General features: G+C 57.2%; 2 protein-coding genes and 2 long non-coding RNA genes across 7 annotated transcripts in view; 3 read left to right on the forward strand and 1 right to left on the reverse strand.

Moving 5' to 3' along the window:
* The window catches only part of TBC1D21 (TBC1 domain family member 21), a 13,043-nt gene extending 6,816 nt beyond the window's left edge, over positions 1-6,227 (forward strand). The window contains exons 2-11 of one of the 3 annotated variants that reach the window (XM_038580930.1): positions 324-431; positions 563-696; positions 1,682-1,776; positions 2,079-2,189; positions 2,310-2,410; positions 3,287-3,383; positions 3,933-4,033; positions 4,983-5,099; positions 5,675-5,758; positions 6,086-6,227. In XM_038580930.1, coding sequence (XP_038436858.1) covers positions 324-431; positions 563-696; positions 1,682-1,776; positions 2,079-2,189; positions 2,310-2,410; positions 3,287-3,383; positions 3,933-4,033; positions 4,983-5,099; positions 5,675-5,758; positions 6,086-6,118 — 981 coding nt within the window. In that variant the 3' untranslated portion in view covers positions 6,119-6,227. The remainder of the gene's footprint in view (positions 1-323; positions 432-562; positions 697-1,681; positions 1,777-2,078; positions 2,190-2,309; positions 2,411-3,286; positions 3,384-3,932; positions 4,034-4,982; positions 5,100-5,674; positions 5,759-6,085) is intronic. The other 2 variants (XM_038580932.1, XM_038580931.1) reach the window with 2 other exon arrangements.
* Positions 6,228-30,195: 23,968 nt separating this feature from the next.
* On the reverse strand, positions 30,196-34,311 carry LOC119866939. Its single transcript, XR_005381866.1, has 2 exons — positions 32,378-34,311; positions 30,196-31,018 (listed from the first exon to the last, which is right to left on the reverse strand). It is a non-coding gene; the product is annotated as an uncharacterized LOC119866939 (long non-coding RNA).
* Positions 34,312-35,173: 862 nt separating this feature from the next.
* LOC111093351 lies at positions 35,174-38,274 on the forward strand. 2 transcript variants are annotated; one of them, XR_005381864.1, is made up of 3 exons: positions 35,174-35,316; positions 36,829-37,033; positions 38,024-38,274. It is a non-coding gene; the product is annotated as an uncharacterized LOC111093351 (long non-coding RNA). The 2 variants fall into 2 exon arrangements; XR_005381865.1 differs by having other exon boundaries at positions 35,175-35,316; positions 36,768-37,033.
* A 1,745-nt stretch (positions 38,275-40,019) lies between these two features.
* LOXL1 (lysyl oxidase like 1) lies at positions 40,020-60,064 on the forward strand. Its single transcript, XM_038579893.1, has 7 exons — positions 40,020-40,284; positions 40,385-41,671; positions 54,222-54,330; positions 57,054-57,191; positions 57,642-57,798; positions 58,342-58,437; positions 59,945-60,064. The coding sequence occupies exons 1-7, from the start codon at positions 40,020-40,022 to the stop codon at positions 60,062-60,064; spliced, it is 2,172 nt and encodes a 723-aa protein (XP_038435821.1).
* The last annotated feature ends 884 nt before the right edge of the window (positions 60,065-60,948 follow it).

Below are 60,948 nucleotides of genomic sequence, written 5' to 3' on the forward strand. Positions count from 1 at the left end.
TTTCCTGTAAGCATCACTTTTTATGCCTCACAATATTCCATTGAGCATATAAATTATAGTTTACTTAACTCTTCCCTTATTGCATAATGCTTCGAGCCCAGGCAGTTCTCATTTTGGTAAGTAATGCGCAATGAAAATTACTGTGCATTCAGGGTTTTTCTATAACTTTGCAGTGATTTCTTCAGGATAGATCTCTAGAAGTGAGTCACAGGTGGGGAACTTGATTTATATTGCAAAATCCAGAGTATAGCATGGAACAAAATCACCCTCAAAAGAAGAGTCAAAGGTTCTTAACAGAGGGCTCAAGTGATTGTCCTTGCCAGGTGAAGAGAAAACCACCCATTGACAAGACAGAATGGGATGGCTTCTTTGATGAGAACGGTCTGTTGGCCAAGTCACGAGACTTCATTTGCGTGAACATCCTGGAGAGGGTACGGTCCCCAAGGCCTTGCCCTGGCACTGGAGGGCATGGGTGGGCAAGGGGCAGTCACAGCGTTTGGAGATGTCCTCTTGGCAGGCATTTGGAGGGCCCATGACCTCTCACCTCTCACCCCCACCCCAGGGTCTGCACCCCTTCGTGAGGACAGAAGCCTGGAAGTTCCTCACGGGCTACTACTCATGGCAGAGCTCCCAGGATGAGAGGCTCACCGTGGACAGCACAAGGAGGTGGAACATTCCAGATCCTGTCGCGGGAGGGTGGGTGGCAGTGCAGGCGGGAGGGAGTACTCACCCTAGTCTGACAAGTTCAGTCTTCTTCCCCAAAATGGATTTCTTATCTTATAGACAAAGCCTCATGTGCTCCTGACCCATGGCCCAAACAGGAGGTGTTCCAGCACCTTCCCGCCCAGCTCCATTTAGCAGCCCACAGACTGCCCGTCATGGGCTTCATTCCAGCAACTCCTCTTCCCCATCCCATCCTTCTCTAGGGTCTACACAGCCCATTTGAGGTGAAGATTCATGCACAAAGGGCCAGTGGAGAATAATAATCCAGGGCAGTAGGGGAATTGAGGGCCCCCTAGACAGCTCAAGAGTCCATGTTAGCTCCCCAAGGCTGCTGTAACGGGAACCCCAAACCAGGGTTTTGCAACGACAGAAATTTACTCTCCCGGTTCTGGCTGCCAGCGTCCCCAAAGCAAGGTGCCAGCAGCGCCACACTCCCTGAAGGCTCTAGGGAAGAGTCCCCCCATGCCTCTGAGGTCCTGGTGGCTCCGGGTCCTCTGATCTCTGCTACCGTGGTCACATGGCCCGCTCCTCTTCCCTCTGTCTCTCCTCTGTGTGTCCCTGTGTGTCCTTAGAAGGACACTTGTCATTGGATTCAGGGTCCACCCAGATAATCTAGATGGATCTCATCTCGAGATCCTTAATTACATCCGCAAAGGCCCTTTTTCAAATAAGTTCACGTTCACAGGATTCAGTGGTTAAGGCATAAGTGTATCTTTTGAAGGGTCACCATGCAGCCTCCTACTGCACCCAAGCACCTTCTAATGACGGACACTAGACCTGCCTCACCCAGTCCTCCCTCTGGGGGCACATCGGGATGGAGCATGGTTAGGGCTGGTGCAGGCGGAGTTGAGGGGAGCAGCCCGGGGAGGGGGCACAGCCCAGCAGAGAGCACCGCTCAGACCGCCCGTGACTGGCCCGGAGAAGGCTGCGTCCTCCAGCCTCAGCTCTGTCCCCACAGGAAGAACTATGAGGCCTTATGCGAGATGTATGAAAAGATTCAGCCCCTTCTGGAAAACCTGCACCGGAACTTTATGGAGACACGGACTACCATCGGTGAGCAGAGGTCGGTGGGCAGGGCTGGCAGGGGCCAGTGCCTGCCCGCCCCTCAGTCACACCCGGGGCGGATGGCTTCCCCGTTTCCTAGAGAATGGCCTAGTCAAAGATTTGGAGGTGGGGACAAAGCCAGGCAGCCCAGGGTGTGGGGACTTGATGGGCAGAGCCTCGTGGGCCCCTGTGGTGTCACAGCCGCCTCCGCAGGGGGCCCTGAGTCCTGCCTCTTGGTGAATAAACCCATTCATGCCCCCTCTGCTGGAGGCCATCTGGTGCCACCTACCTGTCTATTGTCCTCAACCTAGCATATGACATTCAGAAACTCTACGACAAAGACCCACTAGGCAACGTCCTGATCGACAAGAAGCGACTGGAGAAAATCCTGCTCCTGAGTTACGTCTGCAATACCCAGGCAGGTGGGCCACAGGGCTGAGCCTCTCCTCAGCCGCCGCCTCCCATCCCTTCCTGGAATCCCTTCCCAGCCCAAGCCCCGGCTCACCCGGCTCACCCCTCCTCGCTGCCCCCCTCCACCCCAGAGTACCAGCAGGGCTTCCACGAGATGGTGATGCTTTTCCAGCTGATGGTGGAATATGACCACGAGACCTTCTGGCTTTTCCAGTTCTTCCTGCAGAAAATGGTGAGGGCAGGGCCCGAGCTCAGGAGCCACCTCCCTGCACTCCCCAGGCCCCTGGAGGTTAGATAGGCAATGGCAGGGCCGGCTCTTTCCTCCAGCCCTGAAACGACCCTCTGGGTCCCAGAGGAGCCCGGGGAAGGTTTTGGGATCAGGGTGGGGGCGCTGTGTGTGTTGCAGGCACTGGAGTTGAGGAGGGGGCTGGAAGGGTGCTCTGGGTCCAGCTCTCACCAAACATTGGAAGAGTGTATGTAACCAGCCAGTCCCAGTGATGGCTCCCTCTCCGGGCATTCCCCTCCCCAAGCATGGCTCTGCTCCCACAGATCCTCCAAGGCTCCCCGTCGCCTCCAGAATAAAATCCAATAACCCTGGCCAGGCATTCAAGGTCGATCTTTGGCCTTGTCTCTCACTGCTGCCTTCCCGTGACCTGCACTCCAGGCAACCCGGGGGGACTCGGGATCCCCCAGACGCACCCCCAGGGATCCGGTCGAGGGCTTTTGGGGTTGCTCCTCCCTGGAACCCCCGTGCTCTGTGGGAGGCTGTCCAGAATCTGCCCTCACCCCTTCCTCCATCCCTGCAACAAGGTGTTCACTGCTTTTTCCTTGTCCCGCTTGGTTCTGACCCACTGAGCATGTGCGGAGGCGGAACTGGGCCCGGTGCATCACGAGGCGCACCTGAGACCCCTCTGGGTCCCCACCACACACACACAGGTCATACACGTATATACAAAGGAACACACCCACATACACAGATGACACGCACGCGGACACCCAGGCTCACGCGGAGACATGAGCCCAGCCTGGAGCCGAGCAGCTGGTGAGGCAGGCCGGCCCTCAAGCAGGGTAAGACTCGGTGGCCCTCCCTCCCATCCATCTTCCTCAGGAGCACAGCTGTGTCATCAACATCGGAGTAGGCAAGAACCTAGACAAGCTCAACACCCTGATCAACTTCCTGGACCCCATGTTTGCTGAGCATCTACGTGAGTGGGCCACCCCCACCAGCCTCCTGCAAGTGTACATCTCCCCCGACAGGCAGGCCTGAGAAGGGCCAGGGACCCAGCCCCAGGCAGCAGTGCCCGGTCATGGGACCAGGGTGCTTTGGTCTTCTCTCCAGGCCCTGGGAGGAGGGTTCATCTAGATGGGCTTGGCCTCTGGACAGTTGAAAATTCACCCCAGGGGCACCTGGGTGGCTCAGTGGTTGAGTGTCCCCTCAACCTTCAGCTCAGGGCGTGATCCCAGGGTTCTGGGATTGAGTCCTGCATCGGGCTCCCCGCGGGAAGCCTGCTTCTCCTTCTGCCTGTGTCTCTGCCTCTGTGTGTGTGTCTCTCATAAATAAATAAATAAAAATTAAAGAAAAAAATCGCCCAAACATTCTCTGAAGATGGAAAGTGAGAGCCAGGCATCTTGGACTTCCCCGTGTCTGCGTGCCCTGCCGTTGGGCCTGTCTGTGTGCTCTTGCTCTATCGTGTGCCATTCCCGTTTCCCCTGACCTCAGCTTCCAGGCTGACACCCCACTGTTCTCTCCACAGGAGGGAAGGGTGCGGGGACTGTGCAGTCCCTCTTCCCCTGGTTCTGTCTCTGCTTCCAGCACGCCTTCAAGTCCTTCGACGATGTCTGGAGGCTCTGGGAGGTGAGTCCTCTTTGGACAGGAGGGCTAGGCCCCACCCCTCCTTCAGCAGGTTGAGGTTTATCAGGCCAGCACCCCTGCCCCTGCCTTATTGAAGGCGGCTAGAGCATCAGCGCATCCATTTGTTCATCCAGTCCCACCAGGACCTTCTGCGGGGCAGTGAGGGCAGAAGGAGGGGCCTCCAGGCCAATGTGGGTGGAAGCCTGGCCCACCTTCCTGCCACCCTGCCCAGCCAGGCCTCCCTCTGTTCACTTGGCCCAGAGACCCCTTCCCCTGGCCTCCCCTCCATTGGAGTGCTGGCTCCCTGCTAAGCCCTCCGTCCTGGAGAAGGAGAGGCCCTCCAGGGCAGGTCAGAGGTGCAGTTCTTTGATCCAGGGCCCTTGGCCATCAGCAGATGAACCTCCCTGGGAAGAGCCCCACTGCTCACTCCTGCTCCGCCCAGCCCGACACTCAGCCTGGCATTCAGTGCCCCACAAGTCAACCCCTACCCGCCTTACCCCTCCCTCAGGGCCTGCTGGTTTCCATGCCCAAGTCCCTGGCCACCCCTCAGACCCTTGGTGACACCCCTGAATCGTTGACTTACCAACCGTTGCTTTGCCAAAGCTCCACCCAAATAGTCACCAGGCCACCCTCTCTCCCTCTCTTCTCCCCTCCCCTCCCTCCCTCTCTCCCTTTCTCTTTCCCTCCTTCCCTCCTTCATTCTCTCCTCCTCTTCCTTCCCTGTCTAGCTAAGGAATTCCCTGAAGCCTATTTCTCTGAGTCCCCCAGTAGCTGGCACAATGGCCTGGGACCCCAAGGTAGCACTTGCCTGAATAAATGAGCGAGCCAGCAGGGAGGCCCAGGGGCGGTGCCCGCAGGCGGGCATGTGGTCAGCGGGTAGCTGGCTCACCAGTCTAAGGGGGCGGCAGGCTCAGGCCGGAGGCCCCGACGGAGACTCACGGGCCGCGGGCAGGTTCTGCTGACAGGGAAGCCGTGCAGGAACTTCCAGGTGCTGGTGGCCTACAGCATGCTGCAGATGGTGCGGGAGCAGGTGCTGCAGGAGAGCATGACCAGCAATGACATCCTCCTGGTGAGAGCAGCTCGGGCCGGGCCAGCCCCCCTCCTCAGCACCCCGGGCCGTCCCAGCCCTCCCCCGGGCGGGACTTGTGATGCCCTGAGCACTGTGATGGTGCTTATACAGACCAGCTCACGTGAGCCCACAGCCAGCCGGATGCATCAGCCGCACTCCTATGTGGCAGAGGGAGAAACTGAGGCCTTGCTCTAGGGCCTCACAGTGAATCCCTTGGCCCTAGGTTCCCCTGTGGGAAAACACTGAGAGGTTTCTGACATTTCTAAAAAGCAGCTGAAGTCTAGGTTAAAAAAAAAGTCTAGGGGGGCAGCCCAATTATAAAACGAGTCCCCCTTAGAAGCTCCTGACGCCGTCAGTGGAACCCGGGTCCTCCCTAGAGCCAGGCAGGACAACAGCACTCGCCGTCTGCCCCCAAACACCACGTTCCAGTGGTGAGATCTCGGGGCGGCCCGGCTGGTTGGGGAGGGATCGGGTGGCCCAGGCGACTGTCGCAGGCAGCGGCCACGTGCCCTGGAAGCAGCAGGCAGCCACCTGTGCAGGAGGCCTGCTTCCTCCCGGCTCCTCTTCCCGCGCAGGCCTGCAACAGCCTCATCGACCTTGACGCTGACGTGCTGATCTCGGCTGCCTGCTTGGTTTACGCTGAGCTCATCCAGAAGGATGTACGTTGCCCTGAACACTTGTCTTCCTCCCCCTCCCCCTCCTCATCCTTCCCTGACCTTCCCGGGGCGGCCGGCACAGGGCAGGCACACCGGGCCTCCGAGGCACGGCGAGGGCCCGCTCTCTGCCACCAGCCCGCGGGGTCACCTCCTGCCTGCCCAAGGGGACTGCGCTGCCCAACACCGCGGCCCGGGGTCCCTGTGTCCATCCCAGCAGACGGGGCGCAGGGCTGGGCGCCCAGGGGCTCAGGACAATGTCACTGGCTGGACAGTGCGGGCAACAGACGGCCGGTGGGCCACCTCACCCTGCCGGAGCCTTCCTCTTCCCAGGTTCCTCAGCCGCTCAAGGACTTCCTTCTCTGAGGACTCGCACGACAGGGGCCTCGGGCCGCCTGCCGGAGGGGGCTTCAGCCCCGAGGTCCAAGGGGGCGTTGGGGTGAGGGCACAGGGAATACAACGACCCGAGACGCGGCCTCTGCAGTCCCAGTGCGGCCCGGTGTCTCCGGGGGTGTCTCCGGGGACGTGTGAGCGCGGGAGGGGCGTCCGGCCAAGGCAGGCCCGCGGGGGGCAGAGGGCGGGCACCCGGGAGGACCCCCTCGGCGGCTTGCCCAGGCTGCGGCGGCCCCACGCGGGCCCCTGCGGCGGACGGGAACCACCGGAGAGCCTCCCTGCTCCCTCGGATCCAAAGCCGATGTGTCCGACAGGCTCGGCCCCAGCAGGTCCCGAGCAGGAGGCCCCACGCGGCTCTGGCCCGGCCCGGCCCGGCCCCCAACGCCGTGATCGCCCGGCCGGGGGGCTGCGGGGCCTGGCCGGGGGTCCGCGCAGGTGGCAGCCCGGGTGCCAGGCTCGCGACCACCCCCTCCTGGCTCTGAGCCCCACCGTCACGCTCCCAGGTCCGAGGAAGGGCGCCTCGGACGAAGCCTCCACTTCAGCCTTACTCGGCCTCCCCGGAGAACGTCGCCTGTCCCCCGCCACTGCCCCCCGCCACCTGTCCCCCCGCCCGGGTCCAGGCAGTTCAGCATCCCCGGGCCGAGGCGCGCCCTCTCCATCCCAGCCACAGCCCCGAGCCCCCTCCAGCCTGCTCATGCCCCGAGGGGTGCCCTGAGGACGGGCACGAGGGTTGGCCAGAGGGGCCGAGCCCTCGGAGGGGCTGGGGCTGGCCAGATGCCCCCTAGCTGCTCTGCAAGTGTGCACACCCACACGCGTACCTGCCCTGTGGCTACAGCTTCTCCGAGGCGGGGACAGACGGGCACGAGGGGTTCACTCGTTTGGCTGTGGCCCTGGCCCTTAGGAGGAGGCATAACCATGCTTCTCACTCTTCCCTCGCTGTCCCCGTCTGCTCCCACCCTGTCATTCGCGGTGACCATCGCTCAAAAGGCACTACGTCCTCAATGAGTGTGTGACCTACTTCCCCTCAAGTGACAGTCCCCATCCACGGCGGGCTCTGAGTCTGTCGGCTGCTGTGGGTGTGCTGGAAGGGGGCTGCTCTTGAAGAGTGCAGCTCTGTTCCCCGCACCAGGGTCTTTGCAGGGCTAAAGGGCCAGCACTTTCCAGGCAGGAAGGCACATGGGTAAGTTCATGCACTGCGCTTCTTGGGTTTGTGTTCCCAAGCAGGTTAGCTAAATAAGCGCTCCTACAGGGGTGCCTGGGTGGCTCAGTCAGTTAAGGGTCTGTCCTCGGCTCAGCTCATAATCTTGGGGTCCTGGGATGGAGCCCCGCATCGGGCTTCCTGCTTAGTGGAGAGTCTGCTTCTCCCTCCATCTCTCCCCATGCTTGTGCTTTCTTTCTCTCAAGTAAATTAAAAAAAAAATAATAAAACTATAAGTAAATAAATAAATAAATAAATGTTCCTGGATGAAATAAGTTCTCTAAGAACAAAACGATGTTTTCATTTTACCAAAGATCCAGAGTCAAACACATATCTTGGTGCACCAGCTGTGGCCTTGGGAAGAGTCCATAGAAACATCAGATGGACCTTCCTTTTTTTTTTTTTTTTTAAGATTTTATTTACTTATTCATGAGGGACACACAGAGAGAGAGACAGAGGGAGAAGCTGGCTCCATGCAGGAACTCGATGTGGGACTCGATTCCAGAACTCCGGGATCACGCCCTGAGCCAAAGGCAGATGCTCAACCGTTGAGCCCCCCAGGCGTCCCAGGTGGGCTCTTCCTAATGCATCCTTTGACCTGGTAGCATCAGTTGGCCTATGATTGTTGGTTGAGACATATACACAACGCCAGATATCTATTCCAAAACTAAATAATTCAAGTACTCACTTTTTAGAACAGTGATTTTTGAGCCTTTTTTTAAAACCATGTGCTTTTGAGGCACCTGGGTGGTTCAGTCGGTTAAACATCTGCCTTCAGTTCAGGTCGTGATCTCAGAGTCCTGGGATCAAGCCCTGCATCAGGCTCTCTGCCCAGTGAGGAGTCTGCTTCTTCCTCTCTCATGCTCTCTGTCACTCTCAAAATAAATAAATAATATCTTTTTTAAAAGATATCATTTATTAATTCATGAAAGACAGAGTGAGAGGCAGAGACAAAGGCATAGGGAGAAGGGGGCTCCATGCAGGGAGCCTGATGCAAGACTGGACCCCAGGACCCAAGATCACAACCTGAGCCGAAGGCAGACACACCACCGTTGAGCCACCCAGATGTCCCAAAAAATAAAATCTTTAAAAAATAAATAAATAAAATCATATGCTTTTAAAACCGCTGTTACACAGGGGCACCTGGGCATAAGCACCTCTGCTTATGTCTCTGCCTCTCTCTCTGTGTCTCTCATGAATAAATCTTTTAAAAATAACAAAATAAATAAATAAATAAATAAATAAATAAATAAATAAATAAATAAATAAATAAAACAATAATAATAAAAACAAATAAACCACTGTTACATAATCTTTCTCAGGTGCCCAGTGTCCGAAGTTCGGGTGGGGAGTCCAGGGCCCTCCTCCCTGTGGTCCCCCCAGACCCCTCCTCAAACCTCACAACATTCCCTATGCCACCTCCAGAGAACCTCTTGCCTACCTACTGGGGGCATGTTTAACACCTGTATTGGTCTTGAACATGAACTGGATTAAATCCTGACTCTGAATTGATCCAGATTCGGATAAATGTCAGGTGATATGTCAGGCGACATAGTGATGGGAATAAAGATCTTAGAAGAGCAGACTTCTCGCAGCTCGTGAGCAGCACCCTTGGCCAGTGGAGGGTGGATTAGGATCTTCCCACGGAGCTGCTGTGTGTATCAAAGCCGGCTGAGGCTTCTCCTCATTTCGTTTATCACTTTATCACCCAGTGTTATATTTTTCTAGTAAGGTCCAGTCCAGAGATAGAACTATGGGAAGCTTTGAAATGCTAGAGCCTAGGTTCCCTTTAGTGTAGAGACTGAGCTGGTCTAAATAATCTGTTAACCCAACACATCGTTTATTGAATCTTTCCTGCGACCTGCCTGTCCAGGCACTGAGACAAGAGTGGGGTAAAGAGAGACACAATCCCTGTTTCCAAGTCGCACAGAGTTGAGTGGGGACCGGATAATCACCTTAAAGAATGTATAATTGCAAATTTCCTTTTTGTGCCCTGAAGGAAAGGAACATGGTCCTATGGGAGAAGATAGGATTAGTGGTGGTGGTGGTGGTGGTGGTGGTGGTGGTGGTGGTGGTGGTGGTGATGTCAGTACTGATGGTGGGGATGTCATGATGGTAGTGTTGTTGTCAGGGGTCAAGGTGGTGATGTCAGATGATGGTGGTACTAATGGGGATATTAGTAATGGTGCAGTGTTGGTGGCAAAGGTGGCAGTGTAAGCTCTGGTTGATGATGGAGACATCGGTGGGATTGGTGGTTGTCAGTGATGTTCTTGGTGCCGTGGTGTGGTACGGATGGTGGCAGAGATGTGTTGTCATTGGTGATGGTAGAGGTGGTGGTCGTGGTGATGTCAGTGGTGGCACTGATGGCAGAGATGTAACATCGATTCTGGCGGTGGTGGAGACGTAGCTGTCGATGGCGGTGGTGGTGGTGAGGACTTTCATTCAGTTAGCAAAAACTTACTGTGTACAATGGCCATCTCTGTTGGGGGTGTTGGTGGTGATGGCAATGAATCACGGTGGAGATGAAAACAGGGATAAATTTATTCTAGAAAAACTGGTACTTAACACACTTCCACTGAGCAAGACCTAAATATAATATTTTTAAATAAATCATCGTGACCATGAGCGTAGGGATAAAGAAATGTGAAGCCCCCAGGCCCTGTCCAAGCTCTCCAACACCTGGTCCTAAGCTTGAAATGGAAGCCTGAGCGGCTGTGTTTCTTCCACGACCTCACCACCCCCTCGCCTCCTTTCATCCTTGTTCTAAGCCTCTCCCCCAGAAGTGTTCCCTATCCCCTCTCTGGCTACCTGCAGTGACCCCAAGCCCACTCTTTGTTCCTGGAGCCAGGATAATGGCTCTCGACCCACTAAGAGCTTTGCAAAGCCAGCACATGCAAAGATCCGAGTCCTCTGGGCCCCAGAACCTGTGCATCAAGCTCAGAAACCCAAGCTGGCCAGCAGGGCCTCGGCCCAGGCTGCAGCTCCAGACCTCGGTCCAGTGAGGAGGAAGGTGGCTCCTTCCTGCAGGAGGAAGGACCTGGCTAATGGAAGGGGCCTCCAGCGTGCAGGACCCAACCCCACTGACCAGACTGGAGGCTGGAGCACTGGCCTCTAAGAGGACAAGACAGGAAGGAAGCCATCGAGAAAGAAATAAAAAGAAGGGAAAAGACAAGTTTTAGCAGACTGGGGGAGGCAGTGAAAGAGGAGGGGATGTGAGGTTTCTCCTCGGCTGACTAAAGGTTGTCACTCACGTCGAGGACCATCAGAGCCAGCGGTGTGGGTCGAACATGACAGCGACTGATCCTCAAGGCTGCTGCTGCTCCCGGTGTTTCCCAGACCACAGCCCCCCCAGACACACATACACAGTCATACACTCACATTGCGGCTTCTGGTGATTTTGCCTTTTAACCGGATTGGGATGTGCGTGTTTGACTTAGAAACGTCTTCTTTTTGTCTGCCTTTCAGAAAAAGGATGTTCGGACCCATTTAGACCAAAGGAGCTATCTCCTGGTCCGGCCTGACTGCCCCAGCCACCCCCGACACACACTTCAATACCACCAAGTCCTGCCAGCTCTCCTCCTCCACCCCCCACCCTCCCATCCCCACTCCCACCCCCCCATGGACCAGCTGCTGGGTTCTGGACCTGCTGGGGGGTAGGTGTCTTGACCCGTCCTCTGACCCTCTTCCCTCTGGGAGGAAGCAGGCCGGAGGCTGCAAATCCAGAGGTCCTCGGTGCTGGGGCCTGAGCCGCTGCCTCAGCTGCCGTAGCCAGAACCCCACCAAGAAGCCTCGAGGAAGCCTGGCCCCAGGATCTGGAGTTGCAGCCCCCGCCCCAAAGGACAAGGCAGCCCACCTTCCCCAATCCCACCTTCCCACCAACCACTGAGGAACCTGAAGCCCCAGAGGGAGAGGACTGTGAGGATGAGGAGAGGTCAGGAGCTCCAGATGAGACAAGGGACCGGGGCAGACGCTGTGGCCCTGGACCTCACAGTCCCCCAGCTGCCCTGGCTCCCTGAGTGCGATGTCCCAAGCCCAAAAGACAGACACCACCACTGTCCTCTTTCTCCTGGTGCGGAACCAGAGGTGCCGGAGTGTGCAGCCAGTGGTAGCAGGATTCAGATGCCGACAGGCGGACCCCGGAGCCCACACCCTTAATGCCATAGTAGTGGTTCTGGGGCAGCTCCTGGGGTCCACCACCCCGCCTGCTCATGGCCTCACTCTACCCCACCTGCCCCGGCACACACCGGAGTCTACTGTGTGCTCCTCTGCAGGGCCAGCCCCCCACCTCACAGGCCACCCCGGCAGCTAAGAGATAATGGGGCCAGACTACTGGGGAGTGTGCAGGAGGCTCTCTCCCACTTCCCTTATCTTGCCCCAAAAGTTTGGAAAAGGCCGAATCAGAGTCATGCTTGTTACCACATCTTGCTCTGAAACCAAGTTCAGGCCGCAACGGTCACTCCTTCTCCAGGTCAGCGGCTGAGCTGGGGCTCTTCCGTGATAAGGCCGTCGGTGTGCAGGGGGCAGCGAGTGTAAGGACCCCGGTGGGCGCCCCCCGCCCAGCCTCTCCGCCAGGCCCGAAGTGGCAGCAGCAAAGCCTGGGCGGCTAGAATGAGCCAGCCTTGTGGTGGGTGTGGGAGAGGAGGGGTGGAGGCGAGATGCAGGGGAGCGGTCCACAGCCTACCTCCAGCCCCCGCAGGCCCCTCTCCGGCCCAGCCCCTGCCAGGGAAGGCGACTGGAGCCAAGACCCAGCCAGTGCCTAGAGGTGTCCTGCCACCTGCAGACTATCAGCCACACCACCCCGGAGGGAGGGCAAAGGAATTCTTTCCCAGACCTCAAACAAAAGCACTAAAAGCCACGCAGTCTTGCCAGAGTCTGGGGCTAGGGAACCTATGGGGGGAAAAGCTCAGCAGGAGCTGGAAATGAGGGAGCTGTGGGTCCAAGGAGGCAGTGGGAGGCTGGGGAGGGGGGTACGAAGGTAGAGTCACAAGCAATAGCTTTGAATCTTGGCTGCACTTGAGACTCACTAGGGAGCGTTTAAAAATAACCCCTGCCCAAGCCCCACTGATGAAATCAGAATCTCTGGGGGTGCGGCCAGGATGCTGGTATTTTTTAGAAGCTCCCCAGGAGATTCCGAGGTGCAGTCAGGAAGGAGAATCCTGGTGCTCCGAGCAGGTGTTGGCTGGAGGGGGATTGGTGGTTTAAGTCCCTCCTTCCACTTGGGGATGGGAAGGGACTTGCCCAAGGTGTCACAGCAAACGGATCACAGCCAGGAGAGGACAGGAGTGGGTGTGCAGGGCACTCTCCTGAGGGATACTGAGGGCCAAAGTCTTCAGGGTCCCCGAAGCCAACTGCGCCCAACCCTACTGTCCCACGCTGGGCCACACTGAAGCCTCAGGCCGCCCCTGCCCCCCTGGCTCTTTACTGGACTGGCCCACGTCGCCCACCTGCAGCTGAATGACTCTAGAATTAAACATTCCAGCTTCTTTCCTGCACCAGCACATAAAAGATTCTCTCAGGCAGCCCCGGTGGCTCAGCGGTTTAGGGCCGCCTTCGGCCCAGGGTCCGATCCTGGAGACCTGGAATCGAGTCCCACATTGGGCTCCCTGCGTGGAGCCTGCTTCTCCCTCTGCCTGGGTCTCTGCCTCTCTCTCTCTCTCTGTCTCTATCATGAATAAATAGATAAAATCTTTTTAAAAATAAAGAAAAAAGAATCTCTTTAGAGAATTAATAAGTGCCTGCGTCTCAGAGGCCCGACCCTCACCTGCCGTGATATGCAAATGGCACCCGAACACCCACGGTGCGGCCTCAGAAGCAGGGTGTAAATGAGATGCAAATGTATGCAATCATTATGCAAACAAGGGCAGCCCCGGATTCATGGCCTCGATCCTTCAACCCGACAGCAGCTGTCTCTTTAGGTACAGGCACGGCTGACGGGAGGCTGAGCTGTCTCCTGTCAGCAGCTCGCGGAGGAAGGGTCGGGAGGGCCGATTGTTCCGACACCTGGCTTGCCCATGGCTTGCTCTGAGCCGTCCAGGGCCGGTGGGCGGTGGGCCAGGCAGGGGGCTGCTGTCCTCACACTGGCTCCCTGCCCAAGGCCCAGGTTCAAGGCCAGCCATGAGCTCTGGAGGGGGGCGGGGGGGACAGGGACGCGGAGGATGAAGGAGGCAACAGGACAGTGACCGTGGAAGGGGCAGGATGGAGATGGTAAGAGCTGAGGCGATGGCAGAGGAGGAGGGCAGGGTGGCGGGCGTCCTGAGGAGGAGCAGGACAGTGACAGGGAGGGAGGGGAAGAACCTCAAGGGCGAGTGATGAGGGCGCGGTGCGAGTCACAGAGGCAAGGGTGGAGTTGGGGGGCGGAGAGGTGAAGGGGAGCTGGCAAACGTGGGCGCTCCGGATGACCTGGACACCCTGACAAAGGCAGGTGGGCAGGGAAGGTACGAGGTCTGGCTGGGGGGGGGCGACACCCCAAGCACAGACCCAAGGGAAGCTCAGCTGCCTCCTAACTTCTCTCTCCTGCGCAAAGGCTCAGCCGCACAGCCCTGTGCCACTCGGAGGGTGACGGGGTACAAGGACCGGGGTGAGCGTGCCCCCCCAGAGGCTTCAGGTTTCTCCTCTGGGAAGTGGGAGGAAGTGTGACCAGCAGGTGAGTGGGTGAGTTTGTCCTATCCTGGGGCAGCAGGGACCCCATCTCAGAGACCCCTGTGGCCGCTGCCTAGGTGACCCACAGTGGAACGAGGCTGCCTTGATGAGTGGGGACAGAGGGGTGAGGGTCGGGGAAGGGCTCGTGGCCACCAGGGCTCGAGAGACAGTGACAGCTGTCCCCGCAGGGGAACTGGCTCCTGCCCCACGGCCCCATCCTCCGCGCTGCTCCGTCACCCTCACCTCATCTTGGCCCCTCAGTGAAGGCCTCCAGAGCTGGCTGCCCGACTACCTGGCAGCTCTGCTTCCAGCCCCAAAGGCACACCCAGGCACCCTCCGCCGGCGCAGAGGGAATGTTCTAGTCCCTGGGCTCCAGAGTCAGGTTCCACGGAGCAGCTGGGTGAGCCTGGACAGTAAGCCTCTTTGAGGCCGTTTTCTCTGTAATTAGGAATAAAGGTATCTACCGTGGGGACCACAGTGCCGCTCTCTATAAATGCGTTTGGTCCAGCAAACATCAGCTCCCAGAGCCCACGGCCGTCGGGGGGGCAGCGCAGGAGCAAGGTGCACCCGTGTCATGTATTCCTTAACCCAAGGAGCAGTAGCCACAGGACAGAGACCTGTGACTTCCCACAGCCCCAAGTAGCGTCTCTACAATAAGGCACTTGCTCCTCCTTCCTGGGGGACCTGCACTTGCCCGTTAGTCCTGCAGAGGGCACGCCGCCTCCACCGACCCGGACCCCACCCCAGAGGCGGCGGCTCCAGGAAGAGGCAACCCGCCCAGGGTTACTGCAATCCCGGCGTGCTCCCGGGCTAGGTGGAGGCGTTGCAGGGGAGGAAGCCTAGTCCGCTGGGCCAGAGCTGCTGGGGGAAGGGATCTGTTGTTCTCGCTCTCAAAGGTCCTGAGCCTTCCACTCTGGCTGCAGATTTGCTGGGAACCGGCCCTTAGCTTGGGATGGAAGAGCCATCGGGATCCCCCTGGGAAGCACCTCCTGATGGCTCCAGAGCCTCCGGAGCAGGTGCGGTGAGCACCTTGCTCTCGCCCGTGCCCCCTTTCTTGACTGGGAACTCCCCCCACTCCCCACCCAAAACTCAGACACAGGGGTCCGGCATAATTCACTGTGAGTCTTGACAGTCATCCTGATGGCCTGTGTCTACCCAGGGTGGCCTGAGGAGGGCGGGACCTAGCAGAGTCATCCTGAGCGGCAACGAGGGCCCCCTGGAGAGGACCCGTCAGCCTCCTCCCCGGGCCCAGGCCTGCATCCTCACGCAGCCTGCTCTCGGCTCTCGCACACCCAGGATGCTGCTCCCAGCGGCAGAGGCTCTGCCCCAGGACGTGCCGCACCGGAAGCAGCTGCACCAGCCGTGCCCTCCCGCTGCAGGGCCAGCATCGGGGCCAGCGCTCGGCGCCAGCTGCCGTCAGGGCCGTGTGGGGCTGGTGTGGGAGGCTGCCTCTGTTTTCTCTACCCAGTTTCTAAACACTACCTGTTCCACAGTGTGAACAACCATCCAAGGACTTCCCTTACATGTTCTACACCCACGACCAGCAGTGTCCAATAGAAATATAATATGAGCCACAAACGCATCTTTTAACATTTTCATAGCCACATACAGAAGTAAAAAGGTGGGGATCCCTGGGGGGCTCAGCGGCTGACCGTCTGCCTTCGGCCCAGGGTGTGATCCCGGGGTTCTGGGATCGAGTCCCCCATCAGCCTCCCTGCATGGAGCCTGTTTCTCCCTCTGCCTGGGTCTCTGCCTCTCTCTCTGTGTCTCTCATGAATAAATAAAACCTTTAAAAATATGTAAAAAGCTGAAAAGACTTACTTAACCCAATAGATCCATAATACTATTGTTTCAACTATGTAATCGGTATAAAGATCATTAATGAGATTCTTACATTCTTTTTTTTTTCTACAAGTCTTCAAGATCCGGTGTATATTTCACATTTTCGGCCCCTACATCTTAATTGGGATGACCCATATTTCAAGTGCACAGCCAGTGGCTCCCGTATGGGACAGTGCATGTTTTACTCACTCACACCTGATACCTTCCAGTCCCCAATATCAATAAATTTGTGTTGACCGGTTGAGGAGCTGGTGGTCTTCTGGGAATCCTACAGCAGCAGTGGCTGAGGGAAGGGCCTGATGAGCTTTAGCATCTCTACTTTTGGTTCTCGAAACTAGGCCCCCCCCCCCCCCCCCCGCCAAGCCTCCTGGGGACCTAGAACCTGCTCATAGCCAGAAGGGCCATCAACCCTCCCTGGGGAGCCCCCACCTCCCAGGGGGCTGCCATCTGGAGCGGGCCCCACAGAGGGCACGCCGGGGGCACTCTTCAAACCCCAGTCCCCAGGGCACACCAGGCACCCAGCTGCATTCCCAGAGCTCCTTGTCCTGGCCCATCGCCCAGCTGATGCCAGCTGTCCCTCTGCCCTGCATGAGGGGAGGCGCTTTGTGCAGCACGGAAGGGAGGTTAGCGTACAGACGGTGGAAGGGAAAGCATAAGGAAAGAGTTCCGGGAAGGCCACAGTCTGTGCAAAGGTCTGGAGGTGGGATCTGGGGGACAGGAGATGGCAGGGAGCCAAAGGGAAATACGGGGAAAGAAAGGAGCAGCTGTTGGCCTTGGAGGGTGTGTGTGTGTGTGTGTGTGTGTGTGTGTGTGTGTGTGACATGCACTAATCACCAGCCTACATAGAGTAGGACCGTGGAAGTTTCTGAAGTCTGGCTTTGAGGCACAGCAATCAGAGCCCACCCAGAGGGGATTGGGAAGGGAGAAGTAAGGAGGGAAGTAACTGCCCTGATAGTTAGTGGCCCTTTTTGGCTCCGGGGGTCCAGCTGGGGTGAGGCCTCCTATGCAAGGGTATGTGGAGAGGTAAGTGGAGGCTCTGAGGCTTGGAGGCGGGCAACCCCAGAGTCCCAAGGCTGGGCAGCGCCTCCAGACGGGTCTCAGAGGCTTCTGATTCTGTGACAGTGTGTTGGGTGGGGTTTTGCTTCTCACTTCCCTTCTCTACTCTGGATTCCAGGCATCTGAGGTCTGAGCTGCAACACTGGCCTCCTATGAAGCCAACGTGTCCCCGCCCACTGCGAACCAATGCTGGGCTTTTGTGACAATTTGAAAAGGTTGTCCCCTCTGGGTAGACGCAGCCTCTTGGCAGATGGTGCCTTTGTGCCCAGCAAACGTGCCCGACATGGCTGGCTTTCACCCCACGCCTCCCCCTCTCTCTGCGAGGTCCAGCACACAAACCATTCAAGCCTATGCAGCCGTCCTGCGTAATTCCCAGCATTACGGGAAACCGAGCAAAGGCGACTAGTCTAACTTGAAAATCACAAGCAGCCAGAGATGAGACCTTTCCCTTCCTGCTTCCTCCTTCTCCCCTGGATCAGGGCCCAGAGCTATCAGGAATGAATGAGGGGAGGCCCCGGGGAGGGAAAGCCCAGGGAGGCAGAGCAGCAGGGTTCACAGGCCCTTGTATGAAGCCTGTGACATCTTGTCTCCTTGCGGCCTAGTGAAAAAAGCCCTAGGAGGGAAACAGGACAGAGTTTCAAAAAAACTGAGGCCAAAAGAGGTTGAAAGGCCACTCAGCATGGCACAACTCATAGGAAAATGCTGAGTGATGGGAGACAGTCACAGAGCAGCGAAGAGACACCAGGCGACCTCGGGAGCATCCTGGCCTTGATCTTGGGCATTCATTCTCCTCTCCTGAGTGTCCATTTGCTCATTTGTAAAATGGGAATGATAACAAGGCTCTTCTAGGATTAGACAGCAGTGGAAAAAACCAAAATAAAATAAAGACAGCAGTGCATGGAAGGCACTCAGTGGTAGCTGTTGAAAGTGGGAATAAAACCTCAATTTCTGGTTCAGGGAAGGGTGTGGACATACTGTGGAGTTCCTTGGTGGGTGAAGGAGTCTCGGATGTTGGAAAGTGGTCAAGTACCGGGCCTGCAGACCAGAGGAAGAAGGCTCAGAGGGACACCTTCCACAGCACTGGGGATGCTGAGCAGCACCCACAGATCTCCTTTGGGACCAGGCAAGTGTGGCCTATGGAGGGCTCACTGAGGAGGGTCCCCCATCAACTGCTCTTTCATCCAAGCCCACATCACCTGGCCCTGCAGCCCCATTCAGTCACTGTGGGTCATGGGCCAGTGGCTCATGCTTCAATAGGAGGCAGCTGTGCATGGACTTGTCCATGACTCCCCAGCAGTTCAGCTGCACCCTCTGCCCACCTGGGTTCCCTTCCCTCCCCAAGAACACGCCCCAGCAGCATGCACATCTTCGTGGCTGAGCCTGCTTCCTCTGGTGCCGGAACGAATCACCATAAACTCTGGTGGCTTAAAACACACAAAACAAGCGTTTATTTTCTTACAGTTCTGGAGACCAGATGGCCGAACTCGGTCTCAACCGGGCTCGAGTCAAGGTGTCAGCAGGGTCGGTTCCTTGTGGAGGCTCTAAGGGAGAACTTGTCTCCTTGCCTTTTCCAGCTTCCAGTGGCCGGCAGCGTCCTTGGCCCACCTCTGCTTCCAGTGCCGTGTCTCTTACTTCCTCCTTGGACCTTCTTGCCTCCCTCTTACAGAGACCCTGGGGACTATATTGGGACTCGCCTGCCTAGTCCAGGAGAATCTCCCTATCTCAAAATCCCTAACTTAATCACATCTGCAAAGTCCCTTTTGCCATAGAAGGTAACATTTGCCGGTTCTGGGGATTAGGACATGGATACGTTTTAGGGGACTCTTCAGCCTTTGACACCAAGGAGCCCAAGCTAAGCAAGCAGCCTTCTCCCCTAAGCTAGGGGCCCAAGGTGACACTACTCCCCCCCTTCCAACATCCTCTTTCCTGCACCTCCCATCTCCCCAACAAGGGCAGTCTGATCCTACCAGAGGATGGTGGGAGGGCTCTGGCTATGGAAGAGCTGCACTGGGTCCCTGGTCTCGAGGGCGTGTGGTGACCAGAAGGCTGAAGGCTGGGAAAGCTTTGAAGTCTGGCAATGCCTGCTCCCCATTTTCTCTACCTCTGCATGTCCCTCATCTCTCAAGGCTCGGATGCCCCAGCCCCAGCAGAACAGCTGCCTCGTCTTGGGCGTCCACCACGCTCGCTGGTATATCCACTGGTGTGTGCCGGCTGCCCGCTCCACGCATCTGTCATTGCACATCCTCAACTTCCTAGACTATGAAGATAGGTCTCCCTCGTCTCCTCACCCCCCTCGCTGCCTGGCGTGGGATCTGTTCCCCTGGAGAGCAGATGCCTTGTCTGCTTCCACTCAATCAAATCAGTGCTTGCAGAACTGGGTCATGCTGAGCCAATCCGTGGCTCCCAGGGAGAAAAATGAAGTACGAGGTGTCAGCTCCAGGGCTTGGCTATTCCATGTGAATCGGTGCTGGTCGGGGCCCCCTGGGGAGGGCCCACCTACCCTTACAGCTGTCTGGGCTGCTTGAGCACTGCCACTGCTCCTGGCCCAGAGCAACTTGCCAACCTGCCCCCAGCCCACCCTCTCCCCAGCTGAGGTACCTTCCAATATTCCAATATTCCAATATTTTCAATATTGAAAATTCCCATTTTTCCATACTTTTCAAAATAATTTATATTCTCCGCATTGGCTCTCATTCTCCCCATGAGTCAGGCCTGTCTGGCTTCTGCCCCCTTATTGCACTGAGACTGCCCTCACAGAGCCACCAGCCACCCCTGGGCCACCTGAGCCAAAGGCATCACTCAAAAGGCACCGACCACGACAGGCTTCTCTGCTGCTGCTTCCCGCCCCGGTGCGCAGGCCCTAGGCTTCTTGGTCGCTCTTCGTAAAGGCGTTTTCTGGCCTGGACTGACCTTGGCTCCACGTGGGGCAGGCTGGAATGCCAAGGACACTAATGCCCCAGGAGCAACCCTTGACCAACAAGGGATGAGAATTGGTGGCTACTTGCCCCTTGATTGGACAGCTCTAAGGCATGCTCCGTAAGTCAGAGGGGCCCCCACCCTCCACAGCAGAAGCAGTGATACACCCCTCATTGACCTTCCTCTCCACCTGGTCTCACTGCCCCACTCCCTCACCTGCTTCCCAGGATCATCTCCCAAACAAAGGACTTCACCCAAATCCATATCCACAAATCTGTTTCCCGGGAAGCCAAACTAAGGCACCAGAGCATGTTCCTCTCCTCGGTGGCCACCAGAAAAGACCAGGCTCCTTCATTCAGTCCTCAAGACCCTCGGTGATCCTGGCCCTCATCTGCCCCTTCTGCACCACCCTCACCTTTCTGGTACTGCGGCCCCACTGTCACCTGCACCGCCCATGACAGTGACGGTCCCCTCCACTCTGGCTCCTGCCCTCCCCTGGAAGGCCCTTGCCCCCTCCAGCACTTCTGCTTTATGCTCAGGAGACTGCAGCGAGCGCTCTGTGAGCAGCCCTGTTAGCAGACCCCCTTCCTTCCCCTGGCCCGGAGGTGCACTGGCTCCAAAGCACCAAAGCACATCACTTCCCAGTTCGCATTCGGTGCCATGGTGTCGGTGGCTTGCAGGCAGCCGTGGGGGGTATTTACACCATGCAAGCTGGCCCATGCTAGGATTTCATCCTCTTCCAAGAGCCACCATTGCCAATACCCCTTCCCACCACCAACAGCCTGTGGCAAAATCCTGGGGATGTCTTGGGCTCACCACAGGCCCTTGCTCTGGGCTCCCCCGAGGGGCAGGGCTGAATTGGCACCAAATCAGCAGGGGGAGAGGTAAAGCGAACCCACAAAGCAAACACAATATCCAGACGGGGGGAGAAGAGTGAGAGGAGCGAGGCAGAGACAGAGGCAGGAAGAGAGGACAAGGAGGACAGCTGGGCGAGGGGAGAGGACAGGACCGGGAAAGCCCAGGGCAGCGAGAGACACAGGACAACCAGGAGAACTTGGGAGCTGAGCAAAGTGCAGTGAAGCTGGGAGCAGCAGGGGAGGCGGGGAGGCTGGCCGGGCCAGGGGGGCCACGCAGAAAGGGCCCCTGCCGCCTTCGGGCTCCCAGGAAGGGGGGCCCAGCAAGGGAGGCTCCCTCCCACCACCCCCACCCCTCCCACCCCCCACCCCCGTGCCCCAGCACAGCCTCCTCGGGTGTCAATCAACCACTTGATTCAAAGATGCAAATGTTTGATTACTTCTTCAATTTGGGCACTGCATTCCTCCCGTAATTCAATAATGCGTTGCCCAATTATTCACATGACAAGCGATTTTAAATTAGGTAAAAAATATTTAGGCAATTAAATTGCAAAGTGATTTGATTGTTTCTGAAAGAAATTCCTTCATAACGCTCCCTGGCGCTTTTAATCCCCTCTTCTGAGGTGTAGCCAGAGGGCCGTGCAGCTCTGCAGATCTGCTGGGGGCTCTCCCCCCAGGGGACTGGGCACGTCCTTGCGGTCAGGGTCCCCAGATGCACGCCCTTTCTTCCCCTTAGCTGTGCTCAGGTCCACTCGTCCTGGCTCAGGCACAATTATTTGCACGCCTTCCCTAGTTCTGCACGCAGGGCCATCAAGTCAGTAGCTTGAAATCCATTGGGCAGGGAGTAGCTACCCCATGGGAGCTGGCAGCTGCTATAAACCAGTGAGTTCCTTCACTCTCCTCCCCACCGGACCCCACCAATCTCTGGCTCCCAGGTGTGCCGCAGCCCCAGGTGCAAGTCTTCCTTGAGGGGCAGAGCAGAATGCTTTGGGGGCAGGTCAAATGGCAGCCTGAGGCCTGTGGGCGGCTGGGTCCTCATGCCTCCCCTCGAGTATAGTCTGGAGGGTAGAGTGTTGGCCTAAAGGGCAGGCAACCCCAGAGAACCCCTAAGTGTCAGCCAGGTAGCACAGGCCACGCAAGGGAAGTGGCTGACTCTAGGTCACCTGCACATGGATGGGATGGGCCAGGCTGGTCTCCTGGGTTCCAGCCTAGAGGCCTCTCCCAGCCTAAGAGAGTCCCAGACAGTGGTGCTACTTCTATATGGAGGGCAGTTTGTTGTTACTTGCAGCTCCACAGCCTCCTCGGGGAGCCGAGTCCCAGGGACCGGTGGCCTCTGAGCTGCCCACCTTGGGGGACCAGGAGGCAGGCAGGGAGGTAAGAGAACCACATGGAGAGAAGGGTGGAGACGGGGGTGGGGGGCAGAGAAATGCCCAAAAGGCCTGCCAAGTGCTGCTGCGGGCAGGGGGTACCACAGGCCTGTGTGTGAGCAGAAGGCGGGAGTCCTCGCTCTGTTCCTGGGAAAGCAGACTGCTCAGGAAGCAGGCGGAGCACAGGCCGAGCAAGCGCCTGCATTTCCTCTTGTGAGGAAGAAGAGAGGCGTCCGGGCAGTGAGGAAGGGCAACTGAGGTCAGGTACATTAGAGGGACACGCCTCAGCCCTGAGGCACCCAGGACGAAGCTGCAATGCTGACTCTTCCTTGGGTCTGAGCCCCGGGCCCCCGAGCTGGAAGGGCTCATACCCCAATGCCATGTATGTGGAGGAGACACTCTCAGGCCTGGAAGATTCTCTTCTCCAAGCCCTGCTCTCTGTCCCAGAAGCCTGGTGCTATGGTCAGGCCTTCCCTTCATAAAGAGACCCCAACCAGCCATCAGGCTTCCATGCAAAGCTGGAAGGAGACCCACCCTGAGGGCGAGAAGCCAGCGAGGCAGCTGGGTGCCTCATAGCCATGCTCCCCCGCTGTGTCTCTCTCAGTGTCTCTTTCTCTCTGTGTCTCTGCGTCTGACTCTCTCTCTCTCATTTCTGCCTCCCTATCTCTGCCTCCCCCTTCTCCCTCCCCCCCACCTGGGCTCTCACTCCCCATCAGCCCACAGCAAACAGCTCCCGGACTCCTAGAAACTGGCCACAAACCGTCCATCAACCTTCATTTCTCAGCTGCCCGCCCAGCCACGAGCCAGCTGCTGCTCCCGGAACCTCTCTGGGCTGCTTTCAAGCCCATTTTTGGTGGGGTCTGCGTGTGAGGAAAAGACAAGTCTGAGAAATCTAGTTCCGAAGATGCGAGACCAGCATGTTCTTCGGGATCGGAGAGACGAGGGTTCGAACCTTAGCTTCACCACTTCCTCGCCGTGTGACCTCAGGCAAGTTATTTAACTTCTCTGAGCCTCATCATCCCCAGCTGTCCGGTGAGGCTGCTACCGCCCTGGCTCCCGGGATGCTGGGACGGTCCACCAGGATGGCAGGAGTGAGCTGGGAGCCGAGACCTACGTGGCCAGGCCCTGGAGGGTTGGTGACCTCCCTTCCTGCAAAGTCATTCTGTGCCTGCCCCGCGGTGCAACAGAAACTAGAACTGAAATGCCTGCCTGGAAAATGGTTTTCCTGGAATCTGTAAAATCAGAGGCTTCTTAGGGACAGCGTATGGGTCCCGATGCCCTGACATGCCCCCCGCCCCCCCCCACACACACAGAGGCACATGCACATCTGTCCGCGCAGGGTGCAGGTGCGCAGGGTGCAGGTGCGCAGGGTGCAGGTGCGCAGAGCCAGGCCCACGGAGGCAGGAGGAATGGGCAGGGAGCTTACAGACCCGCGGCCCTCCTGGCCGTGAAGAGGCTCTGGCGCCCTCTGCTGGGCACGGTGCTGCCTGCAGTCCGCAGGGTCCCCAGTGAGAGCCTGGACAGGGACAAGGACTCCCCTCCAGCTGGTGGAGGAGGAGGGAGCACAGGACGCTGGGCCCCCTTCTCCCCTGCAAGCCACCAGGGTCGAGGGCCGGGCTTCGCAGCCACAGCACGGACCACAGCAGAGATTTACCATAGAATCTTCTTCTCAGGTGATCCAAGGATCCTCTGCGAGCTCCCTGCGACTCAGCCGGGCCCCAGGCTGCGTCCGCTGCTCCGGCTGTGCTTGCCTGTAGGTCCACGCCACACAACCACACCCCGGACCCCATGGACTCTTCTTCCTTCCCTGGAAATGTCCAGGCCCAGACGCTCAATCTTGGAGGTGGAAGAGCTTGATGGTGAAGAAGGTGGGCCTGGAGCCAGACACAAACAGGCAGGGTGCCCGGGCCGCCCCTCAGGGCCCCATGACCTTGGCTCCTACCCTCTCCAAGCTGCTGCATCCTCATCCCCGAAATGGGTGGAAATAATACGTTTTCTGTGAGGACGAAGTGAAATTTCACGCAGAGCACAGCCCAGGGCCTGGTACACAGCAGGCACACAATAAATGCAAGCTGTTATCTGTTGTTTCCCTTGCCATGGGTCTCCGAAGAGGCACAGTGTCATCAGAGCCTCTGCAGTGGGAGCCACGTCTTTGCAGGAGGCCAGCATGAGGCTGTCCGATTCCTGCCAGAAACACCAGCCGTGGGACGTCCAGGGGGCTCAGTCATTGGGCATCTGCCTCTGGCTCAGGACGTGACCCCGGGGGCCCGGGATTGAGTCCCACGTCGGGCTCCCTGCAGGGAGCCTGCCTCTCCCTCTGCCTGTGTCTCTGCCTCCCTCTCTGTGTCTCATGAATAAATAAATAAAATCTTTAAAAATTTTTTAAAAATAAAATCGAAAGAAAGAAAGAAAGAAGAAAGAAAGAAAGAAAGAGAAAGAAAGAAAGAAAGAGAAAGAAAGAAAGAAAGAAAGAAAGAAAGAAAGAAAGAAAGGGGATCCCTGGGTGGCTCAGCGGTTTGGCGCCTGCCTTTGGCCCAGGGCGCGATCCTGGAGACCCGGGATCGAATCCCACGTCGGGCTCCCGGTGCATGGAGCCTGCTTCTCCCTCTGCCTGTGTCTCTGCGCCTCTCTCTCTCTCTCTCTCTCTGTGACTATCATAAATAAATAAATAAATTAATTAATTAAAAAAAAAGAAAGAAAGAGAGAAAGAAAGAAGAAAGAAGAAAGAAAGAAATAAAGAAAGAAAGAAAGAAAGAAAGAAAGAAAGAAAGAAAGAAAGAAAGAAAGAAGAAAAGAAAGAGACCACCTGATGGACCCCAGCCTTCTTTCTCCTGGGACGGTCCTTCACTGCTTCTCAGCACAGCGGCCCTCACGGGGCCCAGCTGATGGTCCAAGCCTCCTCTGGGGCCACTGAGAGGCAGTTCTGTCCTGTAGCAGAACCCCCAGGTCACAACACTTAGAAGCTGTTAATGGTCACATTTTCTGTTCCCTGTGAGAAGACCAGTCTGTGTGAGGGGACAGCAAGGCTGACCTGCAGTGCAAGGAAAACATAAGGGTGTGCAAAGGTCCTGGGGCTTGCAGATCCTGGGTTCCAGATGCTGCTCACGCCCACCTGTGGCCCCACCCCTCCTCCCACTCAACTTTCAGACTCTTACTTAGATTCTGTGAAATGCTCCAGGATCCTTCCAATAAATCCCACTTCTGCTGAAGCTGGTGTGAACGGGGCTTCTATCACTTGCAAGCAAAAGGGCACAGACGCATTACTCCCGCCCCTGAGGTCCCCTACCCCCACCCCGCGGATGGCTGCCTCTCTCCCTCTTCCGTCACGGATGCTCCCATCCCACACTTCTGTACCTTCCTTACCTTAAGCGTTCCACAGCTGGGTTTTTTCCCTTTTGCTTTTGTTCAAATGTAACAGATTTCCTTGAGTCTCAATTTGTTGGGGTGTAAGAGGCTTTCTAACCACCACCCTCCTCACCACACTCGGCCCTGCTGAAATCCCCTCTTCTGCTGGGTGGCAGGGCTCTCGGTGACAATGGCTGCATAGCCCAACTCCCTGCCATCTTCATCTATTAGAACAGTCTAGTTTCTTTTTTTTTTTTTAAGATTTTATTTATTTATTCACGAGAGACACGCGGAGAAAGGCAGAGACACAGGCAGAGAGAGAAGCAGGCTCCATGCAGGGAGTCCGATGCGGGACTCCATCCCGGGACCCCAGGATCACACCCTGGGCCGAAGGCAGGTGCTAAACTGCTGAGCCCCTCGGGCGTCCCAACCACTCTAGTTTCTGTAAGTAGAACTGAGACTGGTTCCTGCTCATCCCCTCCGGCCTCCCCACCTCCACTTAGACGAGCCCTGACCCCCAGCTGATGGCCCAGAGCAAGGGGAATCCGACTACATCCATCCTCCTGCTCTCTCTTCCGGGGATCTCTGGGACTGGGGGGCCCAGGAGGATATGGAAGCAAATCTCCTAAGACTGTCCTCTCCTGGGTGGACTGTCCCTGCTTCTCTGGCCCCTCTGACTCATTCTCTGTTCAAAAGCTGGCTCCCACTGGAGGACCTGCGAAGGCATCCTTCAAAGTCCTGCATGAGGACCTCCTGGGCTGGACACCAGCATGTGGGCTTGAGCTCTGCCACCACACATGGCTCTCTCCACCTGCCATCTAACTATTTCCCCTTTCCCTACTCAGTGCAGAGGTATATCACAGAGTCCGCAGACACTTGCCTGGGCTATGATGTGCTGGTCTGCCATAACTCGAAATTCCCTGTGGCTTTGGGGAGAAAAAGCAGCCTCCCCCAAAGAGGGGAGAGAGTAGCCTCTGCTGTAACAGCGCTGCCCACACAGCAAATGAATCCCTTCACCCCTGCCCTTTGCACCCCTTGTGGGAGGTGGTGGTAGTTGATGAGAGAGGAGCCAGTGTGACCCCCTGGAAGCCCCACCAATGGGAGATAATATAGCTCCTCTGCTCACCCGCAATTCTCTGAATGTAGGGACACAGGGTCCCTAGTGTTTTTGTACTCAGTTTTGGGTCTTAGCTGCATTCCAGAACAGAAGGAAAAGTCCCACGTGACATCCTGTTATGCTGCTGCAGGGCTCTCCTTCTGCCTGGATCCCAGCTGAATTGATCAAATGAATATAAAGGGAAAGCCTGTGTTGGCCTGGGAACCAGGGAAGGCGTATTTCTGTGCCAGGAATGCCGCCGATCTGTGGAAAATGGGCAAGATCCAGACTGAAGGGAGACCCCCGAGGGCTGGTTCACAATTCCAGTTTCTAAGAAAGCAAAAAGTTCCCTCATGCGAAGCAAGTAGGGCTGACTGCCCTTGGACTTGGAGGACAGGTGGGAAGCATGGGGTTTGCAGACAGTATGGCAGATGGAAGATGTATCAGTGCTACAGATCAACCGTATTTAGGAGGAGCTCACTGGGAAGTCCTGGGGTGCACACAGTTGATAGGCCAAGTAGACAACTAGGGGAAGCTCCTCCCTGGATCAGGTTTTCTCTGATACCACATCTTTCCTGTCCTGACAGGGTGGGCAGACACCTTGTCATGGCTTTGTCAGTTACCTAGAGAAGGAACATGGCATACAGCTTCCCTGGTGCACAGGCATATTTCCCCACGGGGCCTGCCCCTTGCTGATGCCCATCCCTTTCCTTCAACTAGATCCCCGAGCTCATAATGGCCCTTGGAAGCCTTGACCTGAGAAAAAAGTGTGCATGTGCACACAACACATACACACACACACACATACCCTGGAGCCAGTGAGATCCACGGGTTGACTCCGGCAATGAGTGGGTGGGGGGAGGACATACATCACGGGCAATTTGTGTTTGCAGCCACCCAGTGACATGAGTTTTCATTAACCAGTCCTTCAGCCTAAAATATGACAGGACAATTGGAAAAGCATCCAGGTGTATGATGAGCTAAAGAGAATCTCCTTCTTTGCCTCCTGTTTTGGGGAAAATAATAACATTTCACAAAATACTGATTTTTTTTAAGGAGGAGTAAAAGCAAACACACGCCCACATGCACACACCCATATGTAAACACATGCTTGCAAATACAGTCTTTAGAAAGATTCTGTATCATGAAGGGAAAAGATCGTGTCCCTCAAAAGGCAGAGAAAAAGAATTCCTTCGAAAAAGATTTGTCACAAAAACATAAATAACTTTCAGACCACATTCACTTTGTACTCAATTCATTTAATTAAAATGTGAATTCTAAGAAAGGAGAGTCAAAAATAAGAGGAAAGGATGAGATGAGAAGTTTGCTGGCTGAGAAGCAGGTAGAAATCAAAAGCAAACCATAACCCCAAAGGCTATAAAGAAACCAAAAAGCAGCAACAGAATTCAAAATTGCATTTTGATGGTAAAAAGAACAGAACTGAAACTACAGAAAATTGAATCCGTAAATACGGAAGATAGGAGTTCTCTGAAAATGCAGAGGAAATACCCAAAGGGACAAAAAACAATAGGAGAAAAAATAACAGACATGGAGGCCCAAAGAAGAAACTGCACAAAAGCAAGAATCCAAGTAGAATGAAGGCTGACGAAAAACCTGAACCTATAAAGTTAAAAGGTTCCTTTTACCCATGTCAAATTAGTAAAAACAAAGGCATCCTTGGAAATACCATTCAGGATTTTGTCCATTTGGAGGATAAGGAAATAATCCTATAAGCACCCCTGGAGAGCAAAAGGTTCAGGCAACATCTATAATATTCCTGAAAATGTATAAATGGAAGAGAGATTCCTTGGAATGTTGGGAAGTGCTTCTGTTGGAGAAAAGAGCTTCTGCCATAAAACAAACTCAGGAAGTGCTGAATGAAGAAGAAAAAAAATAAGGGACACCTGGGTGGCTCAGTGGTTAAGCGCCTGCCTTTGGCCCAGGGCATAATCCTGGGGTCCCAGGATCGAGTTCCACATCAGGGTCCCTGCATGGAAACTGCTTCTACCTCTGCCTATGTCCCTGCCTCTCTCTCTCTGTTTCTTATGAATAATAAATAAATAAAATCTTAAAAAAAATAAAAAAGAAGAAGAAAAAAGACAAAATCCCAGCCCGAGTCTCAGGGTTGTTTTTTTTTTTTTTTAAGTGTTTGTTCATATTCTTAACTCAGCAAGATTAGAGAGTACAGTTTTCCAAATTTATTTGACAATGAAACCTCTTTGCATCCACCATGTGGTAAGATGAGTGTTCAATGGAATACACTTTAGGGACCACTTTTCTACAGAATTTTGAGAGGTCACAGTTGTGACCTAAAATTGCAGCAATCTGCCAGGTGCATTCTTGCATGAAGACAAGAAAGACTCTCCTACACGCTGAACTTAGAACACATATCAAGCACAGCTCTACCTTCTGTGGGGGAAAAATACTCAGCCATGCACTCTTAGCAAGCAAGGGAGAATCAAAATATGCAAAATCATAGTGAACAACAACAAAAATCTGTATAAGGAAGTTGTATAAAAGACCTCAGTGAATATTTAAAAGCTGTTAGGCACATGACTCTGTAGGGATCCATCAGGATCCAGTCATGAGACAGAAACCATATCCTTCCCTGCCACATCTCATGCCCCAGGGGCTGACTCCCCACAAACTGCGTACCTCCCAGAGACCCCTTGGTCTGCAAAGCTTCCACTTGGGTTCTGACAACAGGAGGCATGGGCAGGAAGCTGGAAGGTGGGAGGAGAGAAGTGCAGGTATATCTTCCCTGCTCCCTCCCTACTTTAGTGCCCTCTCTCTGGGCACTAATGTCCCCAGCCTTAGCTCTCTGTGCTCCAGTCACATGGGTTCCTCCCCTGTCCCTGTGGCTGTGAAGATGGTAACAGCTCCTGGTCATGACTAGTTTCCAGGTGCCTCACCATCCCTTGTCTGTTCCCTTCCCCTTATTCACACTTTTGTAGGTAGCCCCTTCATTCAAGTCTCTTTATTTAAACTATTTTGGGAGGATGTTTCATGCCAGGACCCTGACTCACACACTTCTCAATTCTTTTTGTAGAGCCAAAATAACCCTAGTTATATTAAAACCCAACAAATGGCACCAAAGTAAAATGGAATGCATGAATGACTCATACGCCAGTCTCATTTATATAGATAAAAAGTCCTAATAAAAGTTTAATCAGATTAAGTCAAAAGTAAGTCCAATAATATATTAAAAGTATACATCATGAGCAAACATTCCTGGAATGCATGGATGATGCTATATCAAAAAAAGGAGTAAGCTGAATAACCACAGCAATAGGTCAGAGAAGAAAAAGATCATTTCACATGGGATGGCTGGGTTGCTCAGTGATTGAGCATCTGCCTTCAGCTCAGGGTGTGATCCCAGAGTCCTGGGATCGAGTCCCACATCGGGCTCCCTGCATGGAGCCTGCTTCTCGCTCTGCCTGTCTCTCTGCCTCTCTCTCTCTCTGTGTGTCTCTCATGAATAAATAAATAAAATCTTTTAAAAAAAGATATAAAAAATAAAAATAAAAAATAAAAAAAGAGAGATCATTTCACATGCCAAATAGATGTTTGGTAAATGTCAACAACCATTCCTGATTTTCTTCTAAAAAGCTCCAGTGAACTGGAAATTGAAGGACGCTTATTTCAGATGATAAAAAATACTAACTCTCAAGCCCACAGGCAGCACCAAGAGAGTGGAAGTCAAGAAGCATTCTCATTAAATATGGAGACGAAGCAAAGATTTCTACTATTTTGTTATTCAACATTGTTTCATAGATCCTAGCTAACACAGTTAGACAGGAAAAAGAGAACAAATTATATTTGCAAATATGATGGTCTTCTTAGAAAAACTAGGAAAATACAAAATTATCAGAACAGAAGGTTTAGTAAAGCGCCCAGTTATAAAATAACTACAGAAAAGTTCCCCTTTTCTACTTCCTACCAACCAGTTAGAAAACATAATGCTCACAACACAACACAACAAAAGATGCTATATTAGTTACCCATTGATGCATAACAGATTACCCCAAAGCTTAGTGGTTCAAAACATTTACCATCTCAGTTTCTGTGGGTCAGGAATCTGGGTGTGGCTTAGCTGAATTCTCTGTCTCAGGATCTTCCATGAAGCTATAATCAAGTTCTTAGCCACGGCTATTGTCTCTTCTGAAGGTTCACCTGGGAAAGCCCATCCACGTGGTTGCCGGCAGGATTCCATTCCTCACGTGTTCTTGGGCCAAGGGCCTCAGTTCCTTGCTACTTGTTGGCCAGAAGCCACCCTCAGTTCCCTGCCACATGGGCTTCCCATAAGGTGGCTCACAATGCGGCAGCTGGTTTCATCAGAGCAGGCAAGTGAGAGGGTCAGAGGGAGTTCTTGCAAGACAAAAGTCACAGTTTCTTATAACGTAGACCCAGAAGTAGCATCCATCACTTTTTGCCACATTCTATTCATTAGGAGCCAGTCACTAGGTCCATCCCACATACAAGGGGAGGGGATCATACAAGTAAGGACTTCCAGGGATCACTGGGAGCCATTTCAGAAGCTCCCGAACACAGACACAATTTCTGTATTTCATGAAAAGAAGCAAAAAACAAACAAACAAAAAATTTTTAAAAAGAAGCAAAAAACACACTCATCTATAAAACAAAACTTTGCTAAAGAATAACAATAGAAGAGACCTTAGTAATAGAAAGATACACCATGTTCCTGGATGGAAATGCTCAATGGTGTAAAGTTGTTTGTCACTAAATTAATCTATGAACTTTTTTTTTAAGATTTTATTTCTTTATTCATGAGAGACACAGAGGGAGAGAGGCAGAGACACAGGCAGAGGGAGAAGTAGGCTCCATGCAGGGAGCCCAATGGGGGACTCAATCCCATGACCCTGGGATCACACCCTGAGCTGAAGACAGACGCTCAACTGCTGAGTCACCCAGGCGTCCCTTAATCTATAAACTTAATCCAATTCCAATTCACAGAGGGATTGTTTTGATTTTGTTTGCCTTGACAAAAAAATTCTAATGTTCACATAAATGACCAGAGCAAAACATAATTAAAAAATAATAAAAGGGGCTGTCATGATTATTAAAATAGGCAATGTCTGTGTAAAATAGGCAATGTCTCACAGGCCAATGGAACAGAACAGAAAGCCCAAACACATAAAATACATTCAGCATATGATTAAAAATGGTCTTTTAGATGACCAGAAAATGATTGATTCATTTATGATCAACTTTGGGGTAGTTGCTTAATTTGTTTTATTTTTTTTTTATTTTTAATAATAAATTTATTTTTTATTGGTGTTCAATTTGCCAACATACAGAATACACCCAGTGCTTAATTTGTTTTAAAGTTATGTTCTTACTTCTCATTATGCATGAAGACTAAATAGGTTAAAGAGTTAAAAAGTGAAATTTTGAGGGTACCTAGAGGGCACAGTCAGTTAAATGGCTAACTCTTGGTTTCAACTCAGGTCATGATCTCAGGGTGGTGAGATGGAGCCCCACATCGGCTCCTCCTCCACACCCAGTTCGGAGGAGAATCTGCTTGAGATTTTCTCCTTCTGCCTCTCTCCATACATAAATAAATATTTTTTTAAAAAGTGAAATCAGAAATAAATATTCATTGAAAATGTATATATTCTTGGTGAAGGCAAAGGTCACACAACAAAGTCTGAGATCATAAGGGGAAATAAATAAAAATGAAGCACTTCGGCATATTAGTAAAGTATAAAAAATATCAATGCAAGTGACAAACGTCAAAACTTCATTGTGCAAGATGTGACAAAGAGTTTTATATGGATAGGTGCTAAATATACTACATCTTATAAACGCATACTAAACAGATGAGTGTTACAATAGAAAATAGTTGAAGAATGTGACCAGGAAATTCACCATTTATTCATTTAGTCAATAAATATTTACCAAGTGCCTCCTATGTGCCAGACATAGTTCTAGGTTCTTAAGACACCCCAGTGACCAAGCCAACGTGTCTACCGCTATGGAGCTTACATTCTGCAGGGGAGAGACAGGCAACAAACAAATAAGTAAGTTGTGCGATATTTTAGAAACACTATGGGTAAAAGAGAAGAGTAAGTAAGATCAGTACTGAGGGGCCTCATTGAGAAGATGACAGTTGAACAAACCTTGAACAAGTTCAGAGTGCCATGCGGGGTGGGGCTAGGTAGGGTGCTGGAGGACAGAGTGAGGCTAGTAAGGCTGGTGCAGGGAGAGCCGGGCTCCAATTGAGGAGGACGCTGGAGCCACCAAGAGGGCTTTGGCTTTTATTCTCCGTGAATGGGGAACCGGTACTGGGTTTTAAGCAGAAGAGAGAAATTTTGACTTAAAAAAAGAAATTTTGACTTAGGTCTTAAATGGGCCATTCTGGCTACTGTGCTAGAATAGACTTGTGTACAAAGGTAGAGGCAGGGAAACCACGTGGAAGGTCAACAAACGCAGACAAAAGGCTCACTCTCACAAGTAATCAAAGAAATGCAACTAAAAAAAATACATCGACATATTTTATGCTTAATGTTTAATTCTCTTTGAAGAAGACAGTACACAGTAGTGATAAGAGCCAGGGCATTCTGGGCAGGTAAATGGAGACCACCTTTCTGGAACCAGCTGAATAACCTGTATCAAAACCTCAGAAATGTTCAAACCCTTTCTCTGGAAATCCAACTTCTAATGAATTAATCCAAGGTGCTAATAATGCCTGCTGCTTATTGAGTGTTTGTAAGCACTGTACTAAATATTCCCTATATATTTTTTAAAATTTTATTTATTCATGAGAGAGACAGAGAGAGAGACAGAGACACAGGCAGAAGGAGAAGCAGGCTCCATGCAGGGAGCCCGACGTGGGACTCCATCCCAGGTCTCCAGGATCACACCCTGGACTGAAGGCGGTGCTAAACCACTGAGCCACCGGGCTGCCCAAGGGAGGTTATTAATTAAATCATGATTTATCTACATAATTCAGTCATTAAAAATCTTATTGAAGAAAAATAGATGCAGCCAAGTGCTGATATAGGCAGAACTTTAAGGAGTTTCCTGCTACAATTTGCCAGCTGCTGTGATGTTTCTTGATCTAGGTGGAAGTTCCATGGGTGTGTTCACTTTGGGATCATTCATCAAAATGAACACTTTGCATACTTTACTGTGTATGTATTATAGTAAAAAAATTTTAAGTTATTTAAAAAATTTTAAGTTGCCAGATGCTTCTTCTCCTGGGGAACACAAAAAAGTCTGTGGAGCACGTCTTTTGGGGTCTCTGGAGTCCCCCTTGTATGTAGACATATGGCTGGTAGCCACCACTTGCTCCATGGGGAATGAAGGAAGGATGTGGTTGGCCTCAGGGCAGATAGAAATTAAAGTAATCTCTACCACTCAATTTGCCCTCTTAACCAGTGGGTCAGGATCACCACTAGCTCCATGGGGAATGAAGGAAGGATGTGGTTGGCCTCAGGGCAGATAGAAATTAAGGTAATCCCTACCACTCAACTTGCCATCTTAACCAGTGGGTCAGGATATCCCAACCGAGATCTGAGTTCTTCCCGCCAGAGTGAACCTGAAGATCTGACTGTAGACTCTGGATCCGGGTTCCGTCCTAAAGGGGATGAAGGCTTAACAACGATCAATGTGAATACTGAAAAGGCAAGCAGGTCTTGACAGTTACCCTAACATGGGAAATGGTCATCAAATATGATTACATAAAGCAGGTCATAAAACAATATATGTAATATGATCTCAAAAAATTTTTTTTAAATATTTTATTTATTTGTTCATGAGAGACACACAGAGAGAGGCAGAGACATAAGCAGAGGGAGAAGCAGGCTCCCTGCAGAGCCTGATGCAGGACTCGATCCTGAGACCCTGGAATCATACCCTGAGCCGAATGCAGACACTCAACCACTGAGCCATCCAGGCATCCCTCAATTTTTTTTTAAAGAGGGGGGGAAAAACTGGAGAGAGTGGTTTTTGTCTATGTTACAGAGTAATTTATTTTATTAGCCTATATTCTCAATTTCCTATAACTGACATATTTTGTAATCTGCAATAAAAAGCTGTAGAATATATAAGGGAGAGATTGCTGGTATCCTGTCTCTATTCCTCTTTCATACCCTGTGACCCCTACTTCCAGGACCCAAGCGGGCAAAACTCATCTCCTCGAGGACTCCTGGGGTGGGGAGGGGGGCGTCCCACACACTAAACTATAGGAAATACCAGCAGTGAAGAACCTTATTTTGTCCAGTCCTGTGGCATACAGTAGGAGCTTAATCCATACCGGTGACCATCATTTCCTCTTACCTGGAATTGCCTGCAAAACATCCCTTGAGTAGAAGCCCAAGCGTCAGGCTCAGCGCCTTGAAGCGCACCGGAGCCCGGGAGTGGGCACTGCTGTCCGCTGCCCCGAGGGCCCTGCTCCCTCGGAAGCCTGGAGCCACCTGCCCCACACACTGGCCCTTCAGCTCACTGCCTCCCCCACCAGAGGCAAATGAGCAAATTGCATGTGCCCCACAGAAAGCAAGCCACCTCACAAAGGTGTCGCAAGGACAGAGTCACACAGGGACAGGGATCAGGATCGGACAGACGGACGGACAGAAATTCTCTCAAAGGTCACAGAGCGCTGGCCCAGCACCCTCACCGCCACCCGGGGCTCTTCACCCTGGTCTTGCCTATTGTGTCACCCTCACTAGATGGCAAGCTCCTGGGAGAGCAGCCACGTGAGGCTTTTGTCCCCCTCCCACCCACCCACCACCGGCCCAGGGCCTGGCATTCAGCAGGCACGCAGGGGACCTGCTGACTGAATGTGCAGACAAATGAATAGTTGAGAGAAACATTGGCAGCAGAGACGCAGTGAGTGGGTAAGCCATGTGCGGGAACAGACAGATGGAAGAGACCGCGAGCCACAGAAGTGGAGGGGCGCGGAGAGGATGAGTGAATGAATGACAAGTTGGGGGGGGGGGAGTGTTGAGAAAAAGAAGCAAAAAAGCTAAAGAAACCCAGTGAGACCCAAATGAAAGTTAAAGACACAGAGGCAGGAAAATTAAAGCAGAGAAAGGAGAGGAGCGAGGCTTCCCTTAGCCTTGCCAGGATGCCTTAGTCAGCACCCCTGGGTTCCTTCCTCAGTTTCCCTCCTCGGGGTTTACAGGGCTGGAGCCCGAGGCACTGGCACCCTGCTTGGTCTTGCCAGCTTTCTCCTTTGGGCAGGGGACTCCGTTGGCTCCTTCCCCACACTGCACGCGGGCTGAGGCCCACCTGCCGCCCCGAGCCCCGGAGCTGGACAGAGGGGGCTCTCCCCACAGCAGGCCCCTGCCGACAGCTTTGGCGCAACCCCACGGAGGGGCCTGAGGAGCAGCTGGGCCTCTAGTTTCTGGGCCTGGGGTTGGAGGCCTGGGGGTGGGAGCAGGGAAGGTTCCCATCGGCAGGCCCCAGCCCCGCCTGCCTCTGGAGTGGGGGCGGCGGGAGTCAGGAAAGGGAGAAGCTGGCCAGGCTGGTGGCCCAGGGGGACCGAGGGGCTTCCTGCCTCCGTGGAGACGGGCCTCGGTGCCCAGACTGTTATTTCAGCTCTGGTATTTCCAATCCCAGGGAACCAGGGTGGGGGAGGGGGCGGGCAGGGGCCCAGCTTGCGGGGAGGGAAGGCGAGTGGGAGGCAGCCAGAGCCACCGAACTCCTCCGGGTCCTAGAGAAGGGTGGCTCCTTTCCTCCCCGCACCGCCCCCACCCGCCCCCACCACATCTGTCCCTCGGAAAGGTCCTGACCTCACCTCCCCCACTTCCGGACTTCTCCAGAGTTCCAGCCCCGGAGAGACACTCCAAACCGAAGGGCCGCAGTCCCCGCCACGGCCCCTCCCGGCCCCTCCCTTGGCTTGGCTCCGGGGACCGGAGCCCCCCTGCCTCCCTGACCGTTGTGCCAGATGTGGCTGCTGGGGAGGGGGGAGCAAGGCCTCAGCTGGCAGTGGTCACTCGGTGGTCCTCACTCTGCGGAGTCAGCGAGTTCTGGGTCAGCTCACCAGGCCTCCTCATGCAGCACTTCCTCCGGCCCCCCTTCCAGAGTCAGGGCCGGGGTACAGAGGTCAAGGCTGGGTGGGCCGGAGCTTCCGTTCCCAGTTCTGCACAAATCCCACCAGTGCCCTTCCCTGAGCTGCCCACCCAGGTGTCAGGGCCTGGGGGGGAGGGGGACGACTGCCTCCTTCCTCCTCCCTCCCGCATCACAGAAATGTTCAGACCCCCAGTGGGCCTCCTGGCCCTTCGCCCTGCAAAGCAGAGAGGACTCCCGCACTCAGTTCCTCCTCTGCTCCCCAAACCCTCTGCAGGTCAGGCCTAATGTTTCCTCACTCCTGCGTGGATTTTCCAGAACCTTGAGTTCCATTCCAGGGTCAGGCACGGGACACTAACTGCTCCCCGAGCCCAGCAACAGAGCAGCCCAGCCCAGATCCAAGCACACAGTCGGTCTCACTGAAGTCGTGCTCTCGACAAGCTTGCAGCCCTGCATAGCTGGCCCTCCGAGGTCCCTCGAGACTGGTTCCAAGTGACAGGAACTGGCAATAAGCCTCCACCAGGATGAAGTTTTGGAATATAGGTGAGATCTGGAGCCAGTGACCAAGAAAGAATTCATGAGACATCTTTGGTGCAAAACGGTGGTTTTATTAAAGCCCGGATCGGGACCGGGAGACCCCTGGGCAGGATGAGCTGCTGCCCCGGGCCTGTGAGGGGTGGCTGAGCATATTCTTGCAGGGTTGGGGGAGCTATGCAAAAAGGGAGATTTCAAAAGCATTTTCATATGCTAAGGAGGACCTACAGGGTACTGGAGGCCTTGCCATTGTCACGTTAAAGACTGCCTTTCCCTCTAGCAAGGCACTAACTAAGACAACTGGAAGCTTCCTAAAGAATGTCACACATATCCCACCCTGGGTGGGGGTTGTTTGCGGGACATCAGCTGTGCTTTGTCCTCAGCTAGCCCTGCTCCCTCATCAACCATATGGCTAGACCTTAAAAACGTGAGTGTGAATCCCAGCCTGTAAGGACAGGGCCCAGAGAGGAGCCCCCACGCCACCTCCTCACGTCCAGACAGCCCAGCCCAGCCTGGTGACTCAAGGGCCTCACTGGAGCCAACTCTGCACCCTCTGCAGCCCGGCCAGGCCTCTCTAAGACGGCCACTCTGAAGGTTTTCAGTCGGAGGATGCCAGGACACCTCCAGAGACGGAGGCAGACGAGGCCTGGCCCTGTGTCTGGAGACAGGGAGTGGGGCAGGCTCCGCTGGGCTCACAGAGCTGCAGGAGGTGCAGACGGGAAGGCCAAAGAAGGTCAAGGGAGGGGGTGGAGAGGAGGGAGAAAGGGGGTGGTGCTCAGCGCCCCCTCCCCACAAGGATCCCCCCCCCCAGTACCAGGAAGGGTGCTCGAGACAGATACACACAGGAAAGGGACAAAGCAAATGGGGGGGAACCCCCCAGGGGAGATGAGCCCCGCCTCCTCTCTTCCCCTCTCACGGGTGCAGGAGGAGGAAGATAGTGGCCACATGCCTGGCGCTGAGCCAGGCACTTTTCATAATCTTCTCATTTCATCCTCCCAGATATGCCACAAGAAGGGTATTGTCACCCCCGAGATACAGACGAAGACTGAAGCTCCGAGCGCCTAACAGGCTTCCCCAGGGAATGGCTGAGGGCCGGGCCAGGTCCCCGGGGAGTCATCCTGGGGACCCCAGCTCTCTGCTCCCAGCAGGGACGGCTGGCAGGGCCGTGGCCCTGGCTCGGGGAACCTACGCAGAGGCCCAAGCTCTGTTCAGAGCAGAGTTTATTCAAACAGAGCCTAACAGGAAACTTGGCTCCTCTGACTCACTCTGATTCGACCTTATTAAGAAAAAAAGAAAGAGGAGCAGGAGCCAGCACTGGGTAGGGTTTCACGCCAAGAGCTGGCTCTCAGGCAGAGGCCAGTTGAGCTCGATAGCCTGTGCCCCCATCTCCCCACAACCCCATCTCTGCCTGGCTCTAGAAGAGGGGTCCTCTCCACTCTCAGCTGGTGGGGCTCCCCTACCTCGCAGCCATCCTCTGTCCTCCCTCCATCCTTCCTCTTCCCTCCCCCCTCCCTGACTGGGGGTACCCTGAGGCCTGTTTCCACTTCTCCTCCTCCTCTCCTGGCGCTGCTGCCCATCTGGCTGGTTGGAGGGCCCTACGGGACACCAGGGATTCCAAGCAGCTGGGGCCCGCACTGCAGGGGGCAGGCAGGAGGCCTCGAAGGCTTAACCCTCCAGGTCCCGGCCCCCAGTGAGCCTGGCTCTTACTCTGGCTCCTTGTAGGAGCCAAACGGGTGACTCCTGGCCGGAGTCCCACCTGGGGTCCGAAACTTAACCCCACATGAGGTAACTGAGGGGCCTGTGTTGAAGGGTTGCCGGCAGGAGTCCGCTGAATGGAGCCTCACCCCAGGCACAGTGCAATGGGTGAACAAATGCCAGCTGGCAAGGGTGAGGGCCAGGGCTCCAGGGTCCCCGAGGAATGTCCACTCTGGTTTGCTTCTCCCAGGTGGGCTCCAGGAGTCTCCAAAGCAGAGGGGAATCTGCAGAGGCCAAGTGAAGGACAAGTTCTTCCTACGTGATGTAGAAGCACAGGAGGGAAATATTTGCCCTCCAGTTCACGCATGAGTGAGGCTGGGGAAGGCAGCCCAGGGGAGGCAGTCAGAGGGTGACTCCTTGGGTGCCAAGGTTCAAACTTCTGGCACCCCTCCTATCCCCGCTGTCCTCGGAGAAGACAGAGAAACTCTCAAAGCACTCTTGGGGACCATCTGCCCGAATCCCCCATTGATCAGATGTGGCAACTGGATCAGAACGGAGAAGGGCCTTGCCCAAGACCCCCCACCCACCCCCAGGGACTTCATCACAACAACAGGACCAGGCCTGGCTCTCCGGAACCCCCCTTCCTGCTGTTCCCTCAGCACTCGAGGCCTCCTCTGCTCCATCAAAGACAGCCCCTGGGTCGCATTTTACCCACAGGCACCCTCAGATTATTGCCAGGCTATGTTGATGAGAGAGAGAGAGAGAGAGAGAACAGAAACCATGCGATGCAATGTATGAGAAACTGACCTCTCCCGTGACTTCACAAGTTCTGTTGGGCACAGGGGCACACCCCGTTCTACACCCCGTTCTACAGACCAGGAGAGGAAGGCCAAGAGGTGTGCGGGGAGGGGGGAAAGGCTGACACTCCAGCCCCTTTGTGCGCAGGCCTAAGGAACTGGGGTCCAGAATCAGGGGGAGGGGGGATTCGGCATGTCCCCAAGGAGACCCATCAGGAGAGGAAGGCCAAGAGGTGTGCCAGGAGGGGGGAAAAGCTGACGCTCCAGCTCCAGCCCCTTTGTGCTCAGGCCTAAGGAACTGGGGTCCAGATTCAGGGGGAGGGGGGATTCGGCATGTCCCCATCAACAAGAAGGGGGGTCTCTTAGGGCTGGCTTCGGGGAAGGGGCGCTCGGGGAGTCCTGGGAGGGGGGGGGCGGCGGGAGTGAACAGGGGTTAGGGGCTCCTTCAGGGCCGGAGAAGCCAGTGCGCGAGCCCAGGGATGCTGAGCCCAAGGCTGGGGGAAATGGTCCCAGGGCTGTCGACGCGGCTCCGCCTGCCAGGGCCCCGCGCGAGGCCTCCCGCCCCCCCCCCGCCCCCCCCCCCCCGCTTCACCGCCTTCCCCGGAGGCAGGTCTGCGGCTTGGCTGCGCGCTCGCTGGGGCGGCGGGAGCCGGGCCCGAAGCCGGCGGGCCGTAGGGCCGCGCGGAGGAGGCCCCGGCGGGCGGCCTCCCGGCCTCCAGGCCTCCCGGCGCGCCCGGCCCCGGCTCGTTCCCGCGGCGCGGGCGGCAGGTGCGGGGACCCCTCTCCCGCCGAGAGCCCCGCGCCCCGGGCGCCGCCCCGCCCCGCCCCGCCCCGCCCCGCCCGCGGCCTCGCCATGCCGTCCCCGGAGGAGCCGCGCCGCGCGGGGCCCGGCCGGCATGGACTCAGCTAGAGCCGCGGCGGGCGGAGCGCCGAGCCGTCGTGGAGGCCGCGGGCAGAGGAGCGCGCGCCGCGCCGCGGGGGCTGTGCCGAGGGGCCGCCATGGGTGCGGGCGCGGGCGCGGGCGCGGGCGCGGGCGGCGGGCTGCGGGCCCTGCTGTGGGGCGCCTGCCTCTGCGCCCTGGCGCGCGGGCAGGAGGCGCGGCCCGGGCAGGGCGCGGCCGCGGGGCGCTGGCGGCAGCTGATCCGCTGGGAGAACAACGGGCAGGTGTACAGCCTGCTCAACTCGGGCTCCGAGTACGTGGCGCCCGGGCCGCCGCGCCCCGACGGTAGCTCGCGGCTGCTGCTGGCCGGCGCCCCCCAGGCCCCGGCGCGGCGCGGCCCCGGAGGCCTCCGGCGCAGGCAGGCCCCGCCGCTCCCCGCGCTCCCCGCGCACCCCCTGCAGCCCCTGCAGCCCCTGCAGCCCCTGCCCGGGCGCGCGGGCTCCGACACGGTGCGCGGCCAGGCGCGCCACCCCTTCGGCTTCGGCCAGGTGCCCGACAACTGGCGCGAGGTGGCGGTCGGGGACGGCGCGGGGCTGGCGCGGGTGCGCACGGCCGTGTCCCCGCCGCGCCACGGGGGCGGGGGCGCGGGCGCGGGCTCGTCCGTGGCGGCCTCGGCCTTCGCCGCCACCTACCGCCAGCAGCCCTCCTTCCCGCAGCCGTTCCCCCCGCCGCAGGCGCCCTTCGTCGGCCAGTACGAGGCCTACGACCCCGGGTCGCGCAGCTACGACCAGGGCTACGTGTACTACCGCGGCGGCGCGGGGGGCGCGCTGGCGGCGGCGGCGGCCTCGGCCTCGGTCTCCGCGGGGGGCGCCTACCCGTTCCCGCCGCGGCCGCGCTACGAGGACTACGGCGGCGGCGGCGAGGAGCCCCCCGAGCTCCCGCCGCAGACCTTCTACCCCGGCGCGGAGCGGCCCTACGCGCCCCCGCCGCCCGCGCCCGCGCCCGACGGCCTGGACCGCCGCTACGCGCACAGCCTGTACCACGAGGCCGCCGGCCCCGAGCTCGCCGCCCCCGACGCGGGCCCCGCCGCGCCGCGCCTCGCCTGGCTCCCGCCCTACGCCCACGCCGAGCCGCAGCCGCCCTTCCGCGCGCCGGAGCCGCCCTACCTGCCGCTGCGCAGCTCGGACGCGCCCCCGCCCGGGGCCGAGCGGGCCGGCGCGCAGCAGGGGCGCCTCAGCGTGGGCAGCGTGTACCGGCCCAGCCCGAGCGGCCGCGGTGAGTACCCGCCCGGGACCCCCCCCCCGTGCCCCCGCGCCCCCGCGGCCTCCGGGGCCCCCAGGCCCGCGCGCACCCCTAGAGGCGGCACCTGGCCGGGCTTGGCGGGAGGAGGCCCCTGCACCTGCAGGTGGGGGTCAGCTGGGGACAAAGGGAAGGACGCTCTCCCCCTCCCCTGCCTGCCCCCCTCCCTTGTTTCAACGGAGTAGGGGGGCATCTGCCACCCGCCCCCCGCCCACCCCCCTCCGCAGCGCCAGCCTGGCAGGGGGAAAGCTGGGTCTCGCTCGGGGTGGGTGCGCTAAGGCCTCCCGGGGGGATGCCCCTGGACGTGCAGCAAAATCCCAGCCCCTAGCATCTGTGAGCTTGGCCCGCGACGCGCAGGAGGTCAGGGGGGCACCTCGTGGCCCAGGCCGCAGTCCAGACTGAACAACAGGACTTCCCTCGGGGAGCAGGGGGGACACTGCCAGGGCCAGGCTGGCCAAGCTAGCGAGCGAGGCACCGACCCCGGGCGCAAAATTTAAGGCGGATGTCAAAAAAAGCTCAGGGATCAAGGAAAGTGACATGCTAATGCCTCTTGGGTCAAAAGTCATGCAAACGTCTAAGAAAAACCTGTGATGAACAGAGTAGTATCCCGCTTTCAAGCACAATTAGTAACCGAGCCCCGCCGAGCGGTGCGGGAGCCAGAGGCGGACTGATCCTGTACTTATTTGAAATGTTGATTATTTTGTTCCGTCACAGATTTTTCTGGCCACCGATTCTGAGTTTTAAAAAGTGTTGCTGCAGATACTACTTCTCTTGGCTACTGGTTTTTATTTTATTATTATTATTATTATTTTTTATGTTTGGGTGCCCAGGCCCATACCTCGCTCAGCTCAGCTCAGCTCGCTCCTCTCCTCTCGCTCAGCTCAGCTGCTCCCGGGAGAGCCCCAGGAGGGAGCTGGAGACGGCCTCCCTCTGGCGTTTTCATTTTCAGCGGGGGAGAGGGTGGGGATGGATGCAAAACTGTGACCTGGTCTTGGGAAGGCCCAAGCCATCCGTACGGGAGAAGCCCGTGAAGGGACAACCCCGTGAAGCGGCAGCTTTCCTCCGGTGGACAGCTCCACACATGCTGTGGCAGACAGGCTTCCGCACTGAGGGCCCCCGAGTGGCCTGGCCAAGGCTAGGTGGCTATTGCAAGTCCAAAGTCAGCTTCGATCAGGGTTTTCCGTTGACCCCTTCGGGCTGCAGTCACTGCCCCAGTTCTGTGCTCCACGCCAAGGTTGCTGTGCCAGGCGTACCAGGTGAGGGCTGAGCCCGGCAGGGCCCAGGGGGTACAGGCACAGCACCCCCAGCCTTTGCTCCTCTGCCTGTGTGTCCGCTCAGGAACTGCTGCCTTGTCTCTAGCCACACTGACCTGGGTGAGAGGGTGCTGCTTGGGGGTGGGGGTGGGGGAAGGGCTGCTGGAACCCAAGGCTAGGGGAGAGGTGTGCCCCCACTGGTAGCACCCACTCCCTCACATCCATGGCATAGCACTCAAGTTGGGTGCTGAATCCCACTTGGAGATTGGGACAGGAGCTAGATGGGGGGGCCCTGCTGTGCTCTGATGAAGCATGCGTCCTCCTGCCCACTGTGGCCTCCCCCACATCTGGGCCTCCAAGAGATTTGCTCTTGGAGGGGGCTACAAGCTGGGCACCGTCCGCTCCTAGAGCTCCTTGGAGGAGAGGGCAACCCATATATGGGGTGCTAAGCTTTCATGAGGCTTTTCTTAGGATACTCGACCTCAAAGTGGGGCTCAGTCAGAAGGGCATGGGAGAAATCTGAGGCCTCCAATGCCCCAGCACTCTGGCAGAGCTAGGCCTGGGACTCAGCACCTGCGTCCCAAGCCAGTGGGTTTTCTAGGGCCCCTCTTTGGCCTGACAGTTCTTAAAGTTCAGAGGCGACCGGCCAGGGCAAGGCCACGTCTGGAGTGGGGGTGCTCGGGGCTTATCGGTGTCTCTGGTCTTGCCCCTGAGCCCCACCGTTCATTTGGGGTTAAAGGCATTTTTGCTGTTGCTGGTAAGCATCAGATCCGGCCCCTGGTCTGGGAGAGGCATAGCAAAGGGGACACCTCAGTGCTGTGATGGGGCAGGCCTGCAGGGCATGAGCCATGGGAGCCCAGATAAGGGGCCTCCCCAGGTGGGGGCTAGCGGCCCAGAGAGGACTTGCCAGAGGAGGAGGGATCTGTGCGTTGCTGCAGGTGACAGCCATCAGCACCCTCCAGGTGCTCCTTCCCCTGGTCATGGAGGGGATGGGGTGGGAGGTAGGAGGGAGCGTGGGGGTGCAGGCTAGTTTGGGGCCCACAGAGAGACCAGAGAAGGAGCAGTACTTTCTCCCCCATCATTGATTTCCCCTTCCCACCCTGCTAGGCCCAGACCATGGAAAATCCCCGTTAAGAGAGGGCCAAGCCTTGTGCTTGAGCTCAGACCCCCAGGCCCGGTGTGGGAGTCCAAGGCAGATTCTCTGGGACTGACCTCATTCCTCCTGGCCACACACCCAGGGGTCTGAGGCTGGGTGCTGGCAGCCCATGTGTGTGGGCGTGGACGTGTCCTCACAACACCAAACACATGTGCGCTCCGCCCACGTCCCTCCATGTTTGGGCAGTTTCCAAGCGTCTGTCCAGAGCCCGGTTTATTCCTCTGGCGCCTGCACCTTCTCCCTCCCACCCAGGGCTGGGGCTGCCCAGGCCTCCTGCAATACCACTGTCTCCAGCTCTGCAACTTGTAACTGGAGAGAAGACCAGGAAGCAGAGGCCCAGAGAGGGTCACATACTTTGCCTGGCTCTCAGCAAATCCGGGCCGACGCCTGCAGGGTGGCCCAGGGCTTCCAGGCCTAGGGGAGGCCTAGCTGTGCCCCCTGCACTGTGCCTCTCCCTCCGCCGTGGCCAGCCCCACCCTCCCCGCCTCCTGTGCCTGCTCCCGCCTCCCCACTCCACGGCCTCTGCTTCTCTGAGCTGGTGGTCTTTGGACTAAGAGGACTACTGGTCCCCGAAGACCACAGCTCTTCCCCCAGGCTCCCCCTCCTAGCCCCGGCCTGCTTCACCGGCGCTGGCAACCCCGTGGAAAGCAACATGGAGCGGCCCCGCTGGCCATTGTCCCAGGGCATCGCTGATGGCTGTGCCGGCCTTCCCTGGCCTGGTCCTGCGTCCCCGTCCTCCCACGGCCAATCAGAGCCCAGGACGAAGCCCTGGCTGCCTCCCCCCTGCTCCCCTGCTCCCAGCCTCTCCCCGGCCAGTCCCTCTACATGTGGGGCAGATAAAGCCTTGCAGTGCTGGCCGTATTACTCTCCTGCTCAAGAAAGTTCTGTAGCTCCCGAAGGCCTTCACCACAAAACAAACGCCTTAGCCTACTGCTCCTGAAGCAGAGGCACCTCCTTCTCTTCCTCCCCCGTCTCACCCCTCCACAGCCTCATGGGAACCAGGCTGCTCCCCGGCCTGGATGTTTCACCTCCCTGCACACCCAGCAGTGTTCCCAGCACACTCCCGTCTCCATCTAGCCGCTGCACCCAAGAAGCCAGATAGGACCCCCTAGTCCCTGAAAGCAGCCCTGGCTCGCTGTCCCCGTCCCTGTGCCTGAGCTAGCCCCTGAGCCCCTCCTCCCCTTCTCCAGGTAACCTCCCTGCCGCCACAGGGCTTAGAGTAGATGCAGGGAAGGACAGGAGCCGGCCTCTCCCCAAAAAGTGTCCAGAGTTCCAGCCTCAAGGCGGGGATTAGAGTAACGAGCCAGCCCTGATGACCCTGGGAGGACCCACATGCCACCTGCCCTGCGAGCAGGGTGGGGCAGGCTGAGCACCTCAGCCTCCTCCAGCAGTCCCCCAGGCTTCAGTTTCCCCAGCTGCAACCAGGGGAGGGGGGATGACACTAGCATTTATGGGCACTTTGCACATCACTGCCCTTAATTCCCGCCGCAGCCCCGAGCCGCTCCTGTCTTTGGTCCCATCTCATAGATAAGGTGACAGGCACAGCCTCTTGGTGGTGAAACCAGGTGGTGCGTCTGCATGACCTCCGATGCGGAGTTCTGACCACCAGCAGAATTTTGTTTGACTTTCTGTATTCTTGCTTGTCCTACGCACCTCATTTAGTGACTCCTTCATTTGGTAACTAAACAGGTACTTGACCGTCTGCTATGTTCCAGGCACTGGTTATGACAGGGTGAGACGGGACTGAGGATCTGCGAGGCTTTGGAAGCAAAGAGTCCCTTCCCAGTGGGATGTTTGCAAAGACTTGCCATTCTCACGCCAGACTCCAGAACATTTATGTCACAAGCCCTTAGCACGCTTCCTAAGTGTCTTCCTCTCTTCCTGGAGCTTTCCGAGGAGTCACTTAATCCCCAGGGCAACCCTAGGTACTGTTTATCATCCCCGTTTTGCAGATGAGTAAACTGAGGCCCCCAGAGGTTAAATGACTTGTCCAAAGTCACCTCGCTGGTGAGTGGTAGAGCCAGAATCACAACCCGGCCTCCCTTCTTCCTTCCTGACGTCTTGGCTGCTCCTTCAGAAGGAAATGGAGTCTTCAGGCCGAGGAAACTGTCTTAAAGGGTCAGACCAGTTGTGGAGACAGAGGGACCTGGGTCCCCTTCCTGCTCCCCTGTTTGGCAGTCGAAGGTCACTAGTGTCGGAACAAGCCAGTGTCCCTGGCAGCCTCATCGCAGGCAGACTTCCTGTCTCCTCTGTTATCTGGTTGCAGAGCCACATCCTCTCTCCCCTGGTCTCAAGCTGCACCATCCCTGCAAAAAGAGACGGCTCCTGTCTTAAATAATAGTCATGGAAGTTGGTATTTCTCGAGCATCGACCGTGCACCCGACGCTCTGCTAAGCACGGGATTTCTGTTTCCTCGTGTAGTGCCCCCAGCAGCCCCCGGAGGTAGCCGGTCCTGTGGCCCCGGCGGGGCTGGGAGCCAGGCCGCCCCTCTGCCCTGCTGGACCGCCCCAGCCTCTTGCTCCCGCCCCTCGGGGACGGGGTGGCTCCTTGCTTCTCTCAGGCCTAAACCCCCTGGAAAACCAGAATTTGGACTTTTGCCCTGAGTTTGCAGGCCTCACAGGCCTTTGGGGTAGTAGCACCAGGCTGTTGCCACCCTCCACCCAGTTCTGGCCTCTTGTCCCCCCTCCTCCCTCTCTCCTAACCCTAGGGGTCCCCATTTCAGCGCCCTCTCCTCTCCGAAGGAGAGGTGTGTGCACGGGCGCGCACACACACACACACACACACACACACACACTGCGCCAGTAGCCCCAGCCTGAGTCCATCCCACTCCTGTCCGAGCCAAGAACACATGGAAAACTCCCCAGGGCCCTGCTGGAATGGCAGGAGAGGAGGGGGAGGAGGCGGGTGGTCCGCGCAGGCAGCCCACACCTGCTTCCAATTCCCGTGCCGGGCATTCCTGCGGAGCGGCAGTGGCTCAGCCAGGCCGTCGGCTCGGCCGGAAGGCGAGGCCGGGTCTGGTCCCCCCCTGCTCTGACCTAACAGCCTCCTTGCCACAGGCAGCTGGACCCAGAGGGCCTTTCTGTGTGGATTCGGGATTACCGGGCGGCGCCAGGCCTGGGTCCCTGCCCCCACCCCCCTTGCTTGATGGGCACTCAGGAACCGGGCCTTTCAGTGTCACCTAGCAATGGGCTGGTGCTGGTGTCAGAACGCCTGACCAGGAAGGGACTCGGGTCCCAGGGGTCTTTGCCATCAAAGCCCCAGGAAACAACCCGCCCTTCCTCCTGCTTGCAGACCAACTGCAACCGTGGGTTTTCCAACCCCAAAGCTAATCCTTTTCCAAAAGAAAGGCCTTTTGGAATCCGCCTCAGCCTTTGCTGGATAATGAAGTCTGCTCACGCAGGCAGAGGCCACCAGACCCTGCGGGTGTTCGCGCCTGTGCGTGCCAGGGCACACAGGTGCCAGGCCCTAAGCTGCGCACGTAGAGGTCAGGGAGGCCCCAGACCCAGGCCTGTCCTCCCCCGAAGTCTCGGCCCGGCAGCCAGAAACCAGGTTACAGGTTTCAGGGGCCTAAGCGCCCACCACCAGCTCACCGGCCTCTCTCCCACCTGCTTTGCCCCCATAGTTGGCGGGGGCAGGCAAAGGGCAGTCCCTCCCACCCCCTGGGGCTCTCCTCTGGTTGAGGAGAAGAGATGGCATCTCCGGAGGAAAATCACCCACTCCAGAACTATTGAGGGCCTTATTGCTTGCCCGGCGCAGTCTAGACCGGAGTATTAGCGGGAAGAGACAAAACCCTTGCCTTTGGGGACATTGTATTTTCCTGCCTAAACATAATAAATGCGGAAATGACAATGTGGTAAGGATGGTGGGAAAATAGAGGTAACTAGAAATATGGCGTGGATGGGGAGGGGCAAGGAGAAGGTTGCATAGGTGGTTAAGGTAGGCCTCACGAAGGGGACATTTGGGCAGAGAGGAGGCCAATGAGTGAGGCAGGCAACAATCAGGATGAGCATTCCAGGAAGGGGAAACCGCCAGTGCAAAGGCCCTGAGGCAGGGATTCCCTGGGGGTTTCAAGTGTATTCAGGTCTGGTTAGAACAGAGTAGAACTTGAGCTAGGGGTGTGATAGGAGGCAGGCCAGAGAGGCAGCAGGCCCTTAGAGGCCACTAGGAGGACTTTGGCTTTTCCTCTCCCTGCGTTGGGGAGCTACTGCAGGCTTCGAGCTGAGCAGTGACATTTGAACAGGGTCCCTGACTGCCGGGATCGGCAGCAAGGAGGCAGGTGGGAGACGGAGAGGAGGCTGGTACAGAGACACAGGCAGGGGTGACGGCGCCGCGCAGGGCGCTAACAACGGAGGTGGTGGGAAGCCCGATTCAGGATCTCTTCTGGAGATGGAGCTGTGATGGGATTTCCCGATGGCTTGGACGTGGGGGTAAGAGGAAGACAGGTCAGGCATACCACGAAGGTTTGTGGCCTGTGCAGCTGGAAGGAGACAGGTGCCCTGAGCTGAGATGGGAAGGCAGTGGGCTGAGCAGGTTTTGTAAGAAAGATGAAAGTTTGAGTCACTGGGAAGGGCCTGAGGGGCTGGGAGGGACCCAGGGGACAGAAGCAGCCACAGAGGCTTCAGGAGGTAAGGGCTGGGGGCACGGGGAACAGAGGGCAACGGGTTCGGGGGCTGTGTTCACAGCGAGGGGAAGAGCTCAAGGGAGTGAGAAGAGGGCAGCAGACGGGCTTGGCCAGAGCCGAGGGTGGCTGACCCCCCCCCACCCCCACAAAAGGTTCAGCCCAACCTGCTTCCTGGGCAGCCTCTCAGCTGAACAAACACTCCCAGATCCCCTGCTCAGAGTCGGGGCCCAAAGACTGGACCCTGCAGGGGTGTGTGTGTGTGTGTGTGTGTGTGTGTGTGTGTGTGTAAGCGAGCGGAATTCCAAGACCAGGCCCCGTGGCATCAGACCAGGACAGAAGAGGTCTGGTGTGCTAGGGAGCGGCCTCCTGACCCTTGGGCTGTGAGGTCTAGAAGGCCGGGTGGAGGCCAGACCACAGGCCTTAGCGGGCACCCTCAGAAGTCTGGGCCTGGCCGCCTGGCCTCCTGGCTGCTCACAGCTCCTTTGCCTGGGCTGGGGGCGCCCCTTCATGGCAGGACCAGCAAATCCCGCAGCCGCCCCGTCACACAGGTGCGGGCCAGGCCTGACAATTCAATGTCCTGATGATGAGACGAGGATTTCCCGGGGCTGGGGGCTCAGCCGCCAGCTCCCACCCTGGAGGCCCCGTCAGCTCCTCGCGGTGCAGGGCGAGCCCCTGAGCTCTCCCTCTCCGCTTTCCCAGCCTCGCTGCTGTCCCGTCCCACACATCTCTCCCAGGCCGCCACCGGTTTCTGCTGGGCACCGTGTATCCTCCAGCCCCAGGCTCAAGAGATTAGGGCTATTTTGCATTCCACTTCTGGAGCTGGAGGCCTGGGGAGGATAGAGTTCAAAGGAGCCGAGGTTTATGGAACCCACAGGACGGGGGAAGCCAGGAGGGGAACAGGTGAGGCGTGGGCAGGTGACCAGGAGGTAACCACAGGCCCTCTGCCCCGGTGGCCTCCTGGAGCCGCTGAGAGGGAGGGACCAGTGTTTTCCTGGAGCAGGAAGGATTTAGGTCAGACAGCTGGAGGATTGCCGGGCTGCTGAAGTATCTTCTGTAGAGGTTCTAAGAGGTCCTGGGCTCTTGCCTGAGGCTAGGGAACAGACTGAGTAGCTCCTGAAAAGTATTTTCATCTCCAAATGTTTTTGGAGCCACAGAAGTGCTCGTGGGCAGGTGAGTGTTCTCTCTCTGGCATCCAGATGGGGAAACTGAGCCTAAGAACACTGGGGAGGTTGGATGAGATGGAGTCTTTCCCGGAGAAGGCCCTAGCCGGGTCCTGCCTGGGAGGAGGAAGACAGGCCTTGGGCTGCAGGCTGACATGTGGGCCAGCCTGGGGTGGGGAACGGGGCAGCTCCTGCGCCCCTTATGAAGGGGCCCTGGGTTCCCACCCCCCACCCCGAGGAAGCTCCAGGGATGGAGCCGGAATGCAGACTGCCTTGGTTCTGTGTCTTCCCAGGCCTGGAGGGTCTGATGGGGCCCCCCTCCAAGGCTGCCTGCAGAATGGCCCTGGGACCCGATTCACTTACACCCGGAGCAGCCTGCTTTCAGCCATCCCAGGGGCCTTTACTGCCCGCTGCCTCGGTGTCCCTGGTCCAACCCTGGCCTAGACTATACAGCCTGGATCTCTGTGTGCCCAACCCCCATGGTCAGCCCTTTGTTTCTGGGGAAGAGTGCCCCCCAATAATGGTTACTTGGCTCTGACATTAAGGTTCCAGTTCATTCAGTCTCTGCATGTAGAGAAATGTGGGGTCTCTGGGAGACGTTCTCATTGGAACCCACTTTATAGAGTCTCCAGTGCCAGGTCCCAGGGCTGGATGATGCCATATATTCTGGATAAAAGATTCTAACCCCTCCTGAAAATTACAGCCCCACAATGGAGAGTTCTCCTGGCCTTCTGAGTAAGCCTTACCCTCTCTCGGGGGTCTTCCTCTTAAAATGCATGCTTCCTGGGTTGGGGGATGAGCACATGATGCAGCTGTAGGTGCACTTCATGTAACATGGGCCTGGAGGGCCTGGTCCTAACCCCTAACTCCTAAGCCAGATACCGCAAACCAATCCCCTATCCCTACATTTGCAAGCCCCTGTCCAAGCCTTCCCTTGAAGGCAGGGAGGGTGCCCTTCTACCAACACATGGGCCCAAATCCCAGCCCCCTGGGGCTGAGAGCCCAAGCCTGGGGCCTGCTGTGGATGGAATACCTCCTAGGAGAGCAGGTGGAGGAGGAGGCATTGTTCCTTCCCTGAGAAGCCCACCACCTGAGGGAGGGGCCTGCGGTTCCCAGGGACCTCTGCAAGGGATCCCCTCCTCTAATGGGGTAAGGGGGTCCCAGCCTGAGCTTCCAGGGCTACTCTCTTTTCCAGCGACTTCCCCCACTGTGACAGAGGTGGAGCATGGCCACGAGGAGCCAGTTAGGGGACTCCTGTGATGGTCAGAGAGAACAGAACAAAGAAAATAAAATCATGCCAGGAGTGATCCCATTTAGGTTCTAGAAAAGGCATAATTATCTACAGTGATTAAGAAGCAGATCATTGATTACCTGAGGTGGTGGAGGGGGAAAGGGGGATTTACCGGGAAGGACAGGAGGGAACTTTCAGGGATGGTGGAAACAATACGTAGCTTGATGGTGGTGATAGTCCCACCGCGTATATTATTTGTCAAAACTTAAAGTGTATGCCTTAAGTCTGAATTTGTCTGTGTGTAGATTATACTTCCAAAAAGTTCATTTTTATAAAAAGAGTCTTAAAGGGAGTCCTAGGAGGGGGTGGGGAGCCTCTCCTAGGGCTGCCCTGACTCCCTGTGTAATAGGGGCAAATTCATCACCCTCTCTGAGCCCTGGTCCCTGCAGCACCTCGTGTACCCTCGTGCCTCCTACGGGACAGGATGCAGAGCGCACTCCGTGGTTGGAACAGAAAAGTATCAAGCCACTAATCATTAAAGAAACCTAACAGACAGGCCCATGCGACAGGGCAGTCCGTCAGCCCCAAAGCCTGGAGGGTTGCCCGCTAAGGGGGGGTGGGGGGGACCTGGTCCTTGCCTTCAGGGAGTGCAGAGTCTGGGGGGAGTCGACCCAGGTAAATAAGACGAGATCTAATTCTAAATCCGTACAGATCTAGTGGTGAGACCGAAGCCTGTGTGGCCTGGAATGTCGCTACCAGTCAGGGAGGACTTCCTGGAACAGGAGGTGAACCTGAGATTCCTCAGCAGTAAGAGGAAGGTGGTCATCTATGGCCAGGGCCTGGACCCCCGTTGTGAGGGGCAGCTCTGAGGGGTCTGTCGCTGGTTGTCCTCCAGAACCCCTACGTGTAGATGCTGCAGATACCCAAACCCACCCACTCCGTTACAATAAAAAGGATTAATGAGGTCAAAGCAATTCCTTAAAAACAGTTCTTTTTTTTTTTTTTTTTTTTAAGTTTTTATTTATTCATGAGAGACCTAGAGAGAGAGAGGCAGAGACACAGGCAGAGGGAGAAGCAGGCTCCATACAGGGAGCCCGAAGCGGGACTCAATCCTGGGTCTCCAGCATCACGCCCGGGCTGAAGGCGGCGCTAAACCGCTGAGCCACCCAGGGTGCCCCAAAACTGTTTTAAGTACAAAGGTTTGTTACATAATCTGGAGACCGTGAATTTGAGGTTCAGAGTTGTTGTAGGTAAAAAAAAACCCTTAGTACGTCTGGCCTCATGTAGGGCCAGGGTCAGGGCTCAGTCATGGGCCCGAAGTACCTCTCGCCTCTTTCGCAGCTGGTTCTCCTAACTTCCCTGGACGGCACAGCCGGCTCATAGAATGGCCTAGAGAGGAAGGGTTGGGCCAGAAAAGCTTTGAGGAGCCATCTGTGCATTGTTTATTGAAACCGGGCCTGGGGTGGGGGAGGCAGGCCGGCTGGTGCCAAATAACTGGGTCTCATGAGGCTTCAGGCCCAGCTAACCCACCCCCACACGTTGCTGCGGGAAAGGCGCTTTGATGATGGGGAAAGGGACCTACCGGTCCTTTCTTCCTCCCCTCCCCCCACCAGAGGCTTCCGGGGACCAGAGGGGGAGAACCAGCTTGGCAGCGAGGTGCGCCCTCGCTTTGAGGGCCCAGGGATCCCTGGGGAAATGACTGCAGGCATTCCTGGAGCTTGAGTAATGGGACCTAGGCTGGCCAAGACGGCCCCCCTCAGCCAGGAGCCACCTCATCCTCACCCACCCTTGTGCTCCAAGCTTCCTCTTCATTCCGAGTAGGTGACATCACATTGGCGGCCTGGACCGGGCTCCTGCGTGGGGCCAAGGCCCGGGGCCAGGGCCAGCTGAGCTGGGGTCTCGGAGCCTAGGGGATGCGTGTGTGTGAGGGTCAGCCTCACCTTGGGCTGAAAACTGAGCAGAGTGTCTGGGGAGCAAGAAAAGGGGCTGGAATCCTGCCTGTGTGACTCCCTGCCCGCACCTCACTTGGCCCCCAAGAACCAAGGGCTTGAAAGAAATTGAAAAGCAACCTATGGCCTCATGTCCTCGCTTAACGGCCAGAATCCCTGAGGCCTGAGGACGAGGGGACAGAGAGGCTCCAGGCTCGCGAGTCCGCGGCCACACGGGGGGAGAGCCCAGGGCTCTGGAGGCCCCTGCCCACCTACCAACCTGCGAGGCCAGCAGCCAGATTGGATGGTTCCAGTGCAGAGAGGGTCTGGACACCTGAGTTTGGTTTCTGCTGATTCCTAATACCTGTTCCCTGGGGCCCGCTGATGCACAGAGACCGGGGAAGGGCAGGATGGCCAGGGCGCTGGCCCTAGCGTGGCCTGGGGAGCAGGTGACCGCAGGGTCTGAGCAGACTCCGGGCCTCTCAGCTTGGAGGCCAGAGGAGGCAGCCAGGGGAGAAGAAAGGAATCCTGCCCTGTCAGCAGCCTGTGCTACGGATGTTTCCCCGCTGCCCTTCCCTTCCTGCCCGCCCCGCTTGTGCCAGCCGACATTCACCTGGCTCTGCCCGTGAGGTCTCCAGGATCCACTTGGGGCCAGAGCCCAGGGCTCTCCCGGTGGTTCGGGAAGCATGCCGGCCGCAGAGGGCATCTGGGGGCTGGCGCCCAGAAGCCTGGGGAACGAGGACATGGAGGGAGTGCCCGGGCCAGGAAACCACTTGGTTCACGCAGCCCTGCCTCCAGGCCCCTGTTCATGCTGCTCGCCCCGCCAAGCATACCCTTCCCCCTTCGCCGGCTTTCCGGACTCCACCCTCCCTCCCAGACCTCCCTCGTGTCCCAGCTCCTCCAGGGGGGCCTCCGAGGCCCCCGCAGCACGGAGCTCCAGGAGTAGGTCCCTGCTCCCCGAGCTCCCCGGCCCACACCTGAGCCCAGAGGGAATAGTTGCAATCACACCCCTCGCTCCGGTGAGGAGGCTTCTTGGGGGAGGCGACAGCCTGTGTAGAGGGCGGAGGGTGGCGGAGGGTGGTTGAGGTCGGGGAGATCTCTGGGCATTAGCCGCGGCCAGCCTGACGCCCCTCGACGCCAACTCTTTCCCCCTCCTCCATCTCTCCTCCATCTCCAGGTCTCCCCGACTTGGTCCCGGACCCCAACTACGTGCAAGCATCCACTTATGTGCAGAGAGCCCATCTCTACTCGCTGCGCTGTGCTGCGGAGGAGAAGTGTCTGGCCAGGTAAGGGGCAGAGGATGAAGTGTGGAATGTGGGGACAGTGTCTGGGAGGCCCCCAGAGCCCGTGCTCATGCCAGCCAGGCTGCCTCCAAGCCGAGTGACCCTGCCCTCTTCATCTGGGAGTCTCGGCTGCTGCGGGGAGCCAGGAGGGGAAGGCAACAGGCAAGCGTTTCTGTACAGGTTACTATACAGGGAACCTCACTGTGGTGTTTAATCTTCACACCAGCCCTTTGCAGGCAGGTAATTGAAGAGCAGAGAGGAGCTAAGGCCTTCCCACCCTGAGCTGCCCCCAGGAGAAGGTGCTCCCACAAGGACCCAGGGAAGCTCAGTGGGGGAACGAGCCATCGGGACAGAGGGCAGGAGCATGGCACCATCGCCCCGCAGGACAGATGTGGCTCTCCAGCAGGGGCAGGGGGCACCGGGACTGAGAGGCCTTGGGTACGTGCGGCAGTCGGGACGGGAAGGAGACCAGTTGGCAAGACCCCAAGGAAGGAGCGAGGCCAGCTCTGCTTTATCCCTAGGCGACTCTGCCTCCTGCAGAGCTTGCTTCGGAATTGATTAACCTCGAATATTCTGTTCAGATACATATGCTTTTGGGACATCTCCCTGTGCTCAAAGAATTAGTTAGAGATTACATCGTCCCGCCTCATTTGTGGACGTCCCTCCACGTTGGAGAGCAATTACTTGCTGGCTTTTTTTTTTCTTTTTTTTTTTTATTCTTTATTTACTTTTACTTTTCAGTATCTGGGAAGCCCTCTGGAATCTCAACATTTCCCCACCCAGCCCCTCAGAGTAGCTCGCCGCAAGGCATGGTCTATCCATAACAGGACAGGGCGCTTGCACCAGAATGTAGCTTTGCTCGCTGCGTCCTTGGCTCGGAGTGCCTTGCCCTGATCGTGGGTAACCAAAGCCGCGGAAAGTGAGACCGCGGATAAGGGGGTGCAGCAAAGTACTCAGTGGGCCTGCGCATTCAGTTCTCCCGTCTCAGTTGTCCCTGGGGCAGAGCATCATGGTCGTGTCCTTGTTACAATCCCTCCAGCAGGGAGCACCTCACGGCCTCCACGGCAGGCCACCGAGGCTGAATTTTGAGGGGTGTGAGTCAAAGCCAGAATACGGCCCCGTCTTCGTGGAGCATCCTGTGCGGATGGGCTGGAGAGGGGAGGCAGCCGGCCCCGGTCCTGGGCCTCTGGGGAGTGGCCCCTCAGGCGCCCCGATGACAGGAGCCAGCCGCAGGGAGCGGCCGAGAGCTGGCTCCCGGGCTGGAGCTGTCGGGGGAGGTCAGGGAGGAGAGGGCAGCGGCGGGGCCGGGCTGGGAGGCCCAGCAGGACTGCGGCCGGGGCGGCAGGGCCGGGCCCCCAAGATCACCGAGAGTCCGGAGCGCGTGGGCTGGGCCGAGCCCAGAGGAGGGGAGGGCGCCCCGCCAAGTCTCCCCGCGAGTCTGCGGCCAGCTGGGCCCAGACCTCAGGCCCTGACGGGTTCCCACGGTGTGCGGAGCCGAACAGAAGGGCAGGATTTGACTGAACAGGGGGAAGGAGGATGTTTTGCTCCAGCCCAGACCCAGACAGATTCCAAGCCTCCCCCAGACGAGGCCAAGGGCCTTACGTCCTGGCAGCCGACACTGCCTGTTGTGCAGACGTCCTCAGAGAGAGCTAATCCCTACAGCTGGCCGCCTGCTGCCTCTGGCTTCAGGACCCAGACCGTAGTGAGTGCCAGGGAAGTGCCCCTGAGGCCGGCCAGGACAGCTGTCGGCATCCTCTGCGGAAGGGGAGTTCAGGCGGCCCCCCGACGTGCGCGTGCGTGTCTCCCCTCGCTGCTGCCCCTCGCTCCTCTCTCCCTCCCTTCCTCTTCTCACAGAGCCCGTCTCAGTTGGGAAAAAGGGGTCAGCAAGGACACTGGGAGCAGGCGGTCTGCAGCAGGCCCGTGCGCCCTGAACAGGCAAGGGCAGCTCCTGGTCCTGCTGCCGTGCGGTCAGGGAAAGGCGGCCTGGTCCTACCGACCCCGTTCAGGGGGCATGTGGTGTCGGGCTGGGCCACATGGATGAATTCAGCCACTATGACCTGCTGGATACAGCCACAGGCCACCCATTGTTAGAGTTCACAGGCAGTCAAGACTTGTCTCAGTGAGGCAATCAGGGCAGACTTCCTGGAGGAGGAAACGAGTTAGACCTAGGAGGCTGGGTGAGATCTGGATCAAATGAACCGCTTGGGCACACGTATGGATTACCAGGGCTGAAGTCGGCTTGAGAAACAGTGTTCGAAGCCAGAACCCCCGGATGGAGGGGAGGGACACTGGAGAGCCCAAGCCTGTTTCTTGGGCCCACACCTGAGACGTGGCGTACTTTGGTCAACCGTCTGGGCTCCGTCCAGAGGAGGGGCCGCTTGTCCAGAATCTCCTGGATAGGGGCCACTTCTGAAAAGCCCTCCGAAGATTTTGCTATGTCCCCACGCCCCAAGGCCATCCCCAGCTGAGAATCACCTGCGGGTGTGACTGTCCTTGTCGGGCCAGATGCCACTTCGGAAAGACCTCACTGGTAGCTGCCGGCACCTGGTGGAGGCCACAAGGGAGGGGACAGCCAAGTCCGTGTGCTCAGGAGGGACGGGGAGGGGCCTGAGCTTTGGCCACCGTACCGGGAGTCCGTTGTGAGGCTCTTCAGGCACAAGTGGGCCCATTCTGGGCATCGGTGTCACAGTCCCCGGCCTCACTCCTCTCCCCACCTGTCTCTGCAGCACAGCCTATGCCCCCGAGGCCACCGACTACGATGTGCGGGTGCTGCTGCGCTTCCCCCAGCGCGTGAAGAACCAGGGCACCGCAGACTTCCTCCCGAACCGGCCGCGGCACACCTGGGAGTGGCACAGCTGCCACCAGTGAGTGGGGCCCCTCCTGTGGGCCCGGGGCCTCGGGGTCTGAGCTCCTCCCGCCGGGAGTGCTCTGGGAGGAGCAGGTGCTGCTGGGGCACCTGTGAGGTATTTTGTGCCACGGATCCAGCACTAGGGCGAGAGTCCTTTAGCAAAAGCTAGACTGCAGGATGCTCGGTCTTACGGGATGGAAATGCCTAGAGTACAGGGAATTGCCCAAGGGAGGCTAGCGCAGATGGGAGCCCAGAAAAGAAATGTGGGGTCCTGGGGAGGTGCTCCCCCAGGGTGACTTGGCCAGGTGGGGAGCACCAGAGATGGCGCTCTGGGGGACCCAGGGGACCACGGAGCCCCGGGAGCCCAGGGGGGACGGGAGGCCGTGCCACAGCAGGCTCACCAGGGCCAGCTCAGGAACCCAGGGGTGACTCGGCCCCCTTCTCTCCTCGTGTCCTCTGCCCCCAGACATTACCACAGCATGGATGAGTTCAGCCACTATGACCTGCTGGATGCAGCCACAGGCAAGAAGGTGGCCGAGGGCCACAAGGCCAGCTTCTGCCTGGAGGACAGCACGTGTGACTTCGGCAACCTCAAGCGCTACGCGTGCACCTCTCACACGCAGGTGCGGCCAGGGAGAGGGCGGGGCGGGCACTCGGTAGCACCAGGAGGGAGCCCTGCCCAGGGGAGCACTGAGGAGCCCCACGGCTCCTGGCCCTTCAGCCCAGTGGGAGCCAGGGTCTTCTCATCAGCCCCCAGGCCACCACGGGCCCTGGGGAACTGCCCACACATCCCTCCCACCCCCCAGCACAGGCCCCTTCCTGCGTGGCTCCCAGGCGTGGCTGCCCATGGAAAGAAAGGAACGTTCCAACGAAGTCTAGATGGCACAGTGTTCTGCTGCCCGTTTGTCCACCCAGATCCCCCTTTTCTGGCAGTCGGTCCAGGCATCCACAGAGTGGATCTCTTGATCCATTCCTCCAGCCCACTCTCCCAGCATCCCCCTCGTCCAGGCCAACCCACCTGGCTGCTCTGCGCCCCTATTTTCTCTCTGGTGCATCCACCCAGCTGGCTTAAGGAGGGAGGCTGGAGGGGCACAGACTGCTGGCGTGGCCCTGGGCGGCTGGGGAGTGCACAGCACCGCAGCCTGGACCCCTGTCCCTCCTCCCAGGGCCTGAGCCCAGGCTGCTATGACACTTACAACGCGGACATCGACTGCCAGTGGATCGACATAACGGACGTGCAGCCCGGGAACTACATCCTCAAGGTGGGCCTCCTGGTCTGGGGTGCTCCCTCCTGCTGCTCCTGTTGCTTGGGCTCCGTGTCCCTGCCCCTGCCGTAAATGCTCCAGCCTCTAGGGCCCTCGCTTCCCCAGCTGCTGAGCACAGGCGCTGTCCTGGACCTCACGGGGAGCTCTCCTCTTGCCTTTGGAGGCTCTGGGCCTCAGGCAGGTAGAGCCTCTCTGGCCACAAAGACAAGCAGGAACCTTTGGCCCAGGTGTGGTGATGGAGGAGGTAGTGAGGCTGTCTTCCCTAGGTGACTTGGGAAGCTGTTCGGTGCACCCACGCTCCCCCGCCGTGCCACCTGCAGGAGGGGAGGCTTCGTGCCATCTGGAAGAGGGCGCTGGCGCTCTCTGAGAGAGACCCCTGCAAAGCCAAGGGCTCCTGTGACCGAGTCCCCTCTGGCCTGAACCGCTTCTCCAGTATGCTCACCCCAGTGCCACTTCCCTTGGGGTGGGGTGGGGTGGAGCCAAGGAGAAAAGCATGTTCAGGACACACAGCCCAACGTGGTACCTCCACGCAGGCTGCGCACGGCCTCACCAGGGGGCCGATCGCTGCCTCCTCCTCCGCACAAAGCAAGGGCCGGGAACCGCGGTGCTGGGCGCCCTGGGCCCGCCGCTGCACGCCCGAGAGAAGCAAAGACCGAGCAGTGAGCGGTGAAGCCAGGCTGGGGCAGCCCTTTAACCCGCCTGAACACGGCCGCCGGCAAAGCTGCATTCAGAACGCAGCAACCCGGACGCCCCCGGTTTCAGCCCCGTCCCTGGAGCCTCCCAGGGAGCTCGGCGGCCAGGGGCCAGGTTGCCGGGGGTATTCTTTTCCTTCCCTTGTGCATCCACTCGCCAGACCTGTACAAAGGCCCCTCTGGGTTCCAGGCACCAGGGATTCAGGCCACATAAGTCCTGCACAATTCCTGCCCGTGGGGAGTGTGAAGGATCTAGAAGTGACACGTTCTTCGGTGTTCTGCAAGTGTGAGCCGGGTGTGGCCCACCCCAGTGAGGCACCCCTCTTGCCAGTTAGTCCAGCATTGAAGGTTACACCTGGGCCATCATCTCAGTGAGAGTCGGCGTCTCGGGCTCCAGGGCAGGGGAGGCCACCTGGTAGCCAGCAGCCCTGCCACGGCTCCTCTCGACGGACGTGTGGCGAGAGGGTCCCAGCTTCAGACCCGGGAAACCAGGCTTCGGGTCCCCGCGCATCCCTCGTTCACCACCGGGGCAGTGATTCAGCCCCTCTGACCCTGAGCACCCCACGCAGGCCCCAGCTGGCCTGGGCTCCGGCTCTGGGGAAGCTTCCCATCTTCCGATAAGATCTGGTGACGTGTTTTGTTGACTACAGGCTGTATCTCTGGATCAGTGTATCTCTGTCTCCGTAGCTCTTGGTCTCAAGCGGTCTTTCTCCGTTTCCCGGCCTCCTCCATGTCTGTCTGTCTGCACCCCCACCACCCTCCCTGCTGACCAGGTGAGGTGTGGCCCCCTGACCGGATCCCTTCCTCCTCAGGTCCACGTGAACCCGAAGTATATAGTCTTGGAGTCTGACTTCACCAACAATGTGGTGCGTTGCAACATCCACTACACAGGTCGCTATGTTTCTACCACAAACTGCAAAATTGTCCAGTGAGTGCTCACCCACCACCCTCCCTGCCCCAGCCCCTTTCCTACCTGGGGAGTGGGGGGGGGGGGGCGTACCAACCACCCACCGTGCCTGCACCCTGGGTCACGCACAGCTGCAGTCAGGCCCAGTCCACAGCCAAGCAGGTGGAGCCCCATCCGTGCCAGCCTCAAGCCGAGTGCTCCCAGGGGGGCTCCGGCCACAGGGTGTGGACCTGGGGCTAGATTGTGTGGCTCCCTAAGCGTTCTCAAGTGGGAACCAGCAGGAGGAAGCAGAGTTGGGTGGGGGGAGGTCTGCAGCCTGGTTCTCTGCCTTCTTCACCTGGAACATTGGGCAGGTCGCCTCACCTCTCTGAACTACCTTTCTCAACAACAAATTAGGCCCTTCCCACGTAGGCTTGTGAGGTTAAAAGATCAAGGCCTGGTGTTGGAGAAGCCTTCCCAGTGGTGCTCAGGGAATGGCAGCTGTGTCTCTGTCAAATCAATTGAATTAAACAGTCCCAGATTAGCCCTGATTCTGGTTGGAATGAGCCGTCACCAGTGCCTGGGCCCAGTTGTACAGGCAGCTGAAGAACTCTGGGCCAGGCCTTTGGCACACGGCTCTAGGGCAGGGCCCTCAGGTGCCGTGTCCCAGGCTGCCTGTCTTCAGTCTGTCTCCTGATTTCCCACATGAAGTACTTGCGGGGGGACCCTTTGAGTTGCTCAAAGCAAGTCTTTTCCATTAAAAACAAAAACAAAACAAAACAGGAGTAGTCTTGGACTTCAGTCCATCAGCTGCGGGACAAATGACAGAGATTTCAGGGCTCGGAGAAACAAAAGCATATGCTTAGGAATGATTGACAGGTATGAAGTTTAGCCTGTGACCAGGCTCAGGGCTCAGTGTGTGTCCGAGGT

This window comes from Canis lupus, chromosome 30, assembly GCF_011100685.1.
Source record: "Canis lupus familiaris isolate Mischka breed German Shepherd chromosome 30, alternate assembly UU_Cfam_GSD_1.0, whole genome shotgun sequence".
NCBI lineage: Eukaryota > Metazoa > Chordata > Mammalia > Carnivora > Canidae > Canis > Canis lupus.

Excerpts from the sequence above, each read along its gene's own strand:
- LOXL1 (XM_038579893.1), top strand. The coding sequence starts at position 40,020 with ATGGTCCCAGGGCTGTCGACGCGGCTCCGCCTGCCAGGGCCCCGCGCG. Across the intron at positions 54,331-57,053 it reads GAGGAGAAGTGTCTGGCCAG|CACAGCCTATGCCCCCGAGG; the intron begins GTAAGGGGCAGA and ends CTGTCTCTGCAG. Across the intron at positions 57,192-57,641 it reads GAGTGGCACAGCTGCCACCA|ACATTACCACAGCATGGATG; the intron begins GTGAGTGGGGCC and ends CTCTGCCCCCAG.